Below are 72,089 nucleotides of genomic sequence, written 5' to 3'. Positions count from 1 at the left end.
GATTTCTTTGCCAGCCAGAAAAAGACAGGATGAAACCCTTTTAATGATTGAAGGGATGATTTCTGGTTTGCATCATGGCAAGACGAATGCAGGAAGGCAGGGCTGGTGAATGATCTCTGGCGGGCTCGGGAAAGGGGCTGCTCCTCTGTCCTAGTCCTTTTAGACCTCTCAGCGGCTTTTGATACCATCGACCATGGTATCCTGCTGCGACGTCTCAGGGGGTTAGGAGTGGGAGGCACAGTTCTCCAGTGGTTCTCCTCCTACCTTCTGGGACGCTCACAGTCAGTGTTGGCAGGGGGGCAGAGATCGACCTTGAGACCTCTCATTTGTGGAGTTCCTCAGGGATCGGTTCTCTCGCCTCTCCTGTTCAACATCTATATGAAGCCGCTGGGTGAAATCATTCATGGTTTTGGAGTTGGGTATCATCAATATGCTGATGATACCCAGCTTTTTATTTCGACCCCGAACCACCCCAGTGATGCCCTCGACGTGATATCCCACTGCCTGGAGGCGGTCCGGGTCTGGATGGGGAGGAACAGGCTTCGACTCAACCCTGACAAGACTGAGTGGCTGTCCGTGCCGGCATCCCGGGAAATTCCGATTATCCCATCTCTGGCCATGGGGGGTGAGCTATTACCCCCCGTAGATAGGGCGTGCAACTAGGGGGTCCTTCTAGATTCACAGCTCTCTTTAGAAGAGCATATTGGAGCTGTGACTAGGGGGGCCTTTGCCCAGGTTCACCTGGTGCGCCAGTTGCGACCCTATCTAGACCGGGATGTCTTACGTACAGTCACTCATGCGCTCGTGACTTCTCGTCTAGACTACTGTAATGCTCTCTACATGGGGCTGCCCTTGAAGTCCACTCGGAGGCTCCAACTGGTGCAGAATGCAGCCGCGCGAGTTGTGCTGGGAGTTTCCCAATACTCCCATGTTACACCTTTGCTCCGCGAGCTGCATTGGCTTCCGGTTGTCCTCCGGGTGAGATTCAAGGTGTTAGTAATGACTTACAAAGCCCTACATGGCATGGGTCCGGATTACCTACGGCAACACCTGCGGCCGGCGTCAACTTCCCTCCGTCCAGTGCGCTCCCACAGAGAGGGCCTCCTCAGGGTGCCTCCGATCAAAGAATGTCGATTGGTGGCCCCCAGGGGGAGAGCGTTCTCTGTGGGCACGCCAGACCTATGGAACCGCTTGCTGGTTGAGCTCCGGACGGCCCCCGACCTTCGCTCCTTCCGGCGCGATCTAAAAACGTATCTATTTGAGCAGTCTGACCTGGTCTGATGGGTTAGGGTTGGGGTTTTAATACATCTTAATTATTGTTTTAACCTTGGGCATTTATTTAATTCGCTTTTAACTTTTGTATCCTGTTTTTGTATTTATTGCCCTGTACACCACCCTGAGTCCTTCGTGAGAAGGGCGGTATAAAAATGTAATAAATAATACATTTTGCCCTGTTGGGCAAAAGGGCCTAAAGTCACACCGAAGAGGTGATGAAGAAGGAGGGGTGCCTTGTTGATCACAGAGAGGTGGTGGTCTTTCCATTTGATCTGAAGAAAGCTCTCCAAACTGGCAGGGGAAAGACTGGCTACATTCTTGTTGCCAGACATTAGCCCCTGACAATCGAAGAAGAAAAGCACCAATTAGCAGATTGTAAACAGCATGTTTGGAATTGGTTGAGAATATTGATCCTTTCTTTACTATTCTACAACTGAACTTCCTGGGAAAGACTCCCAAAAAGCTAATAACCTCTGAAGGTGAGAAGGAAGGGGACTGTAGCCTCACCCTTCCAGAGTAATGGAAGTGGCATTTTAATTTCTTTTCTTGGGGGAAGAAATATATAATACTGAAGTGGAAGTAATGTAAAGCTACAGTTTTGATAAATTTGAGAACTGAGATAATTGTTGGGAAAAAAACAAAACATTGAGGTGAAATATGAGAAATGAGAAATCAACCTTTGCTGAAGAGTGGAAAATGGATTTTGAATGACATCTAGTGGTGGTTTGAGTATAGGACTACAACTAGCTTCTTGGCTGCTTGGTGACTCCTAGCTTAATGGAGAACAGCTGGCAATAAAGGAAAATATTTTGGCATACTTATCACCCTGACCTTCTTGGACTATGAACACCTACTGAGTTTGGACTTTTAATCTCAAGAACTATTGGGAGAGAAAGAAAAAAAATGACTTGACTACGTCTGGCTGGGAGAGACTTTTGAACTGTTTTCAGTTTGGTTGAACATTTTGGGTACTTTGAACATTGTGGATTACAACCTTGCCTGATCAACAATTATTGGATGCCCAAGACAAAGGATCACTACAAAATATTGCTTTTAGGACTGGACACATATTTCTGGAACACATTGGATTATAAAGGCTACACATAAAACCCAGAAAACTAGATGAAACTTTGTTCTACCCTTGTTAAGATTGGTGATATGAGACAAGACTTGTATTTGGAGATTATCTGGAGGGAAGAAATAAAATGGATGTTTTTACACCCAGCTAAAAGTGGTAAGAAAATTTACCCTGTATCTCCATTTGATGCCCCCACCCAGGCTAAACAAAGATCTCCAGGAATGATGCCTCAAGAAAAAATAAACAGCTTTCAGAAGGAAATATACTCTATGCTATAACTAATTCACTAAACAATTGTCGTACACAAAGAGGACAGAAAAAGAAACCATAGTGAGACTAAAAACAATTTAGCTAATATAAATGAGCAAATCTTCAAATTAAATATATAATTAGAAAATTCCCAGACAATGACTACAACAAATAAATCAGAAATCAGAAAGTGAAGCAGAGGAAATTGACCAAGAGATGGAAGAGGTAAAAGAAGGGAGATATAAACTACCATATACAAATAAAATGCTGTAAGACTTAGCCATAGCAATGCAAATGGAAAAGATGCTTTACCCCTTACGTCTGCAAAATATACCTGATGATAAGAAAAATGGAATATAGAGCTGTCAGGGGAAATGTCACAACTTGGGAGACAAAAAATGAAAGGAGAAATTGAGGGAAAAAGAAAGTGAGAGTTGCTTAAGGAATATAAATGGGAGGAATTCCACCCCCCAAAAAAATAACCTACCTACATTGTCTTTCTCATTCCAAGCAACTTTTACAAAAATAGAAAGAAAATTCCTAGGTGATTTAATTACCTTGGCCTGGAAAGCTATTTGGCAAAGAAAGAAAACAAGAGCTAGATTTAAAAAAAAACCAGAAGATTTGACCTATTGACCTATTACAGGAGGCATTACATGATTAATGTGATTAAAAGAACAAATGACCCTTAGATGTAAATAGACTTTTATAATGAAAGATCAGATTTAGAATTAAAATATCATTTTATTTTTATTTTTATTTTTGTTATGGGAAATATGAAATAAGAGGATGGCTGGTATGAATAAAATTCTTATATAAATGTAATTTATTTATTTATTTATTTATTTTAATTCCATTTATATCCCGCCCTTCTCCGAAAACTCAGGGCGGCTTACAAACTTCGCAGTTTTTTGAGAAAATCATAACTGACAAAGATATTTCAAATATTGATGGGAAATCAAACTTTAACAAGAGCATGAAAAACAGGATATTGATTTATGAATTGATTTATTGTTATTTGTATAACAGTAAAATATGATGAGGATGTTTATATTTAATTTTGTATGCATCAACAGTAGCAAGAATTGTAATTGTGTAATGAGGGGAAAGTGGAAAAAATATGGGGAAGAAAGGGGGATCAGGGAAAAAAAACTAGATTATGCAGTACTGAACACATTTATATAGAAGATGTAAATGTTAAATATGTGAACCCAGACAACACATTGTTTACTAAGCACTAAAGATTGTAATTGTTAAAAATCAATAAAATATATTTTTAAAAAAATGATTATGGGGATTTTGGTGTATTTCATATTTAATGTGTTTCATTCAGTTCAAAAGTTGTGACCTTTAGGACAAAAGAGAAATGCAATTTTCTAATCCTTTTCAAACAAAGACCTTCAAAAGGATTCATGCTGAAATCTGCCTTGCATTTTCTCAAAGATATCTGTGCCTACCAAAGGGCAATCTGTGTTTGTTTGTTGGTTACCTTCATCTTCAAGATGCTTGACAATTTCTTTTGAAAAAATTTTCTGAGTCTTAACTTTATTATTGCGGGCAATGGTGGATGTCAAATAGGTTAATTGTTTGGACAAAGTAGGACTGATTTGACTTGCACTTTAATTCTCCATCCCACTGATTAGTCTGTAGTTTTTGATGGCATAGAATGTAGTTGTTCACTGCTGTGACAACAGATGCATTAGCATTTGTCTTCTTTTTTCTCTAATAGAGAAACAAAATGAATTGAGCTCCAAGGTTATTTTTTCTCTTCACAGGATATCTCTTTCAGGCATTGTGATAGTGTCACATGAGGGGGTTTGGTTGTTGTTGTTTTTAGAAAGTGCTATGTTTTGCTTTATTTTTTAAAAAAATCAATGAAAAATAATTTGAGGATCACCACTCTGATCATAACTTCTATTTCTTGAAGAGTGAGAGAAATACTTCTCTAATTGTTCCAATTTTTTACAGCTATATATTAATTATTTTTATGAATGGGTCTTAAACAGAATAACAGAGTTGGGAGGGACCTTGGATGTCTCTTAGTCCAATCCACTGCTTAAGCAAGGGACCTGATATCATTTCAGACAAATGTCTGCCCAGTTTCTTCTGAAAAGCCTTCAATGATGGAGTACCCACAACTTCCGAAGGAAAGACATTCCACGTGTTCATTTTTGTTCTTTAGTTTGATCTGGGTTTGAACTGGCAACACAGGATAATCTGAACAGTTGTATTAAAAAAATATTCTCCCTAATAAACCTAATAGTTGTGCCAATGTTTAGCCCCCTGAACCCAAAGTTATCCAGTTGGCAGTATTTGCTGTGAATGGACATGGAGGGAAAGTTGTTTTCTTCTCTTTCTTCTTGTGTTATCTACAAAATTATAATTAAATGCCAGTGGGCAAGAGGAAGCAAGTAAAGGAAACAATTTTGGATATGGAATTTAAATGAAGGAAGTTTCCCCCTTTGTAATGGGATGTAAAAATAACCTTGGGAGATAGAAGGAAGAGCAACAGCCTAGACACTGGTCAGAGAAGAGCTCTGTCAGACCACAGAAGGAATGAGGAGTAGTGAAAGCACCTCAGAAGCTCTCCTTAGCTTTCTGAAAAGTAAAGGGGAGAACTACTTTAAAATTTGCAAAACTTTGTTACTCTAACCTTACATTAAAGATAGTATTAGTATTCATGGCTTTTTGTCTGGATTGCCTTAAAGGGCTGACTTCTTTCTTGTCACTGGAAAAGTAGCTACAACAAGTTGTGACTGAGTAGGAATACATAACACAAATATTCAAAAGTGCTATCTAGCCTGTACAGTGTGGTTATCAATAGTGTTGTTAAGGCCACCATCCTTTTTGGAGAAATTTACCCCACCCCTACCCATAAAGCACATGGGATGAACCCTGGAACTAGCTTAGAACTACTTGTTCTCCTTGCTCCTCTGCTACTGGCCTCCATAGAATAATACATCTCCAGAGCTAATAGGAGGGAGACCCTGGACAATCGGTCAGTTGGAAATGCATCTTCATGGTTGTAGTGGCTGGAAACTTTGGCAGAACTGACAGTACATCTTGGCCAGATAACAGCCCAAACCTTTCAAATTCAGTTGACCACCAGAGATTTCTAAAATTATGCATCTCCTTTCTGCCCTCTATTTTTGACCCCAAAAGATATGGTAGTCCTAAAGAAAGTGGATTAAGTCATTTTTTTAATTATAAGGGAGTTAAAAGAATAAATTTGGCAAAACCATATGCCCGTGTTTTATAAATTGGGTGTGGCCAAAGTAGAAAAGATAAATGTTTCCCTGGGTGTGCTCATTTGGAATTTGAAAGACTGTAGACTTTCTCGTAGCATGGCTAATATGGGCTACTATGAGAAAGTCTGAACCTATTCTCATTAAATAAAACACCCATTTAAGAGAAAAGAGAAAAGTAAAAGATTATTGTCTCTTGTTAGTATGGGAAATGTCTGAATAAATGTGATGATCTCATCATGCAAATGCCATAGCTGTGTGAGATAGAGAGATACAAGTAATTAATGCCAGCAATTGTGCACCACAGTGACAATGTGGACATTGCCATTTATCACCACAGCAGTCTCTCAGTGTTTTACCAAAACCAAATGGGTATGCTTCCAAACTAAGCACTGACTGCAGTCTTCTGCACCTTTTAAAAAGATGAATTGCTCAGAGTCAGTATTATAAAGACAGACAATTCAAAATCTGGTGCTTGGAAATATGATTTCTCATTTTTCTTCTTATTTTAAATAAAATATGTATTCCTAGAAAATTAAGAGCAAGGAGGTGGAGTATATCTAAATGTGATTTAGATTTCTTCCATACATTAAACCATTTTTGCATAGGCAACTGTTTTGTTGATTGCAATCATTAGATAAGAGCTGCATGCAAAGCATTAAAACTCCATGTCTTTGAAATTGCTAGCAGATTCTGAGGATAGAAAATATAAATGCTTAAGTCTTCAAGGCATTACCCCATCTCCACCCACCCATTTGTACTATCAGTAAGTGTCTGAAAGCTCTTCATATTTTCTAGACCACTGAGCAGCAATAATCCATTTATTCTAAGTAGGTATATTTCATATGAAATGATCAGTGGTAACAAATACTAAGATGGATAGAAAATGATTGTAAAGAGCAAAATGCTGGATATGCTTAACAGTACTGAAATAAATGAGGCTTGAAGCTCTTTAGTTTGGCTGGCCTATTCCTCAAAGAAAAGACAGATGAAGATAGATGATAGATAGATGATAGATAGATAGATAGATAGATGATAGATAGATAGATAGATAGATAGATAGATAGATAGATAGATAGATAGATAGATAGATTGATAGATAGATAGATAGATAGATAGATAGACAGACAGACAGACAAGATAGAGATACAGAGATATATAGATATAGATAGAAAAAATATAGGAGGGATGATAGATGATGATGATGATGGATGGATGGATGGATGGATGGATAGATAGATAGATAGATAGATAGATAGATAGATAGATAGATAGATAGATAGATAGATATACTAGACCCTGGCGGGACATTGCGATGGACTTCATAGTCAAATTGCCGGAGAGCTGTGGTTACAATGTCATTTGGACAGTTATCGACTTATTCTCCAAACAGGCACATTTTGTGCCATGCAAGGGATTACCGTAAGCTAGGCGGCTGGCATGGATGTTCATCACCCACATATACCGCCTGCATGGACTGCCCCATCGGATCATCTCAGATTGAGGGGTGCAGTTTACAGCTCAGTTCTGGAGGGAGTTTGTTCGTTTTATAGGATCCTCCCAGGGCCTCAGTTCGGTGTACCATCCAAGTACCAACGGGGCAGCAGAACGTGCAAACGCCATGGTGGAACGGTATCTATGGTGCTATGTGTCATATCAGCAATCTGATTGGGTGGACCTATTGGCGTTTGCTGAGGTGGCACATAATAACGCAGTCCATAGCAGCACAGGGTTCTCCCCATTCAGGGTGGTGTCTGGCCATGACTTCGTCCCCATCCCTGAATATGACCAGGGGGAGCCCCTCCCATGCCAACCCAAAGAATGGATGAAACAGGTAGGGGCGGTGTGGGAGATAGTAAAGAAGTAAAGAGGGCTCTAGTGAAGGCTGCAGAGATGAGTAAAGAGCAGGCAGACAAGAAAAGGAGGCCCTTTGAGCCCTTCCGGGTGGGCGACCTAGTGTACCTATCTACTAAATACCTACGGCTTCAGGTACCTTGTAAAAAACTGGGTGCCAAGTTCCTAGGGCCTTTCTGGGTGACACAAGTAATCAACCCTGTGATGGTGTGGTTCCAACTGCTCAAGTTTCTGGGTAAGATTCACCCAGTCTTTCACAATAGCTTGCTGAAGCCGGCTGGGGTATCACCCCATGGACTAGGGGGGGTGTCCAGGGCCTGTGCATGATGGCCATTTTGAGGTACAGGAGATCCTCGACTCTAGGGTGAGGAGGGGGAGGTTACAATATTTGATATTGTGGAAGGGTTATCCCATGTTGGAAGCCTTGTGGGTGAAGGACATGGATGTACATGTACCCCATCTGATCCGGGCATTTCATCGCAAGCATCCGGGGAAGCTGGGTGGGGACGGGCAGAGCCTTCCGGTTGGGTGGACGATCATTCATGTGTAACCTCTTGTCTTCCAGGTGGAGCCCTGGTAGGGGGAGCTGCCTATCGAGCCCCGTGGGTCTGACACTCCATGCTGGCCTTGCACCTTCTTCCTACCTGGCTTCAAGCAGCCTCCGTCTGGGGCCTACTGCCAGGCGGCCGTGTCGCTCACCTGTTTCTTCTGCTGTTGTCGGCCTTCCTGATCATCCTTTTATGTCGGCTGGCCTCCAACCGCTTCTGGGACTTACGGCAGCTGCGCCTGCACAGACGGACCAGCCAGCCGAGCATGCCGAGTGCCAGTTGCTCCCTGCATCCTCGGCCACCTGCCAGCTGATTCCAGGAATGCTGGCTGGTGTGGCCGAATGAATGGACCCTCCTGCCAGGCCTGCCAATCCCCAGCCAATACCTGGGTCCTCAGCCGCCTGCTGGCTGCTTCCAGGGACCCGGGCAGACATGGTTGAGCATCCGGACCCTCCTGCCAGGTCTGCTGCCAAATAGCTGTTCCAGAGTGTGGGACTGGACTTCCTCAGGTTTGTGGGGGATGGTTTGGGGCACGGATCCCCTGCTGTGGTCGGGTGCGGTGGGGTTGGGTGCCTGGGGTTAAGGGTAGGGGTTATCTGGGATACTTACCTGGTTGGGGACGGCATGCCGGATTGGGGGGAGGCGGGTTGACACACGCCCATGGGGATGGCGTCTGGGGGTAGAAGCAAAAAGGAACTGTATGGGGGAAAGAGGGTTTACATAGATGTGTGGGTGGATGTTGGTCTGTGGTGTGAGGACGGAGCCCTTGTACCTGATGGCTATGTAAGCATTGGGAGCGATGTGCTACCAACGCTGACTTTGTTTCCACTGGAGCTGAATAAAGCAACCTCTGTTTTGTCACACATTCTTGCTGGAGTTTCGTGTTTGCTTCTATCTATCCGAGGACGTAGCCATGGCAGGAGGGATGATAGATGATGATGGATAGATAGATAGATAGATAGATAGATAGATAGATAGATAGATAGATAGATAGATGATAGAGATACAGAGATGGAGATGTATATAGATGAAATATAGAAGAGATGATAGAGGATAGAGGATACAGATAGTTAGCTTGATTGTGAGGTTCTTCTGCCTTATTTTTGAATTTAAGTAGAAGAGGCATGGCTTTTTTTCTCATAGAACACTCAGAATGGAGTTCCGGTATGACATGTGTGAGTTCTGGCACCTTTTTCTTTTACAAAAAAGCACTGAGAAGAGGTATCTAATGTTCTCTCTTCAAAGAGGATTTCTCCTAAAAGTGTGCTTGGAATGAATTTCATTTTTTCCCCATTATTGAGAAACACTAGAAGAGTAGAAATACTCCATTATTCTTCTAAATAATCTGAGCAGCTCTGGAGTGTTGCTAAAAATCTTTTGAAAATTTCATAGGATGTACATTGGTGCTTGAATAGACTGTATTGTTTAGGTTCAAGAGTTCTTATGTATAAAGGACCATGAAGAATACTTTTGAATTTTATGGATACCATAATCTACAGAATATCTCTATAGAGAAAGGATGGTTCTTAACCTCACTCTTAACTTGAAGAGAGGATATGCTGCTACATGATGTGAACAAAAGTATAAATGGATTAATTTGAAGAGTTGAAAATGCCTTACTCCCTGTTCCTTCTTATAAGAATGTTTTAATGAAAAAAGGGTATTATAAAAACCCAGCATTTTGTAACATTTTAAGATTACAGGTGACTGAGAAATTACAACTTTATGCATCTATCCTTTTAAAGATACACAAATGAAACATTCATACACGTAAATAATTATTTCAGGAAATTAATATATGTACTTATTGAAAATGCCATCTTACTTTAAGAAACCTATAGAAATCTCTCTCTCTCTCTCCCTCTCTCCCTCTCTCTCTCTCTCTCTCTCTCTCTCTCTCTCTCTCTCCCTCTCCCTCTCCCTCTCCCTCTCCCTCTCCCTCTCCCTTTCTCTCTCTTTCTCACATACTATATGGGTATGTATGTATGCATGCATGTATGTATGTGAGATCTTTGTAGATACATTATCTCCTCACTGACACATTCATTCTTTTAAATTTAACAGTCTAGGTCTAATAGGTCCATGTTCTGTCAAGCTAAGTAAGTAAAAGATAAACATGAATCTGTTTGTTATTGTGTATCATGTGCCTCCATTTCACCCTTGACATATGTCACTCTCTTCCTGCTGGACAGTACTCAATAACTATGAAGGAAATGAAGCTATGTCTCCATGCCCACTTCTCTCTTTGGTCTAGAGGCAATATATTGCTTATATCATCCAATGTGATAAAAGAGAATTTGCTTTAGAAAAATAGAAAATAGGTGAAATAAAATTGCTATTAAAGAGAATAAAATTTCAGAGAAATGCCATTCTGTGGACTGTCGAGTTCTTGCACTTACAGTACTTCTTAATGAGGTAGTTAAGGGTTGTATATAAATATCCAGTCTTCCACTGCATTGTATTTCTTCGGCAGTCTACATTTTCCCTGACTTCCCATGTTTCAACTCAGCAAGGATTTTTAAGTATTGGTTCCAGTATCACCATTAAGAAGGAATAATAGCAATAGCAATAGCACTTAGACTTACTGTATATACTGTACAATAGTGCTTTATTACACTCTCTGAGAGGTTTACAAATGCCAGCATATTGTCCCCAACATTTTACCAACCTCAGAAGGATGGAAGGCTGAGTCACCTTGAGCTGGCAAGGATTGACTTCCTGGCTATGGGCAGAGTTAACACGCAATACTGCATACTAACCACTGTGCCACCATGGCTTCTATTATTTTCATCAGTAGGAGAAATTCATGAAATCACCCTCTTCATACATCCACAAATTTGGTAGACGATATCAAAAGTCTATATAGGCTGATCATTTCATCTTTGTCATCACATCAGCCCTTTTGATCACAACACAATCCATAAGTTTAAGTGATATTGAAAAAAAGATTAAAAGATTCTTGAGGAATGAATTTATTAGCTGTATTAACCATAATAAATATAAATAAATGGAATTTGGAATGCAGATATAGCACAGTGCTGAATAAACATCTACATGCCCTTTTTATGAGCTTCATATTCGCTTTGCAACAGAAATGCTAGACTTGATGGCTTTTGAAGTTCTCTTGCCAGACAAATGTTTTCAATTATTAACTGTACAAAAATTGTATTCCATTTACTCAGAATATTAATATTAATCCTTGATAATTTTATATCTAGCAAATGAGGCCAAGACAACAACAGCAGAAGCAAAAAAGAGATTTGTACATGTAGGAGTAGAATTTTTTTATTGATAAACTTGAATTCTAACTAGTCCTTATTTTCTATTACATAGAGACCTTGAATATATATTTTTTACTCTGTGTACTTTTCAGAAATTATAGGCAAAACATTGCACTGGACAATGTTTTTCAAGCAAGCAACCAACAAAGATTTTCATTCCATCAAGAGTGCAGAAACCATTTTTGGGTCTCTGTGTGTGATATTTCTATCATTATCTCAGAACAAGCATAGGAAGATGATAGGCAACATTACCTGGGAGACTAGAAAAAGATGAAATAAAAGATTGAGACTATCAGGAGTATAGACTGTATTCCAGAATAGGACACAGTTGTATAAAATATTATATTGATTTAATGACATTACTGTCAAAGTCTTGAAAGTGATATGAAATCTATTTGTGTGCTAATAATGCATTCTAGCTTTTTTATACATGGTCCCTAGCTACTTCATCCAGCAAACTAGATATCATTCTATAACATTATTCCTTTTATTTTTACATATGAAACAATACTATACTTATGCACTACTATAATTTAGTCAAACTTTGTACCTATGACCAAATCCAACTTCACTCGCAATTATTGGCTGCCATTTATTCATCAAATAAATAACTTAAATTTAGGAGAGACTATTTAAATCTTTTGCCCTGTTCAAATCAAGAATCCAAATGAAAACAATCCTGACATATATCTATCCAATATTTGCTTTAACATATTCATCAACAAAGAACCCACCATATCCAATTGGTTCCATTGTTGAACAGAGCATAGTTGCCCACCTATAGCCTAAATCAGTATAATGTATTATGCTTTCTGAGAATGTGTTTTGGCTTTCTGCTGTATATACTATTTAGTTGAGAATTGTTATTAGCTCTCCTAGTAACTGCCTTCCCAATGCTAAAAATGTCTATTTCTGTCAATCTTTCCATCAAATTTCCAGTTCCCTGATTATCTTTGTTGCTATTTATTGGACCTGCTCTGAGCTGGTCTGACTTCTTAAAACCTGATGTTGAGAAGTGGACATAATAGACACGGTGAGGCTCAATACAGAATAAATAAAGGCATTTGTCGGTTTGGAAATGTATTGTTCTATTGATGGAGCCTAAAAAATTATTGACTTTACTGCAGTCATCACATACTGCTGACTCAGTCATCTTGTGATTAACTACTATTCCTGTGTCAGTCACTGTTACACCCCATTAAAAACAATAATACAAGTTAGTTGTGACTAAAAGTGATTAAATATTTGCATAATGGCTGCAATTCAACACCATTATTACTGGCAATTCAATGCAGAGTTGTTCATTGTTTTCCTGAGTTATTCAAAGTGTTTTTTTTTAAAGTTACAAGATCCATTCAAAACTTTCTTCCCATGACACAAGCATGTCAAACTTCAAGACCACGGGCAGGATGCATCATGCGGAAACCACACCCACCCCATTGCCGGCAATGGGGAAAAAGTCCCAATATGTCGCACGATGTTACGTGACGTCGCGGGTTGGAATGCCTACCATGACAGATAAAAAAACAACATGGGCCCATGTCATGAATTAGAATTTAAAACCACCTCATGAACTCACTATAATATGAATGTCTGATGCATTATTTATAAAGCAAATATATAAAATGAGTTTGATCATGATATAAAATAAATTTAGGAAAGAATAATCAACATAATATGGAAACCAGTAATTCCCTTGATACTATTAGCACACTGATGTCCTTAAAAGTTTTATTTAATTTTAAAAGGAAATTGAAACTGACTTGCTGTAAATAAAAGTTCCACTGCTTATTATTGGGGATGTTTTTGAGTGTATAAATACATCTGAGATGGAAGAAAGCACCTATAGCACTAACTTATTTGCAAATCGCTATGGCAGCCATTTTGAAAAAAGATAGTCACCCCCACAACGAAGCAATCTCATTTTATGAAGGGGATATCATTCAATTTTAAAATTCCAAATTGCTTCTTTTTCCCTTATATTACTTATTTTCTGACAAAGAAAATAGAAAACTAGACAAAGAAAATTAACTTGAAAACTTAGATTCCTCTGATTGTTCTTTTTTAAAAAATCATTTTAATTTTACACGGATGTTAAATTTAGAAGGCTCAAAGTATTGTTGAAACTGCAGTACATCTTGTCAGAAGCAGATTTTATAAAGTCTTTCTTTCATAGATGTATACTTTGATTTATTTGTGAATATAAATCCAATATACTCTTAATTTAATTAAGTGGTGCTGATGCAGCTTTTTCAGACTAGTCCTCTCCCTCTTCTGTTCAGCTTCATCTCTTAGGCTGTCTTCATCTAACATGTTTAGACAGGTCAAATATCAACTTAACGGGTGCCTGGATACAACAAAGGTAATTTGATTACTGTTAACTTTGGTTATATATTTTCAATGGTATTTATTTATTAAATTAATTTATATAATCACCCATTTCAAATGACTCTGGACAACTTATAAAACTAAATAATGTCAACTTACATGACCTTGACCCTAATGTTTGAGTTAATGTTTTTAATGCACTATGGAAACTTTGTAGCCAATTTAATATGTTCTGTGAACCTGCTCATAAAATGTTAAGCCAGCATATCATGATGTTTTTGAATTTCAGGTATTGAAATCCAACATATCTGGAGGCAGCAGACTGAAATGGAATGCTATGTCTTATTTAATTTTTAAAAGAATGTGTTAAATTATCAGGGAATAGAGTTGTATCAAATAGTTTCACCCTCTCAAGCACTGGTGTGCTGTTTGATCATGGTTGTGTTGGTGGAGGTTTTCCTAGAGGGCATGAGCAAATAATATATCATCTCAGCAAGGTCACCAAATGTATGGAGATCACTCTAGCTCTCCGGTTAAACTCAGCAGGTGCCAATACCTGGCAACAGTGATATAGGAAGATGCTGAAGGCAGATGAGCACTTTAGTCAAGACAGCAAAGGCAAAGGCATCACTTCGTAGTATGTTGAGAAAGCAATGTTTATGTATTTTACCATGAGTACCACATGGTTAGACAAGATAAAGTGACACTGCTGTTTTGAAGTTGCCGTCCAGGGGAAAAAAGAAGATCTGAAGCTGCAAAGATATAATGGAACATAAGAAGAATGAACATGAAAAGATCAACACAGTGAACGATGAAATGAATAGACTACATCAATATCTTGGGCATCAGTGAATTGAAGTGGAGTGGAATTGGGACAATTTCAGTCAAAAGGTTAGACTGTTTACTATAGAGATATAAAAAACAAAGAAGGGACATTTTTTCATAGGAAGGGTATAAAAAGATATACAATCAATAGCTGAATATTAATTAGACTTTGATCAATCCCTTAATATAATAATTATTCAAGTTTGTATTCAAAAGAAGATGCAAAAGAAGAAAAAGTAGATGAGTTTCATGATCAAACTCCATATAAAGTTAGTAGAACATGAAAAGCAGAGACTGACATGCCAAAATTGGAAATGTTAAAGAGGAAAAAAATGTTGCAGTATATGTCCCAAGAAACAGGAAATAATGAGAAGAGTAACTTATCAAATTATTTCCTCATTCCTAACATCGTTTTGACATCTGTATACATGGACATCACTAAGATGGAATATACAGAAATCAAGTGGATTTTATTTTTGACACAGGACATGGAAGACAGCAGAATGAAATAATGAGACTTAGATTAAATATAAGGAGCATTCCAAATAAAACAATTATAACTACTCTTGAAAGAAATAGGGTTAGCTTCTGTCTTGTTAGATTAACTAACAGCAGTAAGAGTTTAGTTTAGTTTAGTTTAGTTTTATTGAATTTTTATACCGCCCTTCTCCCGAAGGACTCAGGACGGTGAACAGGGCATATAATAAAAATACAAAAGTACAAAAGTTAAAAAAGAATTAAATTAATGCCCAAAATAAAACAATAAGAATATACAAATAATTAAAACCCTAAATTGACTCCCCATCAGGCCAGGCCAGCTTGTTCGAATAAGTGAGTCTTTAACCCGCGCCGGAAGTAGCGGAGATCTGGTGCCATCCGGAGCTCAACCGGCAGTTGATTCCACAGAGAAGGCCCTCCCCCTGGGGGCCACCAGCCGGCATTCTCTGACCGGAGGCACCCTGAGGAGGCCCTCTCTGTGGGAATGCACAGGGCGGAGGGGAGTTGACGCCGGCAGCAGGTGGTCCCCGAGGTATTCCGGACCCATGCCATGTAAGGACTTAAAAACCATCACTAAGACCTTGAACCTCACCCGGAAGAGAACTAGTAGCCAAGCAATATATCACTCACTAGTGCTTGGTAGACCAGCAATAAAAGCCATGGAAAATGTTTTTGTGTACCATACCATATCTATATGTACAAATATCAGAATAACGTGGGAAGTTATTTTCTTTTTGACACTTTATGGTAGTGAAAGCTTAATTTTGAAGAAGAAGATTAGAAATTATATACACAGTTTTGAATCTGGATATTAAACAATACCATAGTTAGCCAACCAAACAAATGGATCATAGAACAAATCAAAGCAGTCACTCAAGTCATGCATGATCAGGTTTAAATAATCATACCTATAACACATTATACAAAGAATTAACTTTCCAGTAGTTTTTAGCCAGAGGTAGTTAGGTAGGTAGGTAGGTAGGAGCGAAGGAAGGAAGGAAGGAAGGAAGGAAGGAAGGAAGGAAGGAAGGAAGGAAGGAAGGAAGGAAGGAAGGAAGGAAGGAAGGAAGGAATTGGATGGACTAAATTACAGGGATAATGGGTGCACCATTGAAAGAACTGAAGGACCAAGTTGAGGACATCATCTCACCCTGAAAAAAAATCTCTTTATGTGGCTGCCAAGAGTGCACTGTGACTTGATGGCATATAATTAATTAATCATTTATCTCAAATGAAAGAGAAAAATTACATAGGATTCCAGATGGATGGAGACCCTTATCCATACAGAGATGTTTTATACACAGGGAATGCCCTCTTCTTTTCTTCTACTCATATTTTTAGATGTATGGGGAACACTTAAAAATCATTCTACATACAGTCCAGATTCTCATTCATATTCTGCTTTTACCATTTTCTTTAGGAAGTAAATACAGCTCAAATAATGTCCATAATTTAATCATAAATCAGGAGATCAGAGGTGAAGAGAGAAGGAGTGACAAAAAATTTCCTGTAAAAAGGAAATGAAAACTTTAAATTTTCTAAAAAAATTTGCAAAGGTGATCTTTACAAGTGATACATTGTGGTTATTACATGTAATACACTCTTTTTTGTCATATAGGGAAAAATTAAGAGTACTTCATCAGCCGTCTTTTTGTCTGGTCCTTGATTATTCTAACATTTTTTTTAAAAAAGGAGGACATCCCTGTAGTTCTGAACCATTAATCATGGTCAAAATAAATATTTATTAGTGATTTTTTTCCACTAAATTTTTATTGTTGTGATTCTCATGGTGATGGTGATGGGAATGGTGGCTTCAGGAAGCTTAATGTACAATACTCCCTGTACAATAAGCTTTATGAATAAACAGCAGGAAAGAAGGAATTCATTAGGACTATATGTCAAATACATGCTTGGTTTAGTAGCCATGACATGATGAATTGCCTGTCCACAGGGAGGTCTTATTTTACAGCTCTAGGGATAATAAGGAACAGATGGAAATTCTACTGTCCAAATCTGATTGAAGAAATAAGAAAGAAAAAAGTCTGGATATGAGAATGATATTAATTCAGCTCTCATTTGAATAAATTGGCTTAAGTGTCCCTTTACAACCAAGGGAGAAAACAGAATGCTATTAGCTTTCCATTTTTGCACTTGTCTGAATAAAAATGAATACTGAAATACATGCATTTGGGAAACTGTACACAAAAAATATTTCCCTTGTGTGTATATTAGGGAAACAGTGTACAACATGCAGATGAACTTTTATACAGATTAAAGCAACTAGTCATCTTATGCTGAAATAGCACAAAAGAAACTTTTGATTGGGGAAAAAATGTATTTATAGAAAGCGAAAGAAGCAGACTCACTTATCCCAGGGGTGATATGGAATTGTTCAAATAAACTATATTTTGCTGGTATGCAATTTGCCAAGTGCTATAAAATTAACATTTCACAAGGGAATGGCATCATTATCATCTTCATAACATATATCATATTGTATCATATCAATACAACACTTTTTGTTTATGTAAATAGTCAAGTTATATTGCAACATTAAATTAAAATATAGAATAAAACTTTGACAAAGCTGGGACAATTAAAATCCAGACCGTTAAAATCAATTTAATAGTTAGAAATTTGAGAAAGATAAGTATTTGTCATTTTACTAAAATATTGCAAGATGGAAACCAAACACATCACCCTAGCAAAAGCATTTTGTAGACAGCAAACCATAGAGAAGAAGGCTTCTCAATGTAACAAATAGTTCTGATAACGGGGGCTTCTTCAAAAAGGTTTAACTATTGAACTATGTAAGTGGAGTAACTTCAGTAAACAAAGATGGTTCCCAGGTAGTCAAGTTCCTAATATTTAATACATTAAACTTTGATTGGTAGGCACTGGGAGTGAGTGTAGATCTTTTTAACATATCCTTGTGCCTTGCACTATGGCATAATATTTATCATATAACTTACCAGGGATACCTGCTGCAAATGTAGTGGCAGCTTTGGTCGAGTAGCAAATGGTGTAAGTCCATAACTCATCTATCAAACAATAGTGACTCGGCACTAAAATCTAGATGACCCCCCCAAAAAACAATAACCACAACTACAAATAAACAGTGCCCACAAATCCAACCAGTCTGAGGCCAGTCATTGGTTAGAAAATTCCTGCCTAACTTAGTACATTTTTTCTGAGCAGGAGACCAGGAATGTAGAGAATGTGATCAAGTATTCTGTCAACTCTACAATGAACCTGACTGCAGTCATCTTGCTTGTTCTAGGTTGCCACAAGAATCGGAGGGGGTGTTGTGATTCAGGGTCAGCCTGTGGGTTCGGCAGTTGGGTCGGACGATTCAGAGGAGGAGGAGGGGGGTGTTGGAGAGCCTCCAGAGGATAGCCCTGAGGCTCCGCAGAGCCCTCAGCCAGGCCCCTCCCATCTGGTTATAACGCAGACCCAGCTGTGTGAGCCTGACAGCATGGATGAAGATGACCCACAGCTGGCCCTGTTCAAGGATGCCCGACGCAGGAGGCAGTCAATCAGGAGTAAACAGAGGAAGGCAATGGGGCACCTCAGAAGGAGGCAGAGAGAAGCCACGCCTTGAACTGTTTAAAAGGGGAATGTGTGGGAGGGCTGGTTTGCTGAAGGCAACCGTTTGAATAGCTCCTGTTTCATGGTTCGTGTTTCTGTTTGCTCTGTTTGCTCTGTTTTATGTCAATAAATTTGGCAGGCTTAGTTCCAGCCTCTTTCCATTTTGTAAAGGGGTTGTCCCTGCCTTTTCTGCAGGGCTGGTAGTAGGCTGGTACAGAACAGGGGGAACAGAGGATTTCTGGTAGCCTAAACAATTTTTTGTTCCATGGGAACAAAGGTCACTTCTTCTGGTTAGACTGGGTGGGTTGAGCATTCTATTAGAAAGCCCGTTGTGCTTCCGGTTTGCACGTGTGGTGCTTGTGGACATGCAGGAAGACTTCTCTCCCTGCCGTCCCTATCTTTCTTCCTTGGAGGACCCTGAAAAGGGTCAAAAGTCACCCTGGAGGGGCAACCACTGCGAGAAGGCCCTCCTTGTGATCACGGAAGGGCGGCAGCCCTTCGCTTGAATCCAGAGCAGCTCCTTTGGCCTGAAGAAGAAGAGATCAGCCATCAAGATGGCCAATCATTAAGCCATTCCCTGCCGAAAGCCCAAAGCATCACCTAGCACAATGAAGCAATCTGGAGGATCTGGGTGAGATCTTACTTTTCTTATTCCCCTAACTACCTTCCTGTGGGACTTTTCCAAAAAATTCCTCCCTCTATTTTGAGAGACCAGTGACTGCATACTTGGGGAATAAATTTTAAAGCCTTAAAGCCTTAAAAGAAATCAAATGGCTAAGCAAAGAAATTAAGCAATCTTATTTGTACTTACTAAAAAGCTTCTATTTTTGTGGGGGCCTACCACCCTATTTCCTGTTTAAGATGTGAATTAAGTGGGGAAATGGACTAATTGAACAAAAGCTTTCTATTAATCTGGAAAAAGACTTTACATCTTATTCTATATGCTATTGATGACATCTTGTGGCAAAACCTGGTATAGCAAGTAAACCTTTTTTTTATTGTGAGAGTTGACTGAATAACAGAGCTGTCCTTGACATTATCTTCAAAGATAAGAATTGGGAACACCTGGCACTGAAAACAATCTTTAGGAATACTGGAGGTGGACAATCATTGACTCTTATTAAAATAGCCTCCATGAAAGACTCATTTGTAAACATCAGTGAAATGGAAGAATATATCCCACCATTTAACTACAAACTGATACTTGACACAATCTTGGCAATGACCTGAGCAAATCAAAGCCAAACTGCAAGATAAATATGACAGCTTAAAGCTACCCAATCAAACTTTGACCTTAAATGATGAATTGACAATCCAAAAACAAACAGAGGAAGTGGAAACTAACACTAACATAGGAGACTTAAAAGAACAACAAATACAATTTACAGACAACTTTGGAGCCCAAACCTTGACCTCAACTATAAAACCTACAACTCAAAAAACAATAGTACCTGAAGAAAGCAACATTAAGAGGGAAGATATTAAAGGCCTTCAAATACAGTACATTGAGGACCCAGCCAATCAAATGATAACTATAACATCAGTTACTACTTTTCACCTAAGCCAGATGGAATTAGAAGAAAAAGCCCAGACTGATCTAATGACAATTACATTACACCAAACATAAAAAATTGAGCTATTAAAGTAACACTTCAATGATTACAAAGGGGACACTTTCTTTGCAAAACTGACATTTGGATGGTCCCCTTTGATTCAAACAATGTGTGTAGGAAGAAAGGGAGACACATCTGAGAATCTAAAGGCATCAATATGGAAGCCTGATTGGCACAAAAAGAAGGCGAGAGTTAGATTTAAAAAATTAGACTAGTCTCTTTCTTGGGATTTGTAACAATAGAGTTTAACAAATTTCTTTTAATGGGCTAAGGGGAATCCTTAAAAATATAAACTGATTTTATATTTAGGATTTAGATTGTTAAGGGAAAACAAAATTAAGCTATTAGAACATAACTCTGAACTATATTATAGAATCTGGAATGATATAATAAAAGACATTATTTTAATAATTGATGAACTAGTAAGATGATATATAGAATATACTTGTTGTAATGATGGATATAAATTGACCATATTTAACTTTTAGGTGTTTAAGGGAAAGGAAAGTTGGCTATTAGAATTAATTTGGAAGGATTTTTTTATTTATTTTTATTTTTTTATTTTATTTTAATTCCATTTATATCCCGCCCTTCTCTGAAGACTCAGGGCGGCTTACAAGCTTAGCAGGATATAACAAAATATATTTTTTCTAATAATTGGTGAATTATTAAGATGACAAATAGAATTTACTTGTAAAAATAAGAATGTATTGAAATGAATAATGTAAGTTCTGTAGACAGGATAATTACTTTTTATTGAAATAGGGAAATGTGGGTTACCCGAAAATTAAGTTTATATATATTCTATTCTTCTAATTGATTATGTCACAATTTGAAATGCATTAATTCAATTAATTTGATTATATCATAACTGAGGGAATCAGAGAGGGAATGTTTGTTGACACAACTTGAGCTATTTACAAATAATTTGTTATTTGCAATTGTTTGCTTTTTTACCCAACCACCATATTGCTTCACAAATATCTGAATGTAAAATTAAAAAAAATAATAAAACTTGTACAAAAGAAAGGAAGAAAGAAAGAAAGAAAGAAAGAAAGAAAGAAAGAAAGAAAGAAAGAAAGAAAGAAAGAAAGAAAGCCTGCCAAACTATTCTATAGGAAAATGTAGTTGCTTGCATAGCATTGGGGTGGGAAGTTTAACTTTGTAATAGTGTAACTCTTTGGAGGGAATTTCAGACTTGGTTTCACTTTTGACCATGCCAATACTTTGTAACCAGTAAATATGTGCTTTGAGGAAGCTTCTAGCCTTAAAGTTCTGATTTAATTGATCTCATCTATTGGAACCATGACACATCCATCATCAGTGGACACTAGGAGGGCTACACAGAAGAGAAAATCCAAATTTTATTTTTTTGAGTTGGTGATATTGCAAGGGAACACAAAGTGTTTGAGGGCTATCCAGGTATAAATTTTGAACAATCATTCCCACTTCCTTAAAAATTTAGAAATCTTATATGGCTATTTTTCCTTAAAATAATATAAAGGCATCTTTTCTAGGCAATATCCTTCTCTTTATGGAAATCATGTACAGAAACACTTGTAATCATGTGAATAAAAGCACAGTGATTACTCCAATGTTTTGAAGGATAGTAGTGTTTTCATTTAGTGCTCCACTTAGAAAATGTGCTTTCATCAACAACTGGTTGAACCAAAGTGCCCTTTTGAAGTTCTCCACAGTTGCCTGCTACTACTCATCCTAATGAGTTAAGTGGAGCAATATTCCTTGAAGGTACAGACATTTTCCTATGCGTTATATTTTTCTAGTTGATAGATTAAGTCAAAACATATTTAAGTTCTGTGTTGCAAGTCTCCTGCAAATTGAAATTCTCTCTCTCTCTCTCTCTCTCTCTCTCTCTCTCTCTCTCTCTCTCTCTCTCTCTCTCTCTCTCCCCAAAAAATAAGCATTAGCTCAATAGAGAATCAAGTTAGAAACAATATTTTAGAATGCCCCAAATGATAATTAACAGTAAAGAAAAACAGGCAAACAAAGTTTCTAAGAAAAAAAAAGCTATACAGCAATCCAGATTGTTTTTAAGTTCTCTCTATGGATTTGTCTTTTTATGAATTTGAATTTTAGATGTTTGCTTTTAAACTTTATATTAATGTCTAGTCATTTTACTGAGTCTATCATGAATTTTGTTTTAAACTCCTGACTGTAGAATGTGAGGGTAAAGTAGTTTCACTTTATTGTCAAAGAAGATCTCTCTTTTCATATTTTTCTAGTTTCTTCCTCTGGAATCACTGATGTACAAAAAGGAACTTTTTTTTCCCTTGATGCTGTTTCTCTTACATTTTAACCTAAGGCCTGCTCATATATTTACATATGTATACAGGAAGGATCACATCCAAAAGTTGCCATGTTACCTTTGGAACTGGCCTTTGACAGCTAAATGTTCAGTGGGAATCTTTACAAGATTTAATAAATCCCTGATTTATTTCTGTTCTACTAGCATACTTTCGCAAAAGTGCAAAAATCTGTGGCTTGGGTGTACAATGAGGGTGAAGGTTTGTTCTCCAAGCTTGTGGATTGGTTTCTGGATGTTTTATTACCAGGCTAGGTAACATCTTCAGCAGAGTTTAGGGGATGTCAGTGTCAGTGTTCTTCTGTTTATAAGGGCTTCGTGCAGTCAGTAGGTCTTGTGATACATCAGATTGGGTATATCAACTGAGGGTCTTATGATGGGTCTTGTGATGTGTCAGGTGTGGGTGCATCAAATGAGGATCTGGTAATGGGTCTTATGATAGGTCAAGTGTGAGTCATCTGTGAAAGTCTTGTGATGGGTATTGTGATAGGGAGGTTTCATCAGATAAGGGTCATTGGGAGGTGAAGCGCTGGTTGCGGGGGATTGCATGGGTTAGCTGAGGGTTGGTGCTTTTCTTTGGTTGGCTGTGTGGTTGATTTAGATTCTGAGGGGCTGATTGTAGATCAGTGTGTCTGTTAATGGAATTGCTTGTGGAGTGCCAAACTTTGATGAACTCAGAAGCATGGCGGGTGGTAGCATAGCCAATGATTTTTGTGTTGTTCCAATTGAACTGGTTCTGTTTGGTGTCAGTGTGGGTATAGATTAAGGATTTGGGATCATGGCACTTGACTGCCAGCCAGTGTTCATGGATTTTGATTGACATGATGTTTGTGCCACGTAGAATTGGTTGCAATTGTTACAGTTGATTTTGTATATTACATTGCTTCTTTCATCCTTCTGTATCTTGTCTTTGGTTCTGAATAATTCCTGGTGGGATATGGCTATGGGTTTGTGGGCTATTGCTATTCCTAGGGGTTGGCTGTCATATCCAACACCCCTTTTGTGTATAGTTGGGTTGGTTTTTGCATGCTGGTTGGTTGTGTGGTATGTTGTGTTTGGATGCTGTGTGTCAGAATACAAAGGTGTTTTTTTTTCATAGACATTACACAGAAAGACGTAAAGCAGCCATTTCTCCCCTGTTTTTATTATTATTATTGTTGTTGTTATGGTATTGCAGTGTGTCCTGGCCCTTCTGAATGGCCTGGACTATCCAGAATGAAATACAAGGTTTATCCAGCCTACAAACCCCTCAGAATCCAAATCAATGGTACAGCCAATCAGAGACAGAAATATTTACCTGGAATGTGATGAAATGAAGATTATGTCATACTTTCTAAAGAAATGTTGTTTATTCACTGAGGATTAAATCTGTAAAAAAGGATGAATGTAAATGTGAAATACATTCATACTTGGAAAACCTAGTTAATGATAATAGATCTCTATATATTTGCAGACATGCTTCCTATTTTTCCAACAAAGGTGAGGTCAGTTGGGCTGAGAGAGAATGTCTGACCTAAAGTCACCCAGCCTTTCATATCTAACGGAAGACTAGAACTGAGATTTTTTTTAGGCTATACTCCAGCACTCACTCACTCACTCACTCTCTTCCTCCTTCTCTCTTTCTAAAAAGGGGAGGGTTTCTTGTAAATTGGCATGTCTTATAGATAGGTTAATGAACAAAAGTAAAACAACAATTGTTTAGTAATACTGAATAATCTTCAGAAACGTTATCTAAGGACTTCATTTAAACACAACATCTACTGTAAGAACTTGCTTGCCTAATCCACTTAAATGTGTCCATATGGGAAGAGGAGAACTACTAAAAGCATTTGATATTACACACACAAAACAAAATATAAACCATGCACTCTCCTAAAAGAAGCAAATGAAATCTTCCACAGAGTTCTAGGGAATCAAAATGATATGATATGCTAAAATGAATTCCACTGTGGCAAAAGTTAATTGTGTTCATCATTTCCTGATGAATATTTAGGAAAGTTGCTAACAAACTAACAAAACATAATTAAATGCTAGATGTAGTTATGGAGAAAAAGCAAGTTTTGGAAAAAAATACTTTAGGAAAGCATCTTATTTGGGTAATTTGTGTGCTTTATAAGTATGAATTATGGATAGCTATGGATAGCTATCCCTATAGCCTTTGTAAGTATGTGTTTTTGTATCTATATCTATCTATCTATCTATCTATCTATCTATCTATCTATCTATCTATCTATCTATCTATCTATCTATCTATCTATCATCTATCTGATAGATAAAGGTAAAGGTAAAGGTTCCCCCGCACATGCATGCTAGTCGTTTCCGACTCTAGGGGCCGGTGCTCATCTCCGTTTCAAAGCCAAAGAGCCAGCGCTTGTCCAAGGACGTCTCCGTGGTCATGTGGCCAGCATGACTAGATGCCAAAGGCGCACGGAACGCTGTTACCTTCCCACCGTAGTGGTCCCTTTTTTACTACTTGCATTTTTACGTGCTTTCGAACTGCTAGGTTGGCAGAAGCTGGGACAAGTAACAGGTGCTCACTCTGTTACGTGGTGCTCGGGATTCGACCTGCCAAACTGCTGACCTTCTGATCAACAAGCTCAGCGTCCTAACCCACTGAATCACCGTGTCCCTTATCTGATAGATAGATGCATACAAAAGCACATACTTACAAAGGCCATGTTGTTGTTGTTGTTGTTGTTAGCTGCGAAGTCGTGTCCGACCCATCGCGACCCTATGGACAACCTTCCTCCAGGCCTTCCTGTCCTCTACCAACAAAGGCCATAGGGAAATCTAAATCTGAGTATCAGATTAAGAAATAAATCTACACCATGGTATTATTTCAAGTAACACAGATTCTAATGGGTGATGGGTTTATATAATTCCAAGCATCTACAAAATTCATACAAGTCCACTGAAGGAGAAGAGCACATTGAGCTGAACAGCAAAGTTAAATGTGTTATGGGAGACATTGAGCTGCCATAAGAGACCCAAGTCCTGCCCTCCTGTGAATTCCATTGATCCTATTCTAGCAACCATTTAGCTCTGACCATCCTAAAGGTGCTTTTTCAGCTTTGACTATTAGTCGACTAGATTCTTGTGTATAAATAGCAGTAATAAACGCTGCTGTGCTTTGAATTCAGTGAGTGCTCCTTATTATTTGTGCCTGACACGCACTATGAAATCAAGTGTACATAAGGACAAGGTCTTTCCCTACATCCTCACCCCTGAAATATTTTTTCTCTGCTATCCTTTGAGTTCATAAGGAGAAATTACCGGTACTCAAAAGCTTCCTCTCTTTATCACTTATAATCAAAGCTTGCACTTTCATTTTTTGAAGCCAGATCACTATTCATCTCTCTGAACTGTTATCAATCTCTGAGGTTTAACCACTGAATCCTGTAGTTTCCTGTCATTGGCATATTATGAATGGCTTTTTGAAAATTCAGATAAATTGCATAGTGTGAACTGTCACCAGCACTTTTGCTCATAACCTTAAGATGCCAAAGGAGATAATCTATCTGCATTTTCCTACCAATTTATAGGAATTCAAATTATATTATTTAGCACTCTATCCTATACTGCCCTTCAGTGCAGGCTTCATTACATCATCTGTTGTCAGCCCAGACAGTTTGCTAATTAAAGCAATAATGTGCAATAATCTAGACCATTTAAAACAAAATATATTTTTTTATCAAAAGCATACAATTAGCAATTAAAAAATATTAAGAATGTTTTTGCAGCCCACTTAACAAGACCATTTCTCTACTATTCATTAAAGTGGAGTTCTTGATCTGTGAACCTGAAAAAAACAACAACCCATGATGTGGCTGCTTTAAGAGTCACTAAAATGAACAGATTCATTACTGAGCATGGACATATTTTGACATTCTGGGAGCATCCTGTGAGTTCTTTTTCAAAATGGGTGCCATCTGGAAGTTTTTCCTATTTGGTATAATAACATTCATTGTATGTTTACAGCGAAGAGATATGACTGTTGAATATAATTCTGTTTGCAAATGGAAAAGATTAACATTTGGAAGCAATCTGGTTAAATGACAATGAACCAAAGCTTTTATTTAAAATAGTGGATATATATATATATATATTTTAGGGAGGCTGAAATGCATTTCGGACTCATTAGTCCTCATCAGTCAGTCATACCCTTCTGAGATTCGAACCTGGGCTGCTTGCACGTTAGGCAATGTTTTTACTTCTTGAGCCACAGGTTCTGTCTCGCTTTGTTAGCCTTTTTGCAAGGGGAGAAATATCTGTCATATGTTAACTCTTAGATTACCTTGCTAGGCCCCAAACATGGGGCAAATCTTTATTTCCTGTTTTCAGCCTTATCTCAAAGGCCATCGAACAGGCTGTAGTCACACCGGACAGTTCATATATTTGTTTAAATTACTAACAAAGAATTTAGGGAGGCTGAAATGCATTTCGGACTCATTAGTCCTCATCAGTCAGTCATACCCTTCTGAGATTCGAACCTGGGCTGAAAACAGGAAATAAAGATTTGCCCCATGTTTGGGGCCTAGCAAGGTAATCTAAGAGTTAGCATATGACACATATTTCTCCCCTCGCAAAAAGGCTAACAAAGCGAGACAGAAGTAAAAACATTGCCTAACGTGCAAGCAGCCCAGGTTCGAATCTCAGAAGGGTATGACTGACTGATGAGGACTAATGAGTCCGAAATGCATTTCAGCCTCCCTAAATTCTTTGTTAGTAATTTAAACAAATATATGAACTGTCCGGTGTGACTACAGCCTGTTCGATGGCCTTTGAGATAAGGCTGAAAACAGGAAATAAAGATTTGCCCCATGTTTGGGGCCTAGCAAGGTAATCTAAGAATTAACATATGAGACACACACACACACACACACACATAGTTAAATGTTTGTTAAGTATTTAGATACATACATACATACATATATATATATATATATATGTGTGTGTGTGTGTGTGTGTGTGTGTCATATGTTAACTCTTAGATTATGTATCTAAATACTTAATATTTAGATTATGTATCTAAATACTTAACAAACATTTAACTATGTGTGTGTGTGTGTGTGCGTGTGTGTGTGTGTGTTATATGCACATATACGTAAATTTTGGATTGCTAACAAAGAATTAAAGGGAGACCGATATAGCCATTTCAAACTTATTTGTTCTGATCAGTCAGCCACACCCTTTCTGAGATTCGAACCTGGGCTGAGTGCACATTAGGCAGTTGTTTTAACCTCTAGGCCACAGGCTCTTTCTCACTTTGTCAGCTGCATCGGGGAGGGAAGAGGCAGGGGAAATATGTCTTGAGTATTTTTGAACACCTTGCCAGCCCAAATACGGGCCAAATCTTTTCTTGCCTGAATCAGCCCAAACTCAGGCTGTCCACAGAGCCTGAACCTTGCAAAGTGATTTGCAAGAAAGATATGCAGAAAATAAATATATACTTGTGATGCATTGCTAATAATAAAGTTGGAAGATACCTTGGAGGTAATCTAGTCCACCCTCCTGCTCAGGCAGGAAACCCTATACCATTTCAGATGAGTGGCTGTCCAGTCTCTTCTTAAAAACTTCATGTGTTGGAGCATTCACCCCTTTTGGAGGCAGGTTGTTCCATTGGTTAATTGTTCTAACTGTCAGGAAGTTTCTCCTTAGTTCTAGGTTGTTTCTCTCCTTGATTAGTTTCCATCCATTGCTTCTTGTCCTGTCTTCAGGTACTTTGGAGAATAGATTGACTCCCTCTTCTTTGTGGCAGCCCCTGAGATATTGGAACATTGCTATCATGTTCCCTCTCGTCCTTTTCTTCATTATAATAGAAATACCCAATTCCAGCAACCATTCCTTATATGTTTTAACCTCCAGTCCCCTAATCATCTTTGTTGCTCTTCTCTGTACTCTTTCTAGAGTCTCAACATCTTTTTTACATCATGGTGACCAAAACTGGATGTAGTATTCCAAGTGTGGCCTTACCAAGGCATTGCAAAGTGGTATTAATACTTCACGTGATCTTGATTCTATCCCTCTGTCAGGGCTTTTTTTTCTCATAGAACGCTCAGAATGGAGTTCCGGCACCTTTTTTGGATGGAACCTTGTAGGGTAGGCATGGCGGGTTGTATGACATGTGTGAGTTCCGGCACCTTTTTCTTTTACAAAAATAAACACTGCCCTCTGTTAATGTAGCCTAGCACTGTGTTGGCATTTTTGGCAGCTGCAGCACACTGCTTGCTCATATTTAAGTGATTGTCTACTAAGACTCCAAGATCCCTCTCACAGTTACTACTTACTATTGAGCAAGGTACCCCGTATACTATACCTGTACATTTGGTTTTTCTTGCCTAAATGTAGAACCTTCCTTTTTTCCACCACTGAATTTCAGTTTGTTACATAGTGCCCAGTGTTCATGTCTGTCCAGATCCTCCTGTATCTTAAGCCTGTCTTCTGGAGTATTGACTATTTCTGCCATCTTGGTGTATGAATGTCCTTTTTTGCTCTTTTTCTGGTGCACACCTTTTGGGAAGCTCTTTTAATCTTACATATTTTTCTGCTACTGTATTTTTTCTTTTGTTTCTTGCTTTAGATATTTTTGGGTATTTTTTCTGTAAGCTAAAACTTAGTGAGAATAACTCTTTAATCATAATTAGGTGGATACTCCTATGCAGTGACCAGAGGGAGGCATTTGAAATATCCCATTTGTAAAAATCTCTCTATATTCAATTAGCGATGGAGCAAATCCCCTGATTTTTCAGGACCAGCTTAAAACAATTCCATTTTTTCCAAGATTTCAGTTAGATTGCTACTATTGCTTGGGTTGGTCTGAATTTTTTTTTGGTCCTCTTTTAAAATCTTGATTTTTTTTTTAGAGTTTTACTGAGTTTGCTGTTTTTATTTGCTGATAGAATTTTTTGCAAATTATCATTATTAATTTGGTTCACTTTTTTAAAAGTTCCATATATTGAAGAGAGTGGAAACGAGTTGCTTCTACTTATTCATTTATTTAAATTCATTAGATTCAGAAAGGTTAGATTGGTGCACAAATTTGGGCAAAATTAAAAAAAAAATCTATGCTGACTTAGCAAACATGAAAACCTGCCAACATTATCTTGAGGTTCCTTATTTCAGGAGAGACTAATTTTCAGATGCCAAGTGGTATGGAACCACCGCTCCAGATGATTTTTTTTTATTATTATTTTCTAAATATTATTTCCAGATAACAGAGAAAATTGCCTATGTAGCTGTATTGTTTTGTGTTGGGTCTGCTTCTGAGAAGCTCCTTTTATCATGTCTTTTTCTTGCAAATCTTGACTTGCAATGAGATAATCCTTAAATGGAGCCTTGCCATCTCAGTAGAAATCAGAATTTCCCAGAAATCCATTCCTGTTATTTCATTCATTCATTCATTCATTCATTCATTCATTCATTCATTCATTCATTCATTCATTCCATGTTGCCCCTCTTCTTGTTATGTTTCTTTCAATAAATTGAAATTTACTTTTTTTAATCTTTTCTGGTTAATGCAAGTGTTTTTCTTTCCTTATTTCCCCAAAGCTATTCTGTACATATTGAAACAGGGAAGAATGAATTATTCTTATTTTTTAAAAAAATCAATTTACCTTGATTTTATCTTTAAATAGTCCCTTACAGCTGCTTTTAGTATCTGCCACAAAACCTCATGAATAGACCTATTTCACCCTTGAAAGGGCTTCAACAATGAGAAAATACAACATTTATGTTTGATACAATGTGTATGTCTGCTTTTTGTCCTCTTCCTTCCTGATTTATTAGCATACTATAATTTATGGACTGATCTAATCAGGGCTCTTATGTGAATCTAACTGGACCTTGTCATGGGGAGCTTTCATTTATACCTCCATATGCTGCAAAAGCAGCTCTTTTGTTACGATGTTCATATTGTTTTTCTTCTCTCTGTGGATTTACATTATCTGCTTAGGGTTTTGCTTGTCCATTTGCCTCAAGTAAATTTTCCTTGGAGATTTTTTCCCCCCTGAGGAAATATACTCTTTTTTTTTCCCACTAGCCTTGCAACTTTGCAGAGAATTTGCAAACATTCTCTACAAGAGCTCTATTTGATGCTGGGATTTTGATATTGCAGCAGATGAAAATCAGAGCCTTATATAATTGATTTTATTTAAAAAAAGATAAAGGTCCAGTTATGTCCGACTCTAGGGTGTGGTGCTCATCTCTGTTGCTTGGCAAAGGGAGCCAGCGTTGTCCAAATGCATTTTCCGTGGTCATGTGGCTAGCATGGCTACATACCAAAGGCTCATAGAACAATGTTACCTTCCCACCAAAGTGGTACTATCAATCTGCTCGCATCTGCATGCTTTTCAACTGCTAGGTGGGCAGGAGCTCACCCCATTGCACAGCACTGGGTCTTGAACCCAGGTTGTCAGCTTTCCAGCTGACAAACTCAGCATCTTTAACCACTGAGCCATGGTTCCTGATTCTATAAAACATGACATTAAATATGGGATTAAATTTTAATCACAATTAAAATTGATTTTACTCTATAATCTATTTTAATTATAAAATTCATTTAAAAAAAATCACCCCCAAATATTTTTTAGATTCTCATTCTATTTTATATAAGGTTGGGTGAAAGATACCAAATTTTCATAATAAGTTAAAAAATAACCCAGAAAAATTATTATATTTATCAAAAAAATAAGCATCCCATTACATAATGACCCTTAACTCCAAGTTAAATAAAAAACAAGAAACTGTAGTTTTATAAAAAGCAGGGTTCCCCTCATCCGTTATCATTTTATAATATCTTAATTTAAACTCTAGGCAGGAGAAATTTTGCAAATACTTTGAAAGTTGAGTACTGAGACTCTTGCTATTAGAATCTCATTTCTATTAAGAACTCATGTAAAGAAGTAATAAAGACTGGATTAGCTTTAGCTTTGAAGAATTCATATCAGAAGGAGCTCTAAAATCACTGTCTAAAAGCAATAATATCACTATTAAAAGCTGAAAATTATTGCCAACAGATGTGATGTGAGACACTGCATTGTGAATGTTTGTGCATACATCTATATATAAAGATTAAGGCTACCATATCTGGGCTGCTAAAATTCACTTGATGTCTCATGTCAAAAAAGATATATTGAAAAGCCTAGGATTTACTGTGATCTAATCTGATAGTAACTTGGATTATTGAAGCCCAGATTCAGATTCACAAACCTAGTTGGGTTACTGAAAGAGGGTTACTTAGTCTTTTGCTTTATTTAAAATGTTTTTAAGGGCTTTAGTTGGTTTGTGATGGTAATGGTTTGTGGGCTGTTTCTGAGATGTTTTTGATGTTGAAATGAGTTCAAGATCTTACTTGAACTTCTTAATTAACATGTTTTGGATAGAAAAGATTAATGTAGATGACCTATTGAAAACATGAATATGATCATTCTTATAGAACAGACATGAGCAATTTTAAAATGAGATGTTGCTAGTAAGGATTTGTGTGTATTTATGCTTGTGTGGGCATGTGTGTGTGTGCATATATATTTATTCTATGGTAGGGTTTCAGATGTGATGAAGCCAGGATCCCTGAATTTAATACAGTATATCAGCCAGCAATGTTCCATAATAACAACCATCCATGATTCTGGAGATATATGACCATGCAAGGTTAATATATCATTTGGAGCCTTTGGGTTTTATTTTAAAGCTTGGAGAATGTTTCTTGTTGTATGATACAGACCTTATTGGCTTGGGCTCAGTCTTTTGTGCTGTATCTAAAAGTTTATCAGAAATGTCCTCTAGTTTCTCTACTGAAGACAGTTTTAGGTACAGGAGCAATCCCATTGCCACACTGCAAGAAGGACATTGTCTCCAGTTGTAAGAGATCACTGAGTAATTTATTTATTTTTTAGATGGGATACTGTAATCATGAGGAATAATATAATTGACAATTAAAAGACACATTTCCTATTTCTTCTTACTAGCTGTAAGTGCTGGTAACCATAAATTAGAGCTTGTTTTCAAGATGGTATCCTGCTAATTCTTTGGTATTTGTGAGAAGATGCTCAGTACGGTACTTTGTTTCATAGAACAAGTAATAAAATAATTGGAGAGTCAAGTAAGATGCTCTCTAATCTGGAGTTCAGCTATTGTTCAATTTATTTTATCAGCTGAAGGAGATTGGGGCTGGTTTCATTTTACTGCTATGTGTTATGGCGATCCTCAGAGCTAGAAATCAAAGGATTAATATTAAGTTCAAGTAATAAAACATACCTGGGTAGATTTATAGAAAAAAATAGATAGTTCTTGATATTAAGTAGTAGAGTTGGAATAGTTGTGGTTTTAAAGTTGAGCACAACCCTGTAGCTATCAAAGGAAGGAGGTAGCTTTCAAAGTCTACTTGCGAGATTAGAATATCAAAAAATTGACTCAGGGAAAGCGTAGCCAATTTATGAGAAGTATTTCTCTGCCCATTTGCTCTGTGTTGCTAACAGCAAGCACAGTTTGAGCGGTTTGAAGAACAAATAAAAAAGCTACACTTATGAAGGACATGGAAGAATTCCAATTTTTTAGATGGGAAAGCCAATCAACTTTCCCAGGAGGTAATGAAATAGCCTTCACTGAACTCAACGATCTGTGCTTTTCAGCAAGTAGAATGATGTGAGGATGTTCCAAAAGGTTAAACAATGTGTATGTGTTGTTTGTTTGTGTGTGTGAGTGTGTGTATTTGTGTGTATTCAGTAGGTATAAGAGTATTTCAAAGACAATTTTTTGGCTAAAAAATGAGCATTGTTCTGCCAATAGCTCCAGAAGATAATATGCTCTTGGGAAGAATTTGAAGGTCTGAAGGTCTGTTCAGAGATCTGCTTAGAGAGGCAGTGCACCTTCTTCTAGGGGAGAAAAAAAGAGTAAACGTCAGTGTCAGTATGTTTTGAATTAGATTTAATTGAATTTAAGCTGACTTGAAAAGTTTACTTGCAATAAAGGGAGCACCCCTCCAATGAATTGTTTTCCAGAGATGAATTATTTCATGAATTTTCAATAGAGGGAGTCCTTGACTTACAACCACAGTTGAGCCCAAAATTTCTGTTGCTAAGTGAGACATTTGTTAAGAGACTTTTGCCCCATTTTACAACCTTTCTCACTACAGTTGTCAAGTGAATCACTGCAGTTGAAAGTTTAGTCACCTGATTGTTAAGTGAATCTGGCTCCTCCATTGACTTTGCTTGTCAGAAGGTCAGAAAAGGGGATCATATGACCCCAGGACACTGCAACTGTCAAAAATATGAGTCAGTTGCCAAGCCTCTGAATTCTGATCACACGATCATGAGGATGCTGCAGCAGTCGTAAGTGTGAAAAACAGTCATAACTCACTTTTTTTTAGTGCTGTTGTAATGGTCACTAAGTGACTCACAGTCTCCCAGCTCATAGCCAGATGCCTTAACCATTAAACCAAACTAGCTCTTCTTTTTCCTTTAAGTACAAATGCATACGTTGCTTTTTTGCTCTTGTTCCCAGCTGCTTGGACCTTTGATTTGTACGGTAGGATAAATTTCTTGGATTCAGACCCAACTGACATTCTGAATAGTTTTTTTCTTTTGTCCTTTGATCAATGGAACTCTCATTGCTATCTTGGCTGACCCTTGGATTCTGATTTTTACTCGGTCCTGTAATTGCTTTCTTAAAAGGAAAGGTTGCTCTATCAAAACCTCATCTCTCTTTCTATGACATTCTGATGGCTGATATGTAAAAAGAAAAAAAAAGCATTTTTATGTATTTTCAATTTTTATGTACTTAAATAATAATTGGATTAGATAACTACACATAGAAAGAAAACTATTTACTGCTAAAATTATATGTTATAGCTGGTCTTCTTTTCTTGTATTTTTTCCACTTTAAAAAAACACTTTCAGTGTTGTAGTTTTTTGACAATGCATTTATTTTTATCTTTGTGTTTTGTTTTCAGTTTTTGCCATTTTCAATTTCAATTATATGGTCCTATTATGCAAAATTAAAAAAAAAATAATCCTGAATAATCTTATCATCATAAACTGTCTTGGTGATTCCCTTGCAGGTTTATCAGAGACTGAAGAAAAAATTGCTGTGGTTTCCATGCCCTTTCAAATGCCACAATAACAGGAAGAATATAAACCAGTTGGGTTAAATCCATAATATTATATTTGATGGACAGTAATATCACTGGCTAAAACATTGTGAGGGGGCAAAATTGCTTTTCGGGTATAACTTTGAAGATGGTACAACTCTGAAGATGGAGCTGATCTCATATGTACCAGAAGAATAGCATAAAGTGAATGCTAATCTTTCTGGAATGTTGTGATCTTCTTTGTAGTATTTCATAATTGTCAATACCAGGTAAGAGCATCAAAACATCATGTTATAATAATTAGACAAACAATTTGGCTTTCTGTATGCTACACTGATGGAAAAGAGGGGTATAATAAGAGTAATGAATATATATATATTCTTATTCTTATTCTTCTGTTGGTCTGTCCGATGTATGTGGTGGGACAGGTGGAGCATGGGATTTCGTATATGACTTCCTCACACACCTCAATAGCCTACACCCCAAAATACAATTCACCATGGAAACAGAAGCTAACAATCAACTTCCCTTCCTTGATGTCTTAGTCTACAAGAAATCCAACGGCTCCCTAGGACACACTATCTACCATAAAAAAAACACACAAACCGCTATCTGAATGCACTCTCACACCACCACCCAGCACAGATCAACTCCGTAGCCAAGACACTCATCTCCAGAACAAAACACCTAGCTGATGAACAGCACCAAAAAACCGAACTACACACTCTCACTAATGTACTAACAGCCAATGGATTCCAAAGAAACACGATTACCAACTTAATCCGAAGAGAGACACCCACAAAAACCCAAGACAGAGAACAAGAAAATGGCAAAGCCCTCCTCCCATACTTAAAAGGGACCACAGACAGAATCAGCAAGGTCCTCCAAAAACACAACATCAAAACAGCATTCTACACAGACAGAAAAATATCCACCATCCTAAGAAACCCCAAGGACATAATTGGCTTAGAAAACCAAGGAGTATACGAAATCCCATGCTCCACCTGTCCCACCACATACATCGGACAGACCAACAGAAGAATAAGTGCACGCATTGAAGAGCACGAAAACTCACTCAGAAAAGGAGAACATACTTCATCCCTGGTCCAACACTTTGAAGCCACGGGACATGAAATTGATTTTAAAAAAACCAAAACTATCGCCAAAATTGAACATTTTAACAACAGAATAATCAGAGAAGCCATGGAGATAGAAAAACGCCCCCACAGCATAAACAAACGAGATGATACCTCTCGCCTACCAACCATTTGGAAACCCGCCTTGATTGACAGACGAGTCCCAACCACCAAGAATGATAGACCCAAACTCATGATAACACATGACATCACCACCACACAACCATTCAAAAAGCAAATCCGAACCCACAATGATAACGAGGCACAACCACAAAACAGAAACCTAACCATAGCTGCAACATCAGCCACTTTAAACCCCTCCAAACCACACAATAAGCAAACTGACACCCACTATAAAAACATGGCACCACCACAAACACGAAGCCGAACAAAAGCAGCACAACTCACCAGCTCAGGTCTAAGGCTGGCAGCTGAGACCAGCCCATCTACTCAAAACACACCCCCACCCAATCAGAACACACCCACCATTCAAAACACACTCCCACCCAATCAGAACACACTTACTCCCCCACCCAATCAGAGCAACCTCCACCCACAGAACACACCCCCTCTGGCAGTTTAAAAAAGAGGAACAAACAGCCACATGCTTCTCCCAGAAGAAGGAAGCAGAAGCCTCCAGCCTGATGATGACGGATGGGATTCCGTCGAAACGTCGCCCCTACACCTTTAGTTCTACGCGGGGAAAAACCTGAATAACCAAAGATCCACATACGAACACCCGCGAAAACCTCAGAAAACATATATATATATATATATATATATATATAATATTTTATTGGATTTATATACCACCCTTTCCCAAAGAACTCAGGGCGGTTTATAGGGTATTTAAACCAAAGATCGATACAAAAGTTAAAAACAATTAAAAAGATTAAATCAAAACCCTAAAAAATAAAAACCCAATTAAAATTCTCAGCTTGGGCCGGAAGCTCAAAGAGCCAGGTCTTCAGGTCCCGGCAAAATGAACGAAGGTCGGGGGCAGTCCTAAGCTCCACGGGCAGCTGGTTCCAGAGGGCAGGCGCACCCACAGAGAAGGACCTCCCCCTGGGTGTTATCCACCGGCAATCTTTAACCGGCGGCACCCTGAGAAGACCCTCCCTGTGGGAGTGCACTGGATGAAGGGAACTTGATGCTGGCAGCAGGTGTTCCCTCAGATATTCCGGACCCAAGCCATTTAGGGTTTTATATATACATGCACACACACACACATAGATATACACACATATATACACATATGCACATATACATATACATACACACACACACATATGGTGAATGTTTTGCTGTAATGGCATATTATGGCAAGTCAATTATTTATGTGTGTGTATGTATGTATGTATATATATGTGTGTGTGTACACACACACACACACATAATTGACTTGCCATAATATGCCATTACAGCAAAACATTCACCATTATAGAAAAGCTCTTACATTAAAAAGCCTTTTTGAATGATGAATCACACTGCTTCAGATGCCATGTCTTTGCAGCTTGTTGCACTATTTTGCTGATGATACCAGTTATCAACAATTTGTGTCTTGAATTCTTTGTGAGCCTGGGTTATCATGAATGCAAGGCTGATGAATGATGGATGAGGAAGAGCTTGAAATTTTTTTCAATACATAAGTAATTTGCTTTGCTTATCAGACTTCTAGGACTCCTTATTCTGTGACATGGCAAGATTTCTTATACTTTCCATTGTACATATTGAAAAGGAAAAAACTAATAGTGCACTTCCTTGCACATCTACTAAGATGGAACTCTGGATGGTCTATGAACAGTATACTCAGATCTACTACTAAATTCCATCTTAACCTATAACAAGACCATAAACAACCTGAGAAATGGGGGTGGACATTTATCTGTAATTCTTCAAATAGTTGACATTATTTATGTAACCAGGTTTATTTACATAGCTATTGCTACGTAATTGCCACAGAAAAAATATCTTATTCCCTTGTATTACAAATGCTAAAGACTCCTCTAAGAGCTTTAATGTGAATACTGTAGATGGGAGCTCCTAAAGAGAATGAGACCCCCCAAAATGGTCCTGTTACAGGCTTTCTGAGTATCTGCACTACAGACAACCAAACATGAAGTATTCTGCTTTGTAACTGAGGGAGCAGTTGATATTACTGTTACTGTACTGATCTCTCTGTTGCCCAATGGCATCCCTACCTGAATTGCTGGATTCCATCACTGGATTGGTAATAAACAAAGGTATTATTGTTTGGGAACTTTAACCTACCACCTAATGGCATTGACTCTAGGATGTTCAGGAGTTTGTGACCTTCTTGACTACCATAGATCTGTCTACCAGTCATTGATGGGCCAGGACATACATGCAGCCATACACCAGACCTGTTGATATGTAATATAGTAATGGGGGTCATTAACAGTCTGCTATAATAGAGAAATCACTCTTTGATAGCTTTTTTTTTTTACTTACAGGAGATAACACCCTTTCGCCACTGGGAGAGAGAGAACTTAATGAAGAGGCCCACTCCAGGTGACCAATGGACTCAGTGGGGATCCAGATAATTAGATTTTTACTAACGATCATACAAGTGCTTTGGCCAAGGTCCTAGCCACTGCTTGGAATCGTGGGTGGCTGGGGACTTGGACTCTTTGTGACCTTTTTTGGTAGAGTGTTCTTGGGTGCACCTTAGTTTACAGAGGAGCTCCAGGAGATGAGGACTAGAAAAGATGCTTGGAGAGACACTGCAAGAAGACCTTAAAGGTAAAGGTTCCCCCACACATGAGTGCTAGTCGTTTCTGACTCTAGGGGCCAGTGCTCATCTCCGTTTCAAAACCGAAGAGCCAGCGCTTGTCCGAGGACGTCTCCGTGGTCATGTGGCTGGCATGACTAGACGCCAAAGGCACATGGAGCGCTGTTACCTTCCCACCATAGTGGTCCCTATTTTTCTACTTGCATTTTTATGTGCTTTTGAACTGCTAGGTTGGCAGAAGCTGGGACGAGTAACAGGCGCTCACTCTGTTATGCAGCACTCGGGATTTGACCCACCAAACTGCCAACCTTCTGGTTGACAAGCTCAGCGTCCTAACACACTGAGCCACCACATCCCTTATAAAGAAGAAGACCTACATGCATCTAAACATACAAAGGTAAGAATTTATATTTAGTATCGTCTTGTGTTAATAAGGGTATTTATCTGCCCTGATTGTACCTTACAATGGCTGTCCAGTGCCCACATAGAATGATGAGGAAATGACTAAATTAGTAGACCAGCAAAATGCTATGGACATAGTATACTTAGACTTCAGCAAGGCAAAGTAGACCACAACCTACTTCTTGGTAAATTAGAAAAAATGTGAGATAGACAGCATCATCACCAGATCGATTAGTAACTGGCTGACAAACCCCTCATATGTCTATAATAATTTTACATTTATATCATTTATATGCCTGCAAATAAAATTATGTTTATCTTCAGAGTGATTTGGTTGTTTAAGTCAGCTAGGTTTTGACCACAACATCAATTGAGCCCTAGTCACCTCAAAGCTTGACTATTGCAATATGGTCTACATGGGATTGCCCTCAGATTCACTCAAAAATCATCAGTTACTCCAGAATGTAACAGCATAGACTATGATGTGTGTGCTTTGGTATGCCCATGTGTCATCTCTGCCCTGAATGCTTCATTGGTCTCTAGTCTGCTTCTATATGAAATTCAAGGTCCTAGTTATTACCAATAAAGTCTACCCAGCCAGTATATGAAGACAGAGTTGGTGCACTCCCAGTCCCTTTAATTAAACATGTCTTCTATCAGGAACTGTGCCTTCTCTGTTATAATGCCTCCTTTCAGCATGAGACCTCTTCCACCCTGATGGCATTCCATAAAGCTTTGAAGACCTGGTTTTTCTCCCAGGCCTTAGGTGGAGATACTGTAGATGGATATCCTTACTGTACATGCCTGTTATGTTTGCTTTTGTTTATATATTGTGCCCAGTTTCATCTTGTTTTATTGTGAACTTCACTAAATCCATGAGGTTGAAAGAAGTTCATCTAGGGTTCATCTGTTAATCTTCTTCGCATATGGAAGATTGCATTTGGGGATTTAAGAAGATTAAATGCTGAATAGCATAAATTAATGAAGTAAAATAAAAATAGATTGTGTTGTATATTGCTGAAACTAAAAGGAAGGCAAGGATATAAGTGATCTGAATTAAGTCAGTCTGATCTTCTGGAGTAGAATTGATGAATATAAATATCAAAGGGAAGATTCAGGTTTAATTATAAATGAAAGAGCTAATATGTTGGCAATTATGAATTGCTATCATCTAGATTCTTATGGGAACATATGAAAATATGGACTAATAAATTTATTTGGAGGTGTTAATTTGTATATAAGAGAGAGATAGAGAAAGAAAGAAAATTAATAAACACTTAAAAACAAAGGAAAGAAGAAAATGATACTATGTTACCTATTAACATCATTTAATTCAGTTTCAAAGGCAGTTTACATTGAAAAAGAGCAAGTTCGTAAACAGAAAGTGAACACATATTGATTGTAAACCTGAGGTTGCATTGTCTTTCTGATACTGTCTTGTTTGACCCCTATGTCAGAATTTCATTTAGGGAGTAACAATGGAGTAACAATGAATTTCTGTTTTTGAAACTCAGTCAGCATTTAGGAACTAAGAGCAGAGGGTTCAGATAGATATGTTGCTTTTATTGCCAATACAAGTTCAACTACTACACAATATAGCAATCCAGCCAACTGTATATAAGAGCTCCAGGGTTTAAATTTATGTCTCATTCATTTTCACTTATATGTTTGTCACTCATTTTTTTCAGCCTTGGATATGGAGGTCACCATTCTCTTTTTGATAATGTCTGCTTTTATTTCTTTGCTTTCAGACTTGGCAACTTCAGTCTTCTTTCTTTGTTTTCTCTTTCCTTTACTTCTTGGAATCTAGCTATTCCTTTTCTAATTGTGGGAAACAGAAAGGGTTTTATTCCCTTCTCTTTTTCCATTTGTTTGATGGTTGGAGTTCACAAATGCCCCTCTTCCTCACCCTCTTCACCCACCATTTTGGATATCTCTACTACTACTTCTTTGGGAACATAGGAAAGCTTTGTCCTCTTTCGGGGATCTTTAATCCTCTGTTTTTCTAGCAACAAACTGCAGGAAGGGAGTAGACTCCCTTAATGTCAACCTTTTTATACATTTATAATATATTGTAATATATTTATTCTCTTCTTTGAATAAAAGAATCAGTTCAATCTTCTCTGCTTCTCCTTGCTGTGGGGAATAGTATATGCTTTTATTTACTCATTAATATGTTATAAACTATCATAATTTATATTAAAATTATTCCCTATATTATTTCACTTTTTCCTAGTTTTTAAAACAGTAAACTTTTTTTCATTTTTTAAACATATGTTACAAACTTTAAAAAATACTCAAATATTATATATAAATTCAGGGGAAAAACTTCATTTTAAACACAAATCAGAAAATTACATTAAAGCTTTCATTCATATATCTCACACCAATAAAAAAATATTAATACAATATTATCAGATGCTTAGGGATTTTTTTTTATAAAATTAGATAATACTGGATGAATAATTTGTTAATAGATCATGTTATCTTTGTGCCAGGGTTGCCACTAATATTGTTTCCTCACCACTTAATCAAAAAAATAAAATAAAGATCAGACAATAGCTTACACCAGGCCTTATTTTAACTGTGGGCCACAAAGGCACAGTTGATGTGCCAGTCAATTGTTCAGTGCTAGTAGGAGGCCACGGGGTGAGTTAATCTTCAGCCCCAAGGATAAAACTCCAGGCTGTGGGCAGAGATTTCCTCAATATTACATTTTAACCACTGTGCCACCAGGTTTCCCTGGTATACATAATATTCCCTGTTCCAAAGTTATATCTAAATAAATCCCTGTGAGATAAGTATAGCAGAGACACACTGACTAGCATAAAGCCATCCAATGTGCTTTTATGACCCAGTGTTAATTCAAATTTGCATCTTCCCAGTACTCATCCAGCAACATAGTCATTGATTCCTGCTGGCTTTCCATTGATTCTGTATTTATCCTCTTAAAGTTGCTAATCCACCAGATGAGTTTTTCAGAATCACCTCAACCCACAAGATAAGCGGCATATAAATTTAATAAATATAATACATAATTCAGATTGAAATGTGCTTGAAAAGGGCTCCTTTAGTCCCCAAGAACTCTTAATTTTTTTCTTGTTAATTCAATTTACTTTAACTCTATCCCACTTGGAGGAAATCCTCTTATTTATTCTGCTCATAGTTAGGTGTGGTGATAATGATTTGAAGAGAAGAACCCCTCCCAAAAAAGTTACCCATGACTTCATTAGCTTTTGATCATAGTGCCAATATTTGATGCTAAACTGCCAAATTTTAGCAGTTTTTGATCATTCACTGGTCTTCCTATTGTCTGCCCTTACTCCTTTTTCTATCTTTCTGTTGTAGATATTTTTTTAAATTAAAGGTAATACCAAAATGAGATTTAGTAAAACAAACCAAGAAAACCATATGAAATTACAAAATTCATAAAATAAAAGCTAGAAACTGGCTGATTGTTCTTTACTTTGTGTTGACACATTGAGTCTTTGCATAAGACAGAGTTCTAACTGTAACTACTGTATATAGATAATGGGTACCTTAATCAAGAATGCCCTATCTCAAATCCCAGATTCTAGTGGATATTCCTGTTCAATTTTAATTGTTTGGTAGATAAATTTTAGCTTTAGCAAAATACTATATTGGTATATTTTCTACATCCACCAGAAGTTAAAAACAAACAAACAAACAGTTTTTGGTCCCAACCTTAGAAAAATCACCCACGTTTGTTTTAGACAACATTATCTACAGTAAATTCTCTAATTCCCATTTAGAAAGGTTACCATTCTCATTTTCTGTTTTTGTTTAGATCCTGTTCTCTAATCACTGGTTACTGAGTCTTACTGAACTATAACATCTGTTTCACCAGGGAAATCCTGTTTCAACCTGAGCATTTATGTTGGATTAGAACTGTTAACTGTAGATATACACATCTTATAAAGAGAGAACTTAAAATCATGTATTGACACTTGGGACAAAATATAATAAATACTGTATTTATCAGAGAAATTCTACAAACATAGCTGGTAAATTATTTGGGTGAATTTTGAAGTATGGCTTTTCCCTATTAGGTCAAAGGATTAGCAGATGCTTCAAAATATATGTCTGAAATTCACCTTTCCTTCTGCCAGTAAAAGAGGCTTTTATTTCTAAATAAGGAAAAGAGGTTGCACTCGTAATGGTTTTCAGAGAGATTTGATATTTGACATTTTGGTAAAGTACTGCTTTGCACTACTTTGCAATGGATGTCTTAGCTCATTGCCATTCTTGATATGTCCATGGTTTTAATAAATTATCTAAATGAACAAAAATACATCAATAATTTCTATACAGTATAGTAGGAGAAACACAAATAAGATCATTCTGGATTCTTTCAAACTATGTCGGGGAGCACCACAGTGGAAGTGTTTGATTGATTGACAGTGGATCCCACCTGCCCCCCATCCTGCTCCAGCCCTCCTCATTTTCTAATTGGGCCAAAGTGTTTGTATTTTGTAGTATCATATTTATGTTATTAGTTTGAATAGTTTGTGTTTTTTTATAATTATGAGCCACCCAGAGTTACCTTGAGGTAAGAGGGACAGCCTCTAAATTTATATGAGCAAAACTAAGATGTGTGCACATCCTTTTCCAAACTAATGGCTGGATTATATAGTCAAAGATTGTTGAAATAATAGGAGATACTGTATTACTGTCCAGTTTTTGTTGACTGAAACCTGGATGCATTGTACAAACAAAGGGTTACAACTGCACAGCCCTTGACACATTGCTGTCCATTCATTGAATCTGAGCTGAAAGCAAGATTTTTCTGAAATCAGGTTATTCAATTCAATTTAAAGTAAGCCATTTCTGCAATAAGGTTATACTGACTTGAAATGCAATTGCAGGCATATGCTAGAAAGCCTAAGGCAGAGTTCCATTTTTCCATCTCTAAGCAGCAGAGTCTGGCAATCAGTCTTTTTCCTTAATGGAATTACAACCAGCTATACATGTATTCTTTCCTTTGTTCATGCTGAACATTGTGGGTTACCCAGTGGTGAGAGAACCTATATTTGGCAGCTGGATTTTTTTTATTCAATGAAGATAGTATTTGTTAGAGAGCCAGTTTGGTGTTAAGGCATCAGGATAAACATTGAGAGACTGTGAGTTCTAGTTGTCCATCAGGCATAAATCCACCAGGGTGACCTTGGGTCAGTCTCTCCCATTAACCCAATAAAGGAAATAAGGGCAAACCATTTAAAAAAAAACCTTACCAAGAAAAATCCAGGGACGTGTCCAAGTTGTCATCAGGACTCAAAAATTGATTTGAAGACATGCATGCACACACACATTTATAGGTAGGTAGGTAGGGAAGGAAGGAAGGAAGGAAGGAAGGAAGGAAGGAAGGAAGGAAGGAAGGAAGGTAATAGGTAGGTAAGTTGAATGGTTGATTGATTGTAATTTGAAAAGAGTAAAGTAAAATATTTTGTTACAATTTTGCCTTGACTGTTTAGACCTTCATGAAATGGGCAGTATAAAATTCCAAGACACATTGGAGTTAATTCATCAGATTGAGTGTTCCTCTTTCTCTTCCCCTTTCTCTGTCTTTGCCTTTTTCTCTTTCTCTTCTCCTCCATGTATGCACAGGTGAAAATGAGACTTTCTCTGAACTAACCCACACAAAGGCCATTGTCATTCTCTTACATATGATATAACAGTTGTTTCCATGTGATAAAAAACTGACTTACCCTGTTTGAAACAATAACAAGGTCAAGGAAGATAAACATCAAGATTGTAATCTACCATTAAAAAAATGCATCATGTTTGATATAAAGGTGACTAAGAGGAGTGGCAATACAAAAGTAAAACTTTCACGCTTCATGATGAACTTGCCTAAACAGTTAAACAACAAGTATATATTAAACATTATTAGAACTCAGTGTCCTACTAGATATTCTTTTCAGGTATTAATACAATATGATCACTATATTCAGTTACTTTTTATTTCAGTTCTGTATTTTCTAGTAACTTGTAGTTTTAATTTTAAGTAGAGTGCAGTGTTAGAGATCCTGGAGCAGAAAGTAGGAAAGAAAAATAAATATTGCCAGAAAACTTCTCCCTGATATTCTTGATTGCACATATAATTCACTCATCCCTCTCTTTTCTTGAAGTCCACTGCCAGCAGACATAGCACCAAATGCTATTATGATGACAGTAAAAGATGATAAAATATATGCCATATAGAGATTAGGCTATCATTTTATATAACAACTCATGACATAGGTCATATGAAATGAGATTTTACAAGGTCGAGAGGAACAGCCAGACAAAGGCTATGAAAATTATACCAGACTGGAAATTAGCACTCACAACCATATTTCTAAAAATCATGATAAATGTTTCTGACATAACTAATGCATAAGAAATATAGGAAGAGAACATAAAATGAATACTTGGGTGGATTTTAAATATAGGATGGGTAGAATCATCAACTAAATGTTCTTTCTAACATCTGGTGGTGTCATAGAATAATTTAGAAATGTCTTAAAATGTCACCTAGTCATCCTCTAAGTTTGTTGCTGAAAGATTCCAGATCATACTTAAATTCATGTGCACACACAGACACACACTCACATGGGGAGAGAGAGAGAGAGAGAGAGAGAGAGAGAGAGAGAGAGAGAGAGAGAGAGAGTTTTTGATGCATGCCAGAAGTTGACATAGTTCAATAAGAATAGAAAGTTAAACCTGGAATGAACTTTCTTTATTTTTAATTTTTTATTAATTTAATTCAATTTTGCTGCAGTCCAGCTCAAGAACACTAGGTAGTTCCAAGTTCAAATTAAACAAAATAAACCTCTATGCTGTTACCACAGCTGATTCAAGTAAAACAGTCATAATTTCATTTGATTATATTTTCTAAAATGCTTTGATTATTTTGCTACTTCCTTTTGAGATAGGAAATGTTTATCTGGGAATATCAAAGGCAAATTGCATATGTTTCTTTGAGGATGACTTTATGTTAATGCTATAATTGTAGGGAGATACCATTCCACCTGCTGCTCTCTGTGGAAATTATTCAGCATTTTTTATTTTCCTGAATGCTATGTCTTAGCCCAAGCATGACATAAAACAATCCAGTCAAAGTTCAGTACTTCAGTTGCATAAAACAAATAGACAGAATCTTGCCAGACTAAATTTATACTATCCTAACCAAACACATTCCATAACACTGAATATCTTCTATCCATTTGGGAATCTGAATCTCACATTGATCTATGCTGTCTGTTGTATCATCCCAAACTGCATATACTGATCCAAAGTTTCCTACTGGCCACTTTTAACTTCATGACTGCATCATGTCACTGAAACATGGGAAGTTACCTTAAGTAAAGCCAATATATCCACTCAAATTAAATATGGCCAGCACAAGGGATGACAACTGTTTAGGATTTCAAACAGAAAGTACTGAAAGCCAGATTGCTGTAAAGATTTCCTCTATTAATGAGCAATAAGTGTTCTTCATTGTGGGAAGGAATATTGACTTTACAAGCCTCTCAATTGTAATATGAACTAAAATAATTTTGATCCAATTGTAATTTAAATAGTCTAGTTTGAAGGACAAAAGCACTAATTTAATTATATTCCTTTTAGTTTAAGGAAAGTTCAATTTAAGTACTTTTAAAAAAATAAAATGAGCAAATATTCATACTTATCCATTACAAAATGTACCCTTGGCAAATGCAGCTAAATTATATAATAGCTTGGTTACAAAGCGATGGTTAAATTTTGCACCTTTCTTTTAACATTTTCAAATGATGAAATATATAGTTATTGATTAAAAATGAAAAATTCAGCTTAATTGCCCCCAACAATCTGGGTCCTCATTTTACCTACCTTGGAAGGATGGAAGGCTGAGTCAACCTTGAGCCTGGTGGGATGCGAACCTGCACTAATTGCAGGCAGCTGGTGTTACTTAAGGAGGCATTAGCCCACTGCTCCACCAAGGCTCTTATATTTATGTATTTTCTTTTGTTGTATTTATTTCATTATTTCAAATGGCTTTACCCAATTTTTCTAATGCAAAGCATTTGAGGGTTTAACAATAAAGACATGAATAATTTGAGAATAACTGCAATATTTCAGAGTAAAAACAAACAGAAACCTCCCAAAACAAACAGTAATGATTAAATTATGCTAAATTAAATAAAGAGTTTTAGGGAAAAACTAAGATTACCTTGCAGTTTATATTTCAACACTATAAATGGTAAAGGACCTAGTTATCCAAGGGATTGTGAATCTCTGTATTTCCAAAATTATAGGCATCACACTGTATAGTACATGTGAGCAGCTTTTGAAAATTTACATCCATATTCTGAATGTAAAAATTGCAGATGCACATGGCAAAGAATGTTCAGTAGGTTGCTTTGGAACAACTAAACATGGATTGTTCTAATATATGTATGGAAGTCTAAAACATGAAAAGCAATGATATTACACTGGAATATCCCTGTGAACATATCCTACTAGTTCGATTAACAGTAGTGTTTTGTTTATTTATTATACAGGGTTATTTTAAATAAGGAGGATTGCAGGCAAAACACTATAAATCTCAGAGTGACTTTATGTGTGGTGCTCTGTTTATTTATGTATGATACTAGTAGCTAAAACTGTAGTAGCTAATGACAATAAAGTATTGATTATAATTGGGGAAAAATGAAACATTTATTTTGGGGAAAGAATAGAATAGAATAGAATAGAATAGAATAGAATAGAATAGAATAGAATAGAATAGAATAGAATAGAATAGAATAGAATAGAATAGAATAGAATAGAATAGAATAGATTTATTGTCACTTTAAATGTACACTAATCAGCATACATTAAAATGAGATTTCATTGCATACAGCTCTCAAAGGGTAACCACCTCCAATAGACACTGCATAAACATGACCAAAAAATAAATAAAATAAAAATTGGACTGCAAGGTGATCAAACCGGTCAGTCCTAGAAGAGATCAACCCTGACTGCTCTTTAGAAGGCCAGATCCTGAAGTTGAAACTCAAATACTTTGGCCATCTAATGAGAAGGAAGGACTCACTGGATAAAAGCCTAATGCTGGGAAAGGTTGAGGGCAAGAGAAAAAGGGGACGACAGAGAATGAGGTGGCTATGTTGTGATTCAGGGTCAGCCTGTGGGTTTGGCAGTTGGGTCGGACGATTTAGAGGAGGAGGAGAGGGGTGTTGCAGAGGACAGCCCTGAGGTTTTGCAGAGCCCTCAACCAGGCCCCTCCCATCTGGTTACAACGCAGACCCAGCTGTGTGAGCCTGACAGCGTGGATGAAGATGATCCACAGCTGGCCCTGTTCAAGGACGCCCGACGCAGGAGGCAGTCAATCAGGAGTAAACAGAGGAAGGCAATGGGACACCTCGGAAGGAGGCAGAGAGAAGCCATGCCTTGAACTGTTTAAAATGGGAATGTGTGGGAGGGCTGGATTGCTGAAGGCAACCGTTTGAATAGCTCCTGTTTCATGGTTCGTGTTTCTGTTTTGCTCTGTTTGCTCTGTTTTATGTCAATAAATTTGGCAGGCTTAGTTCCAGCCTCTTGCCATTTTGTAAAGGGGTTGTCCCTGCCTTTTCTGCAGGGCTGGTAGTAGGCTGGTACAGAACAGGCTAGATGGAGTCACTGAAGCAGTAGACGTGAGCTTAAATGGATTCCAGAAGATGGTAGAGGACAGGAAGGCCTGGAGGAACATTGTCCATGGGGTCGCGATGGGTCGGACACAACTTTGCAGCTAACAACAACAATATATATATATCCACATACATACATGTGGATGCTAAGCTTGTAAGACGCCCTGAGTCTTCGGAGAAGGGCGGGGTATAAATGGAATTTAAAATAAATAAATAAATAAATACATATATATGGCCCAGAGAAACAGAACAGTCTAGTTTGGATATGTATACATATATATGGTAAGAAAAACAAATCTTGTGAGTTTACCAGATAGAGGGCATAGGGAACAAAGCTGTTACAGAAGATGGTAATCCTTCTAGAAATACTTTGGAAACTCTTCCCAAAGGGGACCAACAGAAACAGACCATGAAGTGGGTGTGTGGGGGGGTCTCTAGCAATGCTTTGAGCTCTAAGAACATAGTGCTTATAAGCAGTGTCCTGAATAATGGAAAGCTTCCTATAATATTCTTGGCTGTCCTTACCATCTCTGTGCCTTCTATCTGAGGCACTGCCTCAGTGCCTTCTATCTGAGGCACTGCTATCAACAAACCAAACAGTGATGCAGTTTGTTAAGAGGCTCTCAGTCATGCCTGATAACATCTGTTTGTTCGTTTTTTAAGATAGTTGATTTGTCTACGGAAGTTTTTGTTTTATTTTTCAATTCCTGATGACATTTAGATTGATGTTAGATCAAAAATAATTTTAGGAACCAGGCACATTACATGCTCACTTATCCAAAACATTTTCAGTATTAGCACTTTTGTAGCACAAAATATGTTCTTCCCTTTTCAGTCTATAATGCACTGGGAGGGAGAAATGAAGGTAAATGTAATTTCAAGCTTCAGGTATATAGTATAAAATCATTTTCTTATGACACTATTACTATATTACCCCTAGTTGGTTTTAAAGTGTGGAGCATGACAATCTGAAGATAACATATGTGACTTTGAAGTGTCCCAGTAAACCCAACAGCCTCTAAAATATGATAAAATGGGATTTGTATATAGATGAGAACCACCAGAGAATGTCAGGGCTGTAGATTGGACTGGGAAATTATGCACACACAGCCTGGAAGAAGGTAGTAGCAAAACACTTGAATATGATTGTGAAGAAAATGACATGGATATGTTGGTGGCCTTGGTGAGTTGAGCATAACTGAAAGAAAATCTTCCCTTTAATGGATTAATTTTGAGAAAACTAATGAATTAGTTTTGGAAAAACATTATAACAAAGGTCAAGTAGCTATAAAACATATATATGTTTCATCATTACTCAATCATGTCAATTAAAAGTAAGGATTTCCTTTAAATTGCTACAGGATAACTGTTGTAAAAAAAGAGTATCCTTTAGTTTTCTTGTCTTCTCTTTTTTCAGTTTAATGAAAAATAATGCTTTCTGAAATATTTTCTTAAAGAAGAGAATTTCAACAAAATTTTCATTAATATTCTTGCACCAATTTAATTATGATGGGGCCAATTGTTGTGTAAGAATTTTCTGATTTTCATTGTACAATCATTTCTCCACCATTGGCCACTCTGATTCCTCGTATTCCATATGTCTTACAAGTTCTTGAGGGAAAATCTCTACTGGTTTTTTTAGACTGGAAAATCTAAGCAGAATGATAGAAAAATAGGTGACAAAAGTATAAAACCAGGAGCAGCGATGTTAGTCATTTTAAAGAATGTCAATTTAGAAATATCAAGACTTATTCTAAATACAGAGAATTCCTCTTTGGCTATGAAAAGAACACTTCTGGGAAAGTTCAAGGTAGATGTCAGCACAACTTTAATCTATTTGTTGCAGGCAGTGAAGCACAATCTTGTCGGGGAGAAACACCCTGGTAGCATCAATCAGCCATAGGCCTTGGGCTGAGTTCCTTGGATTAAGGAGATGAAAAGACACTTCATACTGACTCAACTGCCTTATATCAGATTATATAAAATGCTGCCTCAGCAGAGTAGTTTAGATATATGATTACATGCTTGTTTCTATTGCACATTATTTTTTTTCAGTGAGATGCTTAGAGTCTTTCTCTTTCATAAAACAATATTCATATTCTTATCTTAAACATTGTTCCCTGTGCTATTATCCTGAGAGTGGAATTCTCTACTTTGGGAAGTCAGCTTTAGATGGGCTATAGTAACTTTATTGATTTGCCTCCAAATTTAAGATGTATTTTATTCCTTGTTAAAGAACAACTCGTTTCTTTTACTAGTTTGGTGTTCAGATTTGTTGATTTGGTTATTGATTACATTTATTGGCATATTGCTTTTCAAACAATATCACTTTAAAGTACCGTGTTGATGTTAACATTAATTAGAATTTGTCTTGTTGCTAATTTTGTAAATGTCCTCAGTACAAATATGAAACTTTGAATACTTGAATTAATTTCCCAGAAATTTTCTTCTGTTGTAATAATTTTTGGCACACTTTTCTTTTCTTTGATTGGGACAGAAAGTATAGCATCTCTCTGGATACTTTAAAAGTCATACATTAATATAGAACTAAGACAGTAAATATTTCTGAAATATTCAGACTATATATGTATATACTGTATGTTCAATCATGACAGTTCTATAGTCATAATAATAATTTTGGAAGGGATCTTGGAGATCATCTAGTCCAACTTCCTGCTCTGGCAGGAAACCCTATACCATTTCAGATAAATGGCTGTCCAGTTTCTTCTTAAAAACTTCCAGTGTTGGAGCATTCACAGCTTCTGGAGGCAGTTTTTTTCACTGATTAATTGTTCTAACTGTTAGGAAATTTCTCCTTAGTTCTAGGTTGCTTCTCTCTTTGATTAGTTTCTATCCATTACATCTTGTCTTTCCTTCAGGTGCTTTGGAGAATGGTTTGACTCCCTCTTCTTTGTGGCAATCCCTGAGATATTGGAACACTGCTATCATGTCACCCCTAGTCCTTCTCTTCATTAAACTAGACATACCCATCTTTGTTGCTTTTCTCTGTACTCTTTTTTACATCGTGGTGACCAAAATTCCAGTTACATAAGACTTTCTCTAGGTTTGTCATATAGGCATATCTTCTGAACAAATCCCCTTTTAAGATTTTGAATCTCCCCTCCTATCAGGAATCTAAAGATAATTAAAATATTCCAAATAAAAGATGAAACACTGAGGTATTCCATATCTGGAATTCCATTATTTACACCATTGTGCCAATTTATTGCATCTCAAAATAAATATAAAATATGAGCTGCTTGTTCCAAGTTCTCCAAGTAGACTGAGAAGCATTAGTTCCAGGTTTCCTCTCAAAAGCTCAAGTCTTTTCTACAGCATTCTTTATTAAGTAACTAAAATAACTGAAATGAAATAAAATAAAATAAAATAACTAAAATATAAGGCAGCAGAGAAACTAAGCTCCTGTTTTCCCTGATTGGAAACTTCACAATACTATATAGAAGGTGTTCCATTTATTTTTAAGCAAGTCTTATCTTTCCTGGAACTAAAAAAGTCCCATCTTTAAGCTGAAGAGATATCATAGGATAAGAGTCCACCCTATGACGGCCTTACTTCTTCCTCAGTCAGCAGAGGTAATAGCTGCAGCCAAATATTGTCTTGTTAAAGCATTTCAGAAGACTGGATTTTCTAATTCTATGCTTGAGCTGCTTCTTTAATTGGTCTCCAGAGCACTAGGGAGGCAAGAGGGTGAAGAAATAAGGACCTCAGATGTCTAGCAGGTTTTTTGAAAAGGGTAATCTGCCAACCTATGCCGACTTAGCTGGGAGTTGGTTCCATGCCATTAGACTTAAATTGAAGTTTCATATCCATGGTACAGAAATTATTTTTCACCAACAAGAGGGCAGCTCTGCTGTGGAAAGCAAAAAAGCAGACAATTACCTCCTTTTGCAAATGGTTTAACCTGAGTGATTTCTCTGCTACCTTGAGAGGACTATGGAACATATTTTCTGGGCTTGCAGTAGTTACAGTGGCTAAAAATGTGCCACCTCTAGTAAAATAAAAGCATGTGGACAGATGTGGCTCCCTAAGTAACTTCCTGCTTTAGTTGCTCTGAAAGGAAATATATTATTTATTTTTAAAATCTGCCCCTTTTCTATATTTGATTTGAGTTAGGGAAAAACTTTCCCCTCTGTGACACAGCCTTGAACTATTGAATCTATTGTTTTAGGAACTGACACTCAGAGGACATTGGAAGAAAGAAGTGCAAATAAATAGCTTTTGTATTCCTATTACATACTGTGCATTAGATAAAACAGCACTCTTCCAGAATGTTCTCTCTCTCTCTCTTGAAAATCAAGGAATTCTATCTACATATACCAAACAGGGATAATTAGATATTTCACAGCATAAGCAAAATATGTCTTATATATGTAAGATAATGGCATTGAAAGACACTATTTATTATTCTGACTTTATCAGAATACTGTTACTTTATCTTGACTCTAGGGAATTTTTAAAATCAAATCTTTCAGAATACCTGGCTAAACCCCTGCAAAGATTTCATGACAGCATTTAAATAATTAAAGAACAATTCTCATATATATTACAAGATACTATTTATTGCAGCAAATTAAGCATATGCCATTTAATGAAGTTTTAGTAATTATTTTGACTGGATTAAGTTTAATGGAATGATGGGTTTAAAGATGGCACTTTTTGATGCAAGTTATGAAAGAGTATGTGTGGGAAAAGGGAAATGAAGGGCATAGTAACATCCCTACACCAAATGACTTCTTTTTCCCTGTTAAGATAATGGTAGCAGTATGAATTACTTCAGCAGAATATACTTAGTGAGTTCACAAGGTGAAAGAGACACCTTCCCCTGGGATTGCATACACAAAGCTGATAGTATGTAAAAAATGTATTTCAGAAGAAGTGATTGTGCTTAATAAATACTCAGCAGACCTGTAGTACATGGCATAAGAAAGCATGGGTTGTTGGTTATTCTGAAGAACAATACCTTCCTATTTTTTTGTTATGCATTTTTAGAATAGATGATTAAATTACATATCCAAGACTATATTTTTACAGTCTTTAAAAATTATCTGCTTATTTATTTGTTACCTGTGTCACAGTTATTTGGCTGTGCCAAATTTTCTTTCTTTTAAGTTACCTGACATTTATAATCAGGGATGAACCTTTTATACACCTTGCTGTCTTACATCTATATGTGTGAATAGGTTAGTGTTTGATGGTTTCAAGGAAGCTACTATCAAATTGTTCTTTTTTGTACTCTTAGTGGGATCCACCAAAAAAAAGTCACTTGAGTTATATTTCCTGGATTAGTATTGTAATATCATGAAACATAAGTCTGAAAAAAACTGTACAGAAGGATTGTAGTCATTTACTATAAATTGTGATTACTACTGTGCTAGCAATGCAGAAGACCATAGCATTTTGAGAAATTTAATGACATTTAGATTTCTTCTTCATATTAAGAAAAGTCTAGAGAGCGATGTGGTGGCCTAATGGTGAAGACACTTGCCTTCCATTCAAAAGATTGAGAGTTCAATCCTTGATAGAGGGAGATGTTTCTCTCCTAGCGCAAAAAGAAAAAGATATCAGCTGCAAACTCCATGTGGAATCAGGAAGGACATCCAAGTAGTAAATGCTCTGCTCCATCCAGTCACCTGGACTCTACCCTGAATTAAGGGATTTAAGGGTCATAAAAAGGGAGTTATTAAGAAAAGTTTAGAGCTCATTCTGATATAATCATCTTGGGTTTTGTTTTGTTTTTCTTGTAGTCTTGTGACCATAGAAATAGAGTCATGAAATCAGTGTGCCAAGTTTTGATAAATGTAACACTAGCCTTTAAGATGGCACCTTCTATATGGAATCTAGCATTGAGTGTCATGGTTCCAATAGATGAAACGCATTACAGAACTTCAAGGCAAGAATTCTTCCTTAAAGAACATTTTATTCAGGAAACAAAGTATCGGCACTACATAGTTGAATCCAAAATGAAATTCTCTTCCCCCTGATACAAAATATCAAATTGCAATTCCCACCCTCACAAAACAGTCATAAATCACATTCTCCAATTAGACAGAAGTGTGGGGTCCCTCTCCAGCTCCTCAGCCTGCCAAAACGTTAACGGTTTGTGTCCTTGAGTTCCCACAGAGGTGCATTGTTGTTATGGCTAGCTGAGCTCAAGCATTCACCCCATCCCCCCTTCCACATCTGATTTCTAAACAGGAGAAAAAGCAATCTGGAAGCAAAGTAAAAATAGCTGCAATATCTCTCAGTTGTCACAGCAGGAACATCCATTGTCACAGTGTTGACACTGAGTACTATGGAAATTGGCCACCCTTGTGGTATCTTTGCTGACATTATTAGAGAGATTTGGGTCCATCTTGCTTGTATGTATGACTTTTATGTCATCTATTTAATCCTAATTAATTGCTTGAATTAATAACAAACCTTAAAATCTTTTCATTCACTGGAGTGCTCATTGTCTCTGGATCCAAAAGAGCCAATTGCCTGGGCACCTGATCATTGCCCTGACACTTGGAAACTCAATGGCTAAACATTATTTTAGGACTATTCTGATGGAATAAATAATGTATTTTGTTTCATTGATAAAACCTATAGACCATCCAATCTAATAGATTTTGGAAGAAAAGAGAAAAAAAGTATGCATATTAAAAAGTGCATGCAAAAGTATGCATTAAAAACAACAATCATTGTAATCATTGTTCAGGTGGATTTTAGAAAGAGAGGTACATCAACTGATGGATATATGGGACTGAAATTCTTGCTGTTGGGTAAATTACAAATCTGGCAAGAAACCAAAATGATAGAATCACACAATCATGAACATTGTATTAATTAACTTCCAACATAATTAATTTTAATGTGTCTTCTGCTTTGCCTCCTCCTGTTCCCCTCCCATAATAATTTGATGCAAATTGTATAGAACAAAACTGCCAGCAAATGAATGGAATACTGATATTGGAAAAAAAACAGCTCTTGGACCATGCAGGTTTCTGAGCACTGGAATAATCTGAAGCAAATGTGGAGACCTCTGTCCTATTCATAGTTAATGTTGTGCTGGTCTCATATACCTCAAGTCAAACAGTCTAAAGCCCAGTCCTTTAACCTTCTGTTAAATTATAATGCTTGAAGAAGGCAGAGGGTGAAATTTATTACTTAACAGAAAAGTACAATATTTTATTTACGCTTGTGACTGAAATCAGATAAACAAAATAAAACAAAAAAGAGCTTGTTCTATTTTACCTACATAGTTCAAATGTGGCCCTTAACTGTCAAAGAATTATAATTATGTGTCCATGTTCATGGTGGTGACATGAATTATCACATACCAAATAAGATTGGACAATTTTTGAATTGTTTTTGCCTTGTTTTATATTCCTGATATAAGTTAATAAAGACTAAGACTCTTTATCTGACTTATCTAATCTGTCCAGGGAACAGGCAAATGAAGAAATGTATCTATTTATATACCTTGTCCTTGATGCTCTTCTTTGAGCAAAGTGTAATTTAATCAGGAGAATTCAAAGTCAAGGAATTTCAGTATGGACATTTGCCCTTCAGTTTCTAATGCACAAAAGGTCCTGGATTTTGAACTCTTTATTGCATATGTCAATCCTCCTTGAACCAATGTAAAAGCATCTAGTGTAGAATGATGACTTTGTATAATCCTTCTATTTGGCAGGTGCAATGAAGGAAGTCAAGCAAGCAGTCTGATAGACAGAGGCATGTTTGAACTTGGACTCACATGTCATCTCTGCAGGTTTCTGCCAAATTGTGTCACTGAATATCATTTAAAAACAAGCTCCATTCTTTTATTTTATTTTATTTTTTTAAAAAAACCCTTTCATACAGGAAAATCTTATGTGTAATGTATGTAATAGCATAGGGGAAGCAGTTTATGTTATACATACACTTTGTATCCACAGGAATATGTTTTAAGAAGGAAAAAACCCCTCAATAAATCTGACCTATCAAATGTTTCCTATTTGTCCACTATGAACCACAAATTCTAACTTAGAGATTATGCTTGCTTTAAGAGGATTGATCCCATATTATTAAAATAGAACACTGTATGATCTCTGATATCTAGAGGCATTTTTCAACTCCATGTTGAAGATGCTCAGGCAGACATGGCTCAAGATTTCATGTCCTCCTATTTATTTATTTATTTATTTATTTATTTATTTATTTATTTATTTATTTATTTATTTATTTATTTATTTATTTTTTTTATTTTATTTGTATACCGCCCTTCTCCCGAAGGACTCAGGGCGGTGAACAGGGCAATGCATGTTAAAAAACAAAATACAAAAAATAAAAATTAAAAGAGATTAAACAGAATGCCCACAACTCTTACAATAAGTTAAAACATAATAAGAAAAGTTAAAACACATTAATAAAACCCAACCCCATCCCATCAGGCCAGGCCAGCTTGTTCGAAGAGGTAAGTCTTTAGATCGCGCCGGACCTGCTGCAGCTGATATATGACATCATTATTTAGTAGGCACACAGTAGATTTAGTATTTTGTTCAGCTGGACCAGGAGATAGATTATAATACAGTATAGTAGATTATAAACATAAAATAATTCTACACTCTGACGACTGTTATAAACTATTAACTAGAGTTGCCAAAAGTTAAAGTTAATGAGGTGGGAAATAAGACATAGCAGAACCATTGTTTGAACATGAAACAGACATCAATTTTCACAGTTTAGGAAGAGTGGCTATAAATCTAGGATTCAAAAATATATAAGGAAAAGGCATAGGATTTAACAAAGATCTGCTGTACACACACAGGGCTTGATTCCTCTGCTTTGCAAAAGTCTGATCATTGTCCCATCCACACACAAAGACACACATTGGAAAAACAAACAAACAAACAAATAAAAAACAAAGATATGTATGTGAAATAATATAATCATATCAGCAGGCATGTTTTCTACAGAAGCTGTTCTTTAATAAAGGATAGAGTATGGATGTCTTCACCATCATCTTCAATATCATCATAACTACCAATTAATTGCCTTTAAAATATAGCATCTCATTTCTAAAAATCAGTTGATTTCCCCATTCTCACTAAAGTTTTCTTTTCCTCTCTCTCTCACACACATATACATGCACTCATACAGAAAGTAATGCAGGAGTCTTCAAACTTGGCCCTTTTATGACTTGTGGACTTCAGCTCCCAGAATTCCTCAGCTAGGCACGCTGGCTGAGGAATTCTGGGAGCTGAAGTTCACAAGTCATAAAAGGGCCAAGTTTGAAGACCCCTGAAGTAATGTATGGAAATCTGGGTTCAGCTAGCATACATATATACACATCTAGTCAATAGTCCAGTGTTTCCTACTCATTGTCATTGAGTTCAGTGCCTTTAATTCAAATAAGGAGTTTACAATTTCTAATTCAGTCAGCATATCTTCTTCATTCTCACTCTTTTCCTCAGGTAGAGGGTAAATACTGAAAAGAAGAGCCTCTTTTTCGATGGAATATCTGCACCAATGGAGACTCCTGATCTTCTGGAGTACTTAATTGTATAGAGTGCCTCTGCAGATACAGGGATATTTCCAAAACAGATATTCGTACTCTACAAGTTGAAAATGACAAGAAGTTTACTTGGCTAGTGTGGCTGGGTCTTTTCCCCTCTTTTCAGGATTCCTGTGAAGTCAGTAGGTCTCTTTCTGCATGTTTTCCCCCCCTTATTAACACGTTATCATTGAATGTATGCAGAGCTAATCTCTCAGACTTGCTATTGTAATAAAGAATCATTACATTTAAAATTTCTGAAAGTACTATACAGCAGCATAGGCATAAACCTTATGGACTGGCATCCCTCAAGAAAAAAAAATATTTGTCTCAGATCCACTTCACTTCTTCCCAAGGTAAAGAATAAGATGGATATCAAGACAAAGAAGCAGATACTACCTGGATGAGCGGTTGAATCTTATTTCAATCCTGATATTTCATGGCTTTCAGAATCTGTTGAATATTAGGAACTAAACATGCCCTGGATTAGGAATTTCATGTCCTTCAGGTATGTTGAGATAACAACAGATTTCCATTGAATGGGTTTTAGAGGTTATATAAAAAAATAAAAAAATAGCAGACTTATTTATAATAGAAATGGGAATATTAAATGTGAAGCCCATGGAGCTTTTATGTTCTGCCTTCAATTACTATGTAAGCATTAGAAATGATAGCAAGCTCATTCTCTGTACTATAAATAATAATAATAAAAAAAATCACACTGTTGCTATTCAGGGAGTGACAAACTGTACCCAAAAATCTCTAGCCCATAAAATGATATGCCATCTGCTTGTCATTCATTTCAAAGAGCTTTTTTCATGCTTGGATGGGGAGGAGATATGATATAAATAATTACAGCCTTATGAATGGGAAAAATATAGAGTTTATTCTTTATAGACAGACAGGTGACATGCTTCCATCTTCAATCTCAACTGATGCTTACATATTTCAAATTCTAATTGAACACTGCATTTCTCTTTCCAGTTACTGATGACTGTCAACAGTTGAAAAGTGAAACCATTCTTTACAGAGACTTTTAGGTTAATCAGCATGATTACAATAGCCAGGATGAGTGTTGTTGGCTGAGCTCCTTGTGGTTCTGACAACAAGGAGGTGATTGATGAAAGGGCAGGCAAGAGAGAAGGAAGTTAAGCTGTAAATAAAGGTGTGGAGGTGTTTTCCTTTCCACTTGAGTTCTTTTCTTTGCAGAGACAAAACAGAGAAAGGGAGAAACATGTCCGGTAGAAGAGCTTAGATTTAAAGATGGGGAACTTGTGGACCACTTAGCAGTTCCCCAAACCTGCTCAAGATGACTAGGGCTAAAATGTTCTGCATTTTTAAACAGACTTTTACAAAAATGGATAGCAAAATAATAAAATTGGTTCATTTCATCTCTTCTTAAAAAAAAACTAGCAATCACTAAATCACTTAGGGTAGTGTTTAAATGATAATATGAGTGGTTATAAGGGTCAAGATACCCAATAGGCCTCTTATAGCCCCATCTGGAAAATAACAGTAATATGATCCTTGACACTTTACCTATCTCCAGCTGTTGCAGCTCATGTTTCACCAAATCAAATGTAATTTCTGGATTTTATTCCCCCAAATTCTCAAAAATAGCCATGAAGTCTAGGAATTTTAGGAGACGACATTCTAGGATGTAAAAATTGGAAAAAGCCTAAACTAAGCGTTGCCATCTGCCAGTTTTCTATAGCACTACTGTATCTTTCACTGTCAGGGACAAATATGAAGAAGAAAATTACATAGCCAGTCATTCACAATATCAGGTTGTTGGGCTTCAATCAATGATCTAAAGTATAGAACATCTAAAGCTTTTTTTTTTAAAAAAAACAATAGCTTTTATCAGTTTATGTTCACATTACTAGTCAAGATTCAACCTAACAGCATTTATTTATGTTGGGGTAACTCCTGCTTGGATTGCTATGATTATAGATGAGAATTATTTGCAAAATGATTCAGGAACCTCACTTATTTCAAAATGGGACTAACTGGATAATATATTGCATTATTGCATATGTCAAGGTATAGCATTAGAATTTTCTGTTTTTCTTTACTGATATTTAAAAAAAATTGTCTAAAAGCATTCAGATCTATTCTGGTAGCCAAGGGGAAAAAGACTTTGTTAACAGAAGAAATACTACTTCACTTTTGGATTCCTTTTTGTGGAATTCCATTCCCAGAAAGGATGTTTTGCCTATACTACTGTTGACTGATTTATCGGATGCTTTCCTTGCTAAAGTTAGAAAAACAAGAAACCAAACAATTTGGAGACGGATGCAATGAAGTATATTTTATTGGCATTCACAATGTCAGTGATCAATGGGCTCCTTTGTCAAAGAAATACCAAAGACACAAAGCCTACAAGGTTACAGATTATATACCCTCTGAGATGATACATAGGATTTACACAAGCAGTGCAAATTATAGCATTACCTTTTACAGCAGAAATGTAGAATCTGAGAACAACATGGGATGAGTGTGTTCTTCTATCTTCTGCTTCTTTCAAGAATGCTTTAATGATACACATGCCTTCTAATATAAACAATATATTGTACACATATATTGACTCTCTTCACACAAAGAAAAAGACAACAACCTGGTTGATTCCTTCCCTTCCAATGACATCTAGTACCTTCAGTTTGCCTGCTTGGCTTTATATGTGCATCAACCTATTGTACGTAGGAAGAATATTGTCTCCATATTGGCAGTAATGATTTTCTTTTGAAGCAGTTACAAATACAAATGTACTTTAACCTCTTATTCTACATTGACAACAATATTTACATTTTCTCTATAATGTGTTCATTTTATTTTGATTTTCAAACCCATAAATCATGACTTTTTTTTCTGTTTCCCACAAAAAGTCAATAAGGTATTTCCAAACATCAGTAAGTTTAGACAATGTTCTATCTGTAATTAAAGTAATCAATTTGGCCATCTCGGCAGGTTCCATCAACTTTGTTTTCCAGTATCTGGCTTTAGGCTTGCATTTTCTACTTTTTCCAAGTCATTCCTCTACCCTAAATTTCTGTTCCAATTCCTTTTCCCCCTGGCATCTTTGTCTTGCAATCAACACTATAGATTTTTATATATTTCCTAATTCTTTCATTTCCTTTTTGTCTGTTTGCTTCTTGGGATTATTTTCCCATGTCCAAAGGACTTTAATTGTTAGGTTGTTGTTGTTGTTGTTGTTTTGCTGATTCTGAATTGTCTAACAGTAGCTACTTTATCTCTCATTTTATCTGCCCTTTATTGCTCTCTGGATTTTGTTATTGTCTTTATCTTCTTCTTATAGACCTAAATTCAGTGGTGGGATTCAAATATGTGAACAACCGGTTCTCTGTGTGGATGCCACTTCTGGACCTGGGCAACAAAAATTAGCTACTGGTTCTTTTTAAATTGTAGGCATCCTTTTTCATCTACTAAGTTATTTATCAGTTTCTTCTCCATTTTTTAAGTTTATAAGTTAACCATCTTATTTATTTATTTATTTATTTGACTTATATACCGCCCTATTCCCATAGGACTCAGGGCAGTTTACAGGGCAATTAAAACCATACAATACAAAAGTTAAAATAAATTTAAAACAATTAATTAAATTTAAGCCCAAAAGTTAAAACTTTAAAACCCAATTTAAAACCCCTCAATCTAGGCCAGACAGCTCAAAGAGCCAAGTTTTTAAGTCCCAGCAAAATGAACGGAGGTCGGGGGCAGTCCTAAGTTCCATAGGAAGTTGGTTCCAAAGGGCAGGTGAACCCACAGAGAAGGCCCTCTCTCTGGGAGTCACCAGCGGTACCCTAAGAAGGCCCTCCCTGTGGGAGCGCACCGGATGATGGGGAGTTAATGTCGGCATTAATCTTCCTGGTTTGTTTGCATTTTCAAAAAAGTTTTGTTTTGCTCTTTTGATTTGCGGTGCCAATTTTTCTGAATCCAACAGATTTAATTTATGTTTTATTGTTTCCATTTCTCTTTTCAATATTTTCTTTTACAGATTCATTTGGACTTCTGATTCTAATTTTTCGAATTCTTCCCTTAATAATATATATTGTTATCTTTTTGTTTATTTTTTCCACCGTGTATGTTATAGCTATAGTTATACCTTTAAAATATGCTTTGGCTGTATCCCATACGTTTTGTAATATATTTTCTTTTTTGTTTTCTTTAAAGAAGAACTCCATTTATTTCTTTCTTTTTTTTGTATAAATATTTTATTAGAATTTTTTAACATAACATAAAACATTCAGTAATTTGTAAAACAGAATGTTGTCTGGGTAACATTTATAAGACAGTCCTTAACAATTAATTTCTATGATCTATATTCCATATGTTAATTTCATTTTATTTCCCCTTTCCCCAAAGTATCTTTCTTTGCAAAACATTAGATTAAGACAACTCTCATTATTTTAATTAACAACAGTTAAGTATATAGTTTCAATAATCCTATTTGTCATTTTAGTTGCCTTATCATAAATCCTGTTACCGTGTTAATTCAGCTTATTTCTCCCCCCAAATCCTAGGTATTCTTACAAGTGACAATCTTTTCAACATTTAACTATATTTACATTGGTGGGTTTCATTCTGTTTTTTCCATATAAACCCTCTCATTTATTTTTTATTTATTTATAATGAGACTTGTATGCCTCCCTATCTCCCAAAGGACTCAGGGCGGCTAACAACAATAAAATACAAATGAATAAAAATATTAAAAAAAAATTAAATTGTGTCAAAGTCCCACTAAAACCAATAAAAACATTTAAAATCATAATTAAAAACCCCATTATCATCAGTCCAGGTCGGCCTGTTGGAAAAGATATGTCTTAAGGTCACGGCGAAAGGACCGAAGGTCTGGGGCCATCCGGAGCTCCCGGGGGAGTTGATTCCACCAAACAGGTGCCCCAACAGAGAAGGCCCTCCCCCTGGGGGTCACCAGCCAACATTGTCTGGCCAATGGCACCCTGAGGAGGCCCTCTCTGTGTGAGCACACAGGGCAATGGGAAAACGTTCCTGGCAGCAGACGGTCCTGCAAATATCCTGGGCCTAAGCCATGTAGGGCTTTATAGGTAAGAACCAGCACCTTGATCAATAAGTAAAACAGTAAAAAGAGACAAGAAAAGAGAGAGACAAAAAAGAAGAAAAAGAAGAAAAAGAAGAAAGAAAAGGAAAACAAGAAAAAGAGACAAGAGCACTGATATACAAAAAATAACATATAACTTAAAATATGTATCCTTCCTAATTTTTTTATATATAAAATTATGCATTTCAAACTTATTAGTTTTCATCAGTCAGCCACACCCTTCTGAGATTCGAACCTGGGCTGATTGCACATTAGGCAGTTGTTTTCACCTCTAAGCCACAGGATCTCTCTCACTTTGTTAGCTGAGAAGCAAGGGGAGATATGTGTCAAATGCTTGTTAACTATTTTTAGATTACCTTGCTAGGCCCCAAACATGTGACAAATCTTTATTTCCTGTGTCAGCCTAACCTGAAGGCCATCGACAGGCAGTAGTCACACCGGTGACAGCTCATATTTGTGTAATTTTTTTAAATTGCTAACAAAGAATTAAGGGAGACTGATATGCATTTCAAACTTATTAGTTTTCATCAGTCAGCCATACCCTTCTGAGATTCGAACCTGGGCTGATTGCACATTAGGCAGTTGTTTTCACCTCTAAGCCACAGGATCTCTCTCGCTTTGTTAGCTGAGAAGCAAGGGGAGATATGTGTCAAATGCTTGTTAACTATTTTTAGATTACCTTGCTAGGCCCCAAAATCTTTATTTCCTGTGTCAGGCTAACCTGAAGGCCATCGACAGGCAGTAGTCACACCGGTGACAGCTCATATTTGTGTATTATATATACCGTATATATATATATATATATATATATATATATATATATATATATATATATATATATATATATATATATATATATATATATATATATTAGCAGAATAAAATGGGCTAATAGTTTGATTCATAAGAAATAAATCTGCTAATAACAAAGCCAGTCATACAACTAGGTTTGTCCCTAAAGCTAGGTTTGTGCCTAAAGTTGGACTAGAACTGATAGTCTTCTGGTTTCTAACCTGATACCTTAACAGCCATACCTTAATAGGCTCTCTCACATACTTTTGCTACACACAAATATGTACTTTTGGATCATTTACCTCAATAAATGAACAAGTATAATGTTTTTGACTCATTTGTTTAAACAGACTCTCTTTATTCAGCTTTAGGACTTTTATGGAGAACAGATTATGATTTTGGTCATAGTTATATAGAAATATTGAAAATTGAAAAGCGCTCACAATATTTAAGCATCATTGTATCTATATGATTTCTGGGTAAAATATAGGAGATATAGGTTTTTCTCAACTTTATCAACTTTAAGATGTGTGGAAATCAGCTCCCAGAATTACCTTGTCACATGCAGCATGAAATTATTCATTTGACATTACCATTAAAGTGATCATCTAACTCTAGTTACTTCCTCTATCACTATTCTCAGTTGTAGGTTCCTCCTTGTTTAATCAGGCAGCTGAAATTTCATTCATACATTGAGTGAATCTTTATATTCTAATGTTCTTTGTTCACCCATCATGGGGAAATCTCTATCCCGAGGAGATGGTACAGCAGAACTTAGTGCTATAATGTCTTTTTAACCATATATTCTCAAACATGCTTACATAGAAATGAAATTCTGAGGATTTCAGTTTTTCCCAAATTTATACACAAGTATTTTTGTCCTCAGGTGCAGCACATTCAATATTAAAGCTGAGATCTATTTTCTCCTGACAGTGGACATATTTCCTTGTGGGTTTTGAGATACAGAGGAAAAAAAGGTTACAGAGTAGCCTGCCTTGAGAAGCTCCATTTTATGTTCGGGATGTAAATGAGTTTATTAAGGAATTGTGTGATAGATATAATGATTGGGTTTGCAAGATAAGGCCATAACTTCATGAAAATAATTAGGAAGATTCAGTACTCCTTTGTTCTCATTAATTTTAACATTTCAGACAGAGTATTTCTATTCTATTCTTCATAAATATTTATATACCTAAATTATGTATCTTTTTTTCTCTATTTCCTTTTTGTTCAAATGTCCTCTGTCACACTTTTGCTTCAAAAAAAAAGTGCAAATCCTCAAAAACAGATGAACTCTCAGAGAAGCCTCATTACATGGGGAGATCTAAAAATCATTTCATGGACTTTGCTCATTAGAGAGTATTGAACAACTGAATAATAAAGGAACAATATAAAATATTTCTGCATATTCAGAATACAAGGCTGCTAGACACTTTAGAATTTGTATGCAATTTGTTTCAATAGTAGAAATGATCCACAAGGAGAGCTGATTTGCTCTTCAAATATATGCTGACTGATTATTTCTAGTTCCACTGTACTAAACATTTTAATATGTTTTCAGACCATAGCCACATGCTTATGTTTCCTACACTGTGCTCCTATTCTGAAACATATTGTTCTTGATGTTGCAATGTATAACTATCAAGTAAAAGTATTCATTTTCTACTTATGCAGTAAGAGAGTTCATTGCAAAGCCTAAACACTAGGTAGGAGCCTGTAATTTTTTGTACAACTTCCCTTGAAACATAGCTATTACAGATGAAACTTACTGAGAATGGGTGTGTTATCAATAAGAGCCATTGTGTAAATCCATGATATGCATCTTGCACTTTTATAAATCTACAAGTGATTCATAGACACCCAATCTTTTTGGACTTGGACCAAGATCTAGAATATGAAGATAATAACAAAGGTGGTTTTTTTTAATATATTATAAGGTTGTTATAAAGATTACAACAAACCGAAGATGTGATATGGTATAGGGGGTTGGACTAGATGACCTCCAAGATCCCTTCCAACTTATTATTATTATTATTATTATTATTATTATTATTATTATTATTATTATTATTATTATTATTATTATTATATACTTCAGACTCTGAGAAGTATAAAGCAAAATGTAAGTAGTATTAAACTGAAGCAGAAGACAAGTATGATATTAGTTTTGAAATATTGCTGCAAGTTATTTTACTTATTCTAAATGTACAATCCACTTTGAAGACAGTATAATTTTACCAAGAATGTTATTGTTCAGGTATATGTGATTTGGGGACAAAATATGAAAAAAGATGAATGTTGTAAATTATGCATTTTTGACATTTAGATGTATCAGAGACAATATATTTCTTTATTATGCATAACAGTATATATCAATCTCTTTCCGAATTGCTGAGCATGCAATGATTTATATTTCAAAACAAGACTGTCTAATCCAGTCTGTTTTATTACATGTGGTCCAAAGATTCCTCCAGTTATATAACACTCATTCAACCACTTCTGTGTTCTTTGTCTTAAGGTTACTTGCAAACTAACCTCTCCAAAATGTCTTTTACTTTTACACAACAGTCAAAAGGTTCATAAACTTAAAAGTTAATTGACAAGCTAGGTTCCTTGGAGATACTGGTCAATTTAGAAAACATATGGTAATAGTATAGCTCAAACAGGACTAATTGTATCTTGTTATTCCCGGCACAATGTTTTTACGGATTTTTATCCAGCAAGAGTACTGAGAGGATTTAGTGATTGAGAGAGGGACTTCTAAGGATTTATATCTAGCCATAAAAATACTAGGTGGTTATCTAAAGAAACATGTGGTAACCTGGCAGCTCTTAATAACTTGTTTATGTTCCAGGACAGAATGCTATTTGGATGATTCTGACTCTTGATATAGCATTATTCCCAAGGCTTTGTGCCATCAAAACATTCTCACCCAGTGGTTGAAGTATGGAAGAAAACCCAGGAATTATTCACTTCATATATACAATTCTTAAAATTCACTATAAATTAAATGGAGCTAAGTCTCTTTGTTTCTGCTTAGATATACAAGCACCACCACACAGTCCAAATTAATAGCCTAATCTGAAACTGGAAAAAAAATCAGTCAAATCCAGGTTACCTGGAAGGCAAACAGATCCAGTTTTTTCAGAAAAAGAACTTTTTAAAAAGCTATATTTATACTAAGAAGATCAATTTCCTTCACTGATTAATTCCTTGCAGGCTTAATTCACATTAATTCATAAGCCCAGCTTGACATGCAGCTGAAAATAAGAGAGGAAGGTTGGCAGGAAAACAGGACTCAGTTTCCCAGGAAAGGTTGAATTGGTTACTTATTTCTAGATGGACAAATGCTTTGAGACTGTCACACTTTCAAAAGGATTTTAATGCTTACAACCTCTCAGTTTGTCCCATCAGGTTGTTTTTACACATCTCTGGTTTTCTTTATGGAGAAGTTTTAACCAAACAATGTTCAGGATAGAATATTTTGGGGTTATTGGGGTTATTGGAAATGGAGGACATTGGTTGATTGGTAGAAAATCTTATTTATGCCTAGTATGAAAAAAAACACATATTATTTTTGTCTTTCTTTCATTTTTAGAATTGGCAATCATTCACTGAAACTCAAGAAAATTTAGGACAATACAACAACGAACCACTTATCACAATATCTAGTTATTGCATTGAATTTGCTGCACTCAGTTGTAGTGATAACCACCAATTTAGATGACTTTACAGAACTGAACAAATTAATATAATATTGACTATCTTTGATGGTAAAGCTTCAAACGTGTGTGATTCTTAAAAAAAAGGCTTTGATTTAACTTCCCTTTGAAGCTACTGTGGGAAACAGTGCAACCAAATACCTATATTCCAAAGAAAAGCCACAACACTGTTTCACTTCACATTGCTTCAAGGACTTGTATGTCCAACTACTGCTGAAGAGAAGTTCCTGAAGATGGGCTTGAGTCCAAATGCTCAGAAGACAAAACCTCTGGTCCAGGTGACTGGCCCAGTTTGGATCCTGCAACTTTATCCTGGGACACGTCTATTTGCCTTCATTCGTGAAAAGGGACTTCTGTACATACATGACGAAGAAGCAGAAGAGGGAGGTGGAGGAATGCAAAGTACTTCAGTGAGGTGAATAAGATACTTCAACGTTATAAAAGTTCTTTGCTGAACTGATTTCTGGCTGCCTTGTGAATCACAAACTGCATCACTTAACTATCAGTAATATGGATCACTGTAGAGGCTGCTTGTTCATGTTTATGAGTGACCCAAATCTATTTCATTGGCCATGGTGTGACAAAGAATAATGTTCTGTTCTGATCCCACTTGGGTTCTTCTTAAGCTCCTTACACAAGCAATCCTCAACCCAAAACCATGTGTTTAGTGACTGTTTGAAGTTACAACAGCACTATGACCAGTTTTCATACTTTCATGTGCATCCCCATGGTCATGTGATAAAAAATTGGACACTTGACAACTGGCATGTATTTGTGATGGTTGCAGTGTCTTGGGGTCATGGGATCACCTTTTGCAACCATCTGACAAGCAAGGCCAGTAGGAAACCAGATTCACTTACATGTTACTAACTTAACAACTGCAGTTTCTCACTTTATAACTGTGGCTTGAAAGGTCATAAAATGGGGTGTAGCTCACTTAACAAATGTCTTCCTTAACAAATGAAAAATTTGGACTCAACCATGGTTGTAAATCAAGGACTACATGTAATTTCTTGAAAGCTTGGCTCAGTATAGTAGAATAGGGGATGGAAAAGTTTGCTATGTTTTTCTCATTTCAAATTTAGTGAAGTATAGGCAATTTTCTAACCTTGTTGTTTAGAACAGTACTCAAACTATACACATTTTCCTCTTGTGGATAAAACATCAAAGGCACAATAGATGTCCTTAGCATTTGCCATAAATTTTTCTTTTGTGACTTCAGAAAATGTTTGATCCTGACTTAAATTTTCTATATTTCTTCAGGGGACAGATTTAATGGCTGTTGAATTCTGGTCAACAACCTATATGTATAGAATTCTTAACATTACCTGCATGTGACAATAGTTTGACTAGCAAGAGAAGTAACCTTGGGGGAAAAATGCTTCTCTGTTTGATAGAAAATGAAAAAAGGACAGTGAAATAATAATGGATAATGTGTAGGCTGCTTGAAGCTGTGGTTTCTGCAGCATTTTTTAAACCAGAAAACAAAAATGGTGGACTGAAACAAAATCAATTGTACTCTGGAACCATTGAAATAATGTGCTATAAATTACTGGAAATATACTTATCTGTAATGTCAATGACATTAAAGTATAATTTATTTAATCCAGGTGACAATGGTTGCCTTTGGATCCTAGAAATGTGTAATTTTAGTGGGTGAAAAAATTTGAATAATATGGCATATTCAAAACAGATGGAAAGTGAACAAGGCCATGAAAAAATGTATCTTCATTTAAACGTAAGTAAAAATAAAATATACTCATGATAGTTACTATGGTTGTTTCTCGCATAATCAGTTATGCTCCTTATCATCAACCTACATATAATAATGGCTAAAAATGTTTGTTTTCCAGAGACTAAAGCCTAATTCAACAGCTGGTTTGTTCAGTTTATGACTAGGGTAGTTTATTGCATTAAAGAAAGGAGGCACAGACAGAGAAAACATCTGTCTACAGTACTGCATAAGTCCCCAAAACTTTATATAAGCCATGAAAGCTAGCTAGGTGACTTTGAGCCAGTCTATCTCTCAGCCCAAGCCATCTCATAGATTTGTGTGTGGGGAAAATAGGAAAAGGAATGTGTGTTAGTTGTGTTTGCCCCCTGAGTTATTTGTAAAATAATAAAGGTGGAATACAAATAAAACTATGAATAGCCAATACTTCAGAAGATAGGCTTAAGATACAGAAGGATCTGGACAGACTCGAACACTGGGTACTATCTAACAAAATGAAATTCAATTGTGAAAAAGTAAGGTTCTACACTTAGGCAGGAAAAATCAAATGCATAGGTATAGTATAGGTGGCACCTTGCTCAATAGTAGTAACTGTGACAGGGATCTCGGAGTCTTAGTAGACAATCACTTCAATATGAGCCAGCAGTGTGCTGCAGCTGCCAAAAAAGCCAACACAGTGCTAGGCTGCATTAACAGAGGGATAGAATCAAGATCAAGTGAAGCACTAATACCACTCTACAATGCTTTGGTAAGGCCACACCTGGAATACTGCATCCAGTTTTGGTCACCACGATGTAAAAAAGATGTCGAGACTCTAGAAAGGGTACAGAGAAGAGCAACAAAGATGATTAGGGGGCTGGAGGCTAAAACATATAGGGAACGGTTGCTGGAATTGGGTATGTGTAGTTTAATAAAGAGAAGGGTGAGGGGTGACATGATAGCAGTGTTCCAATATCTCAGGGGCTACCACAAAGAAGAGGGACTCAAGCTATTCTCCAAAGCACCTGAAAGCAGGACAAGAAGCAACGGATGGAAACTAGTTGTTGTTGTTTCCTTAGCCAGCTCCACTTTCTTTCTTCTCATTTGCCTACTTGCTGCTTTTCTTACATTCCCCGAATATTTATTTGGCACAAGAAATTAGTCTGACTTTTACTGACTCTTGGAACCAGACTGCCTAATTTTATTTTAGCAAGTAAGCATAATTGGAATTTTGAGAAGCTTTGTGAGGGTTCTCGCAATGATTTAGCCAGGGTAAATTTGACTAATTAAGAAATATCAAATTATTGGAAGGCAAACATATTATGAGGATGAGGATGGTATACTCTAACTTCCCAGAAAGAAAGCATTACAGGCTGTTGTATTGTCATCTCCTCCTACGCTATCACAATCTGAAAGTTAGAGGGTTCTGCATAGTATCTTAGCTGTTCCTAGCACTACACTCTTCTGGACAGGGAGGTGTGATTTTGTTCCACACATTATGCTAATTGCTAATGTGGCTTGTTTAGTTTTGGCCTATTTGCAAACCTATTGGAAACCTAGAACTAAGGAGAAACTTCCTGACATTTAGAACAATTAACCAGTGGAACAACCTGCCTCCAGAGGTGGTGAATGCTCCAACACTGGAGGTTTTTAAGAGAGACTGAACAGCCATTTGCCTGAATTGGTATAAGGTTTCCTGCCTGAGCAGGGGGTTGGACTATCTGACCTCCAAGGTCCCTTCCAACTTTATTATTATTATTATTATTATTATTATTATTATTATTATTATTATTATTATTATTATTATTATTATTAATATTATTATTATTAATATTATTATTATTCTCCAGCATTTCATTCTTAGGCCTTTTATTTTTTTTCTCTTATCTTTTCAAGTCAACGGATATTTGACCACTCTCCTATAAACAAAGCAGCTCTTTTTTTAGCTGAAAACTACTCCAGCTTCATTTCTTATGAAGGTATTTTGTCAATATAAAATTATAGCTCATATCAATGTTTGGAAGAATTCTAAGAGCTATACTCAAGCCTAGGGGAAATATCTCAATGACCTCTTTTGTAATCTATCTATATTTTGGAGGATTTTCCTCCAATTACTTTTCAACCTTTAAAAGTTTAAGATGAATTTAGGTTCCTGCTCAAATTTAATGAATGTTCAAAGTAAGCAGTCAGAATATCAGTTATTTCAGTTAGAAAAAAAGCTATTCATCTCTTATATTCCCATCATGTTCATTTTCTAATTAAGAATACAAAATAAAATTTATTAAGTTCTTGTCCATTTAAAACTTCCATGCAATGACATTTTGGGGGAAGGCAAATCATTTCTATAATTTTAGAGATTATCTTAAATAGAACCTTTTTATGTGGCAAACTTACATTGAACCCTGAAGTGGAATGCACCATTACTGCTTTTCACTTTTCTTTTGTGTTTTTCGGAAGTCTTTTCAATTTTGGTACACCTTAAA

This window comes from Vipera ursinii (assembly GCF_947247035.1).
Source record: "Vipera ursinii genome assembly, chromosome: 5".
In the NCBI taxonomy this organism is placed as follows: domain Eukaryota; kingdom Metazoa; phylum Chordata; class Lepidosauria; order Squamata; family Viperidae; genus Vipera; species Vipera ursinii.
Note: the sequence above shows the minus strand (reverse complement) of the source record.